Here is a 72,089-nt window from a genome sequence, read left to right on the forward strand (position 1 = left end):
TGGGAAGTAGGGCAGGAGTGGGGGACCCATCAGCTTGGTTTTTGAGATGTTCAGGTTTTAGGTCAAGTGTCCTGGCTTCAGTAAGATTGAATGGGTGGCAGTATTCCAGCACAGTTATCTGGAGATAGGGAGGTGGAGGCAGGTTAAACTCATGGCACTGGGCAGTCACTGGATCCCTGGGAATGTCTGAGACCAAGGGGCTTTCCATGCCTTCCAGCCCAGTGCCCCCAGGAACACAGCTGCGTGTTATCCTTGGTTGCAGTGAAGATTGCCCTTCTCCACCCCAGCAACCACAGCATGCTCAGGAAGCAGGAATGGAAAGAACCAAGGGACTGGGGCTCATCTGGGTCATCCCAAAGAGCAATTGAGGAGGCAGGTATGTGTTTGTTTGGCTACTGTCAGAGGGCGGGCAGTTGTGATGGTGCCTCCCCACACCCCACCCAGGGGTGGCAACACAGCTCATCAGCAGTGGCTTTTTTGGACTTGTGTGCTTCAACTGTGCTGAGACAGAAGTGGGAGGTGGCCTGGTTCTCAGAGGGACCTCAAGGCTGGCATGAGAGAGGGGGTTACATAGGAGAGAAGGACCCAAGACCAGTTCTGGGATGTCTCCACTGGGATCCTGCTGGAGCAGGGTGTTGGGCATGCTGAGAGGCTTGGTTCTATGTACTGCTCTTGGAAGGCAATAGAGACTTTGGGCTGGTGGGAGGGCATTAGGTCACTGGAGTGTGCCCTCCGGGGGGATAGTAGTACCTCTGCTCTATTCTCTTCTTCTTTGCTTCCTGGCTGATGACCTCAATGGTTTTTCTCCACTGTGATGTGCTGCTTCACCACTGGCCAATCCATCATAGGCTGGATTCTCTAACACGTGAGTCAAATACATTTTATCTCTGTATAAAGTTAATTATCTCAGCTATTTTGTTGTAGTAACTGTCCATCTTTTGGAATGTCAATCTATTTTTCGCTATAGCTGAGAGCCAGCAATCATCACATGCGGGTTGAAAACCCCACCCACTGCTGTGGCCAGCAACTCCCCTCTGCCTCTGTGCGGTTTTGTTCAAGAACTGCCATTGATGCACTGTCCAGGGAACTGTTCCCAAGCCCACCTTCCATGGGGGTGCCCAGCCACCCCGGGGGAGGGGGATGCGGAATACCCTGAGCCGCAGAATACCCTGAGTGAAGCAGAAGACATTTCAGTCGCTTTCGCACTTTTATTGCTACATCTGTGCCCAAGTTCCAGGGGTTCATCCAGTGGCAGACACTTCCCAGGGAACTGAAATAGGCCACGGGAGGGTGACCACTTGTGCTTTCTGCTGGCCGCAGCCTCCCCCAGCAGTGCTTCCAGAATCTCTGGCTCCTCTGTGATCTCCAGGCCAGCTCTAAGGCCCAGCTCCCCTGGCCAGGGCCACGCAGCCTCAGGGAACTCTGCCAGCTCCTCCCCAGCCTCAGCCTCAGGAGAGGGCTGCTCTGGCTGCTCCCAGGGCTTGGGGACCATCCTGAAGACTATGAACTCGAATGGGAGATACTTCATGTCATATAGGTCAGAGAGGTTGAGGTAGGCGGGATCCATCTTTGAAATGTCTAAGGACACAGTGTCAGCAGCCTCTGTATCCCCTGACGGGTCCCGGATTTGCACCAGGGACACCTGCCCTTCTTGCTCCCACGAGGTCAGCTCTGGGGAAGCACTCAGGGTAGCCCTTCTGGTCTCAGGCACTGTCCCCAAGTCGGCCTGAGGTTGAAGGCTTCCCACTGCAGCCTCGTCCTGCTCCTCGGAGGACTGGGATACAGCCAAGGCCATTCTGGCAGACAAGGGACCCTGTCCTAGCATGCCCCCTGCATCCCCACCAAAGGCAAAGGTACCGCAACCTGCCATCCCCGCAAAGCCCACACATTACCCCAACGAGAACTTCCGGGTGGTGGCCTGCTCCTGAGGCCTTGGTAAGGGGGGTGTTGGGTCAGGGGACTGCTGAGTCTCCTGAGAGAGAGGCTGCCAGTGTCCAGGGAAGGGCTGGACTCCATGCCTGTGGGGCAGGTTGGTTCCAGGGAGCTGGAGGAGCTGGTCCAAGGCCCCCCAGGTTGAGAGATGCTGCCAGGCTCCTTCTCAGAGCCTGGCAGGGGTCTTGTTTGGGCTGGGCAGGGGGCCTCCAGAAGTATCTCCTTGACAGACCCTGGAGGAAAACAGCTATGAGTTTGAGGTGACAGTGGGCCACAGGCCTTTTGGGGGACAGAACCCTGCTTAGGATGACAAGAAGGAGCCTCCTGCCCCAGCCTGGATGACCCCGCTTGCAGAGCAGGCCCTGAGTCTCTAGCAGGTGATGGAGACAGACTGGGCCCTTTCAGGGGCTTCTGGTCTCTCCCACCAGCCTCACCTGTGGAGGCTGTGGGAGGGCACTGTCCTTCACTGCAGGCCTCACTCAAGGAGCTGATGGTACTTGGAGGGTCTTGGTCCAGGGAGTGGCTACAGCCAGGGGCCTCATGGGCACTGGCGCTGGGCAGGCGCAGGGCCGTCTCAAAAGAGGGTGTCTTGGTTAGCAGCATGGCCTGCTCCTCCCTGGTGGCCTCCTCCTCCAGCACACGATGCTCCATCAGCGGCTCACGCAGACCAGGCAAGGCCCTGGAGAAGTACCCGCCCTTGAGTAGGTGCGTGTCGGCGGCCTCCAGGGACCAGGGCGCCTTGCTCAGGGCCGTCGCCTGCCTGCTGGTAGAACAGACTGCTGATGACACTGTGCCAGGGAATGCAGCCGGGGGTTGCCAGGGGCCCTGCGCCTTGCTGTGAGGCTGGTGGGGCCTGGACCTTCTCCGGCAGGCTGGCCGAGGGCCGCAGGAATCCCCGTGGGTGCAGCAGTGGGGAATGGGTCACCGGCGAGGATGGCAGCGAATTGGCCCTGGAAAAAGGGGCGAGCTCATTGTACCAGGAGAAGGAGCTGGAGGAGCCGCTGGCTTCTGCGCGCAGGTGCCGGCCACTCCCAGGGAGAGATTGAGGGCTGTCAGGTGGGGCCCCGCAGCAGCTCTGGGATGGAGCGCATCACCAGGATGGACTTGTAGCTCATCAGGGAGCGCTGGGGGTGTCACAGAGCAGCCGCTGGGTGGGGCCGCGGCACCAAGCAGGCCTTCTCCCTCCACGTTCCCAGTGGGCCAAAGTGGTGGGGGCCCAGAGCAGTGGGAACCTCTGCACCAGGGCTCTTGGCTTCTGCCTGGCCCCTGGGAATCCCTAGGCGCCTGGCACTCATGGCTGAGATCCGATGAGGTGCCAGGCCTGGGAGTGTGCTAGGCGGGCTTGGGCTTGTGTTTCTGACCCTGCTCTCACCCCTTTTTCAGGGGACAGCTCACCTGCCAGCGGCTCCTGGCCAGGAGAAACTTGAGCTGCTTGATGTTTATGAAGTGGGCCTCCTCCACAGGCATGGATTTCTGGGGTGTGAGAGAGCACCCACATTGAGGAGAGACCCCAGCACCCTAATGGGGGCCCCTCCTGGGATGGAGGCCCAGCTAGGCAGGGGCAGGTAGACTTGCCCTCAGCCCTGGGGCCTCATGGGCTCATCCTCTTACTTTGCCCAGACAGGGCAAAGTAAAGGCCAGAGGTCGTAGGGGAGGCCCTGACCCCCTGTGAGGGTCTCAGGATCTCAACCCTGTCTGAAGGGACAAGTGTCCTCTGAACTGGGGCACAGGGGCCTGTGTGCCACCACCATATGTGCTGATGCAGGCAGGCCCTTGTCCCCCTTGGGTTGGATGTCCCTCCCTGCAGGCCTGGGGATTGAGCCAGGCTGGGCCTACTCACCAGGAACCAGGGGTGGGTGAGGCATTGGGAGGCACTGGGCCGGGACCTGGAGGTAAAGCGAAGACCAGGTCAGCCAGGCAGTCAGCTGACTCTGGGCAGGGCTGGCCACACCCTGGGCAGGCAAGAGAGGCATGCACTCACCCTGGGGCCCTATGCAGTGTGGCCTTTAGGAAGTCCTTGGCATCCTCACTGAGGTGGGCATCCATGAGGCTGCTCCAGGACACCTGCCCCTCCAGCACATTCAGCAGGGTGGCAAGGTCACTCTCTCACGCAAATGGGGAGGAGCAGGTCAGGCTGGAAACAGGCAGAGCCTGCCCTCAAACAAAGCCCCTGGGGACGAACTCTGGCACCACTCCTACCCAGCAGTATCTGAGGTTACCCAGATACTGCCTCAGCTTGGAACACCAATCCAGGCAAAGCTAAGAGGGTGTCTGGGCTCAGACCAGGGTTGGGGTCCCCACTCAGGCTGAGACAGGCATCAAGGAAACTTCAGCCTGCATGGGGGCCCTGCTTTAACCTGAGGCTCTCATGGCCAGAGGTGGGTACAGGGCTGAACTTACAAAGGAGACCCAGGCTAACTTGAAGCAGGGATGTATGCCAAGGCTGGGTGCTGCTTCAACCCTGGGTGGGTACTTGGCCTCAGTCTGAACTAGGGATCCAGGCTCGGCTGGAACAAAAGCCCAGGGAGCCTAGATAGGCACCAGTCTATGTCTGAGATGGGGACAGGTCTTAGTCTGCAGAGGTCAAGGATCAGTCTGTACCATCAGCATCTTAAGGGCAGCAGTGACCACTATGAGTGCACTCTGGACAAAAATCCCACAGACCCTACAGGGTCAGCTCAGCTCTGCCTAGTGATGACAGGGTGTTTGTGAGGAGCAGTGGGCAGGAGCCTCTTATCAGTGTTGGCTGACTGCCTGTTCCCAAGATAGCTGCCCCTGGGCTCTTGGTTCTCTGGTCTGGGGTGTGGCCAGCAGCACACGTGGCCCTCAGGATTCTGCAGAAAGGTTGGCTTTGAGGAAGCAGCTGCCAAGAACAGGCTGTGATCACCTGAGGTAAGAGATGACCCCCATGGCTCTGCAGAAAGAAAACCACCCACTGTGAGTCACCCCAGGCCTGGCCACAGGCAAGGGGTATGTGGGAGGAGGCATGGGGAATCCCAGGGGTGCAGAAAGAGGCAGAGGTTCAGAGAGGACACTTTGGCTGGCTGCTGGGCTGCCAGATTACTCCCCAGCATGGTCCCAGGAGGGTCACAGTCTTGACTCAGCCTGAACACTCACCAGATGTCAGAAGCCTCGCTTACGGTGGTCTGCTCAATGATCTTGGGGGACACAAACTCTGGAGAGCCGTACTTGCTGTACTGTTGCTGTGAAGGGGTGATTTTTTGGGCAAAGCCAAAGTCGCAGATTTTAATGTCTTCACGAGCAGTATGCACCATCAAGATATTAGGGGGCTGTCAGAAATTATTGGGGAGTCTATGGGGGTTGGGCCACCAGGGTTTCCAGGCCTTAGGGATTCATTCAGGGTCCATGAGGCCAATGTGAGTCAGGCCAATGCTCTGACAGTCTGACTGCCAGAGCAGAGCCCAAGGATGAGCTGCCACTTAGCAGTGCATCCAGTCCCTGCAGGACAGCAAGCCCTGTCAAGGAAACTGGACATGGTAGGCCTGTCCCTTCCTATCCTGCAGGCCGAGGGCTCCCCTCTCCCACCCAGGTTCTGGAGGGGCCCCGAGGGGCAGTACCTTTATGTCCACGTGGAGGAGCTCATGGCTGTGCAGATAGTGCAATCCCTCCACCAGCTGCTGGAGGTAGACCTTGACCTATGGCAAATGCTGTGCTCAGGGAGGGTCCCCGGCCCCCCACCTTAACTCATCATGCTTGAGTGCTCCAGTCTAGCACCTGGGACAAGCCCACAGGGTAGGTGGCACCCTGAGCCCTAAGTGCCAAAGCCAGAGAAATCCCCAGGAACAAGCAAGGTTGCAGGAAGCCAGGCAGTGCAGCTGGGCACAAAGCCTGAGTAGCCATGGGGCCTGGCAATCAGAGAGGTGGGGCCTGGGCCACATTTGGGGCAGCTGTGTCTGGGTGGGGCTGGGACCTGCATGCAGCTCAGGCAAGTGGCAGGCAGGTGCAGGGTCACCTCAGCTTCTGTCACCATGCTCTTTTTGAAGAGGCGATCCAGCAGCTCCTCTGATGAGCACCTGGGGCCTGGTCAAGGAAAGCAGCTGAGGCTGGAACCCACCAGGAGGTGACCAGGACAGGGTTTCTGCGGTCTCAAGGGTGGGGTACTGGTGCTCAGATTGAGAGGAGGTGCCATGGGACCCTGGAATCCCAGACAGCATCCAGCCGAGATGAGGGGGGCTGCCTGGGTACTGAGGCCACAGGGCAGTGGTAGGGTGGGGGCACCTGGCCTGTCTGCACAAATCACTCCTCAGGGGAGAGACAAGAACACAGGAGCAGATCCAGCCACAAGGCCCTCCACACTGAGACCCCAGTCAGGGACCTATGGGCAGTGGGCAAAGACCTGGAGTAACCTGTGTAGGACACACCTCTCCTTACATCTGAGAGGTCACCCATGGGAGGAGACCCCTGGCCGTCTCCACGGAGGACATTTGGACCCTCAGGACCAGCTCAGCCACTGACCCTGCCTGGTGACCCCCATGGACACCCTTAGAGAGAAAGAACCCCCTGACCAACACCATCATGAGCAGCAGGAACAAGGCTGCTTGTCACACAGCATTGGGCACAGGAAGGTGGGCTGAGGCCATCACAACCTGCCTGGCGCAGGGGGCATATGCTCCTCCAATCCCCAGCCTGGTGGCCACTGCACCCCTCCTCAAACCCCAAGGGGCCAGGAGAAGAAAGGATACAGTTCCAAAATGAGGATGAGGGGGATCAGGATGGTGACTCTGTGCCACTGGTCCTGGGCATTCCCGGGGCCAGAAAGGCTGGAGTATACCTGCCAATATCCTCCTTGACCTTGTAGAAGGAGTGCAGCTTCCTTTGATGGCTCTGCTCTTCTGAATCTGGCTCACTGTCTCCTGTGGACAGCACAGAAGGTAGTTAGGATGGCAAAGGCACTGCCCTGGCCCTCGTCCCCAGAACTGTGGACCTGGCAGGCTGTTCCCTGGGCCTGGGCCTGTGGCCCATGGAAACTTTGAACTGGGGTCCCTGTGGGGACTGGGCATGCCATGTGGAGACCGAGCGGCCCTGGGCCTGGGAGTCTCTGCAGCTTACCCCCAAGGACCAGCAGCTCTGCCTTGCAGAGCACCTTGCCAGCAGCATTGTGTGCGAGACAGGTGTAGATGCCTGCATCTTGCTGGGCCACATCCTTCAGTAGAAGACAGTGAGTGCTGCCATCCTTCTGCTGGCTCAGCCGGGCACTGTCCTCCAGTTAGACACCGTCCTGAAACACCAGCAGGCCAGGACGCCATCAGCCCATCTCAGCATCAGGCCCACCTGCACTTCCCTGGCACCTGCTGTGTGTCAGCCTCAGGTCCAGCCCCATGCCAAGCACTGATGGGCTTGGGGATTGCAGGAGGGGCCGCACAGCTAGGATCATGTGGTGCAGTTTTCATATACACATGCACACACAGGTGCCTCCGACCTCTGAGCGCCCCACCCTGCCTTCATTGGCCAGCTCTTACCTTGTACCATATCACAGTGGGCTGTGGGTGCCCCTCAATTACAGCCTCAAACTTTGCCGTACCACCGGCCTGAACCTGCACATCCTCAATGGTCACCTGCATGCTTGGGGGCCCTGGGAAGAGGTGGAAAGGGGGACATTAGGAGGGATTCCAAGGCTGCACAGCCCACACATTTGGTCAGTGAGGCTCTGAGTACACCCCAGGGCAACAGGCAAAAGGGCCCCCTGGTAATTGGGAAGTTCTTCCTTCCATCCAACCACTGTCTCCCTGCTTTGCCCTCAGCTGGCCCAGCAGTCAGGAGAACAGTCTAGCCAAGGCAGGCAGAACATGATAGGGGGTGGTGGCTCTCTCCAAGACTGGGTCTAGCAGAAACCGGATCTGTAGTGCCTGCCTCTCCTGGAGGAGAGCTACAGCCACCTCCCATTGTGGAATAAGAGAAGGGGTGGGGAACCTGGGCTGAAGCAGGCGGGGACCTAGTGGGCCCCTCCACCCTCGAAGCAAGTGCCCCCAGCCCAGGCACTGCAGGGCCATCCTCACAGCATGCCCTGACCCCTGACCCCCATACTTGAACTTGTAGCACTGGTGTCAATGGGCTGGTACACATAGGTCATTTGTGTTGTCTCTGTGATTACATGGCTGTAGACATCCCAGAGCATCTTCCGGGCACCTGCCCCTGGCCAGGCAGCACCCTCCACCCTGGAATCACAGAGCTAGGTGAGCTTCTGCTGGCTAGAGGTGACAAGATGGGGTCCTAGGCTTTCCTCACATGCAGGGGAATGAGGTGTGCAAATGGAAGACCCTTTTCCTTGCTGTGGGGGCTTCCTGCACCTCCTGCCCTAAGGTTGGCCTTCTTCCCTGCCTACTGGCTTGGGGCAGTCAAGGAGTGCACAGGAGGCCACAGGACCACCCCATTGCCTCTGCGTACCACACGGCCAGAGTGGATGGACCTGCCCACCCATGAGCTGTCCTTGATAGGACTGCCCCCATCTCATGACTCAGTTAACTGGGGGAGGTTACTGGATGGGGACAGTCCATCCCAGGGCCCCAGAACCAGTCACCGTCTCCTGCTCCAGGACTTTCCGGATAAGAGGCTGTGGCATCTCTGGGCTCTCAGATGCCGGGAGATGAGGAGCCTCAGGAGACAGAGCTGGGCTGGGGCTCAAGGGACCCTCCTCGGCCATGCACTGCCCAACTGTCCCCCACATCACCAGGCCAGGGTGTGTGTATGCTCAGCAAGACCACTGCTTGCAGGGACCTGGGGACCATGGGTGAGACTCTCCCCAAAGCCCAGATTCAGCCCATGGCTCAGCATGTGCTTCCTGGCTGGGGTCCATTCTGTAGGCACCTGCCCCACCAGGGACACTCACTTCAGTGTCCCTGCCCAGCAGCTAGGCTGCCATCCAGGGAACATCCTGACAGCATAGGTCGGTGACCCAGGAAAGTGGCCATATCCCACGCCATGGATGCCATAGGCTCTGGCAACTTCCAAAGGGCAGGAGAGACTGCAGGTGACGTCACTCAGCACTACAAGTTGTATTGTGGCCATAGCACACAGACAAGACCCACTCTATCAGTTTCCAGGGACAAAACAGAGAATAGCCTAACAGACTGGCTAGAAAAGTAGGGCTTTGAGCAGGTGGTCTAAGTGACCAGGTGGTCACTTAGAGCAGGCGGTGGTGCCTTGGGGAGGTTCTCCAGGGCCCTGAGGCTGGCTGCAGGTGAACTGAGGCATCGCAGGCTGGAGCCAGCACTGGGGTGGGCACGGAGGGGCAATGTGCTGGGCCTCCAAGGATAGGGCTGGATGGAGGCTGAACTTAGGGGAACCCCTCCATCTTCAGGCAGGACACAGGGAATGAGTGGAGGGAAAGGGAGCCCAGGATGGGAAGGGGCTCGGCTTGCTCCCCAAAGCAGCAGCAGGGAAAGTGAACACCAGTGCCAAGGCAGGCCAAGCAACACCAGGGGTTTGCTCCATCACCGCATTCCTGGACACCAGAACTCTGTGGCCACTCTGATCCAGCAGCCTCCCACAGAGATGTCATCCCTAGCCTCTCCATCCCTTGTGGGCACCAATCTGTCACAGCTGGTGGTGATGACAGACAAGATGAAGCTGCCTTACTCTTGGTCCTGAGAGGGACACTGGGCCAGACCTGCACCTAACTGACACCATGCTGAGAATGCTGGGGTGGCCAAGTGCAAATTCAGAGCCCGAGGTCATTCCTTGGCCAGGACAGGGTCAGCACAGGATGTGTCCTTGCAGCCAGTTTCCTGCATGGCTTACCAGGTGTTCCCGAGGCTTCTGGGGCCTGGGGGCCAGCCTCCTGAAATGCCAGTGGTTCCCTGGGGCCAGGGGTAAAGCTGGCAAAGTCTCCTGCAGAAGGGCCTGGAGCCTCAGGGCCCAGCAGTCTCTGCAGCACAGATGGGACTTCCTGGTCGGCTCCAAGGGAGGGCTGGGCGGAGCCCTCCTGGGTAACACCTATGAAGAGGTGATTCAGCAGCAGATGGTAAGGCCCAGGGTCTGGTTTGGCCTGACCCCAGGTAGGGGCTTCCAGAGACCAGTCCCTGTCAGAGACAGTCCAGTGGGCTGACCCCCTTCTGGCCCCTCCTACCTGCTTCACTCACCCACCCGCTCAGGAGGCTGTGAGGAATGGAGGCACAGAGAGAGAAGCCCCAGAACCCACACTGGGGACAGCTACTTCCTTCCCTGGAGCTCAGGCCTGTCCTCATGCAGGTGCTCCATGGAAAACTCCTCCTCCTCTTGGGCCAGGGGACCGGGAACCCACCCTTCACCATTCATGTGCCCCAAATCCCAGCACACACTTCATCCCAAGGCTGGCTGTTCTACAAGGCTGACTTTGAACCCCAGCTCTAAACCTGGGGGCAGCCTGATACCATGTCAAGGTCCAAGGGATCATGGGGCTGGTGTCCAGTTGGCCAGAGCCATTGCCCCCCCCCTCCAGGGGACAGACCCACTGCCCTATCCTTACCCAACTCCATCTGCATATTAACCGTCCACCTTCCACTTACAGCTAGTCCAGGCCATGATATCCTTCCCTGGCCCCTCCCACCTATCCCTGAAGGACACCCCAGGCCCCTGCCTGGCATGGCCCCTGCTCTTCCCACCTGCCAACCGTCTGCAGCCTGAGGATGCTGACCACTCCCATCCCCAGGAGGTCCCTTCCCAGAGCCTTCCCCAGCCCTCCTGAGCTCCTGCCCAGGAGGGGCACCCAAAATGGAGAGGCAGCTCCAGGATGCCCTCTGTGGGGTCAGGGAACCCACCCTCCCCTTCCCCATCCAAGAGGTCAGTGGATCCCTGAAAAGCCTCATGGTTGGAGCTCAGCACAGAATGTTTCCCACCCGTCTGACAGATGCTAGGTTGTCCTAGGTCACCTCAGCTGGGGACAAAGGGGTAAACCTCTAGATGCCAAGAACTTGGGACCACCATATCACACCCCCACCTCACATCTGTCCTGACACTAGCCTCAGCTGCCAGGTAGAGGAAACCCTTCACTGCTCCTGGTGGGCCAGAGCGACAATTATGGGTGATTCTGGTCATATCATGTGTCCACAGGACCAGCCCCACAGCCCCTGCCTGGGAACAAGACAGACTCATGTGCTGCCACAGCCCATCTGGGCACAAAGGAGCCAATACAGGGCACCCATGTGGCTCCCAGCTTGACCTTGGAGTAAAGGAACAAGGGCAGTTTGTCTAGGCCCAACCAGGGCTATGGGTGGAGGGGATCCAGGGGTACTGAGTGCAAGAGCAAGAGGAACAGAGAGGAGGCACAGACTGGTTTATTGCTCTATCAGCCAGAGTACAGGTGAACTTCCCAACACAGACCCTGTGACCACTCTGCAGAGCCGCTGGTGGCCACTAGGCCCTGGGTGTGGCTTTGGGTGTCTGGGTCCCATCCCTAGCTTGGGGACAGGCAAGGCTGTGCCCAGTGGGAGCAGGACACAGGCCCAAGTCCACATCTGTGTCCAGAGCCTGGAGGCCCAAAGGGACAACCCAGAGCTTGGTCTCTGAGCTGCCCCTGGCCAGGGCTCTCTTGAAGGACTCCAGTGCATCCAGCATTGTAGGCACTGTGGTCCTCTTTGTTGAGGACCAAAGTCCAGTGAGGTAGGAAGGGCCCAGGACAGAAGGCATGGCAGGCTGAACCCCGAGCTCATAAGAGCAGCACATTGAGCACAGGCGACTGAGATGAGCTGGGGTTCCTTAGCAGATGCTGCAGCTCAGCACGGTGCAGGCCCCATGCTGCAAGGATGGAAAAGAAAGAGTGCCCTGGCCTCCCTTTCTTGCCAGAGTATGTGGCCTCAGCCCTGGGAGTTGCCAGGGGCCTCATCTCCATCTGGGCGAATATGCAGAGTGACAGTCTCTCCCACAGTCCCCAAGCTGACCATCTGGGTGGAAACCTCCGTCTTGAAGCTACTCTGCCTGCCATCTGTAGAGTGCTGGACCCGGGTGCAGGAGGAAGTCCAAGGAGCACTGCCCACAGGTCCAGCTCGGGCCCCTTGCACATGGAAGAACAGGTCCTCGGGGCTGTGGACCTTGAATCCTGTTCTGAAGAAGCCACATGGAGCCACATGTCTGGGTTGGCGCCCCACGTTGAGCAGGATGGGCTGCCCCACGGTGGGCTCACTGATCTCTTTCTGGAGCATGGAGACCTCACAGGGCATGTTGTCGGAGGTGCTGCTTGCTGGGCCATGGCAGCCAAAGGTCTCCCCTGCCTGGGGCACATAATCTTCCAGGTCAGCCAGAATAAGCACACGACCATTGTGTGTGAGGATCTTGGGGTCACAGCTGCAAAGGCCATCCGTGTCCTGGGGCTCCTCCACCATGAAATGGCTCTCCCCATCACCCTCTCCTCCTGCCCACTCCATGCTGCTGTCCCTGAGAGAAGCCAAAGTCTCCTCTGGCTCAGGGCTGACTGTTCCAGAAGCAGCCCAGTCCACGCTGCTCCCAGCATCCACATGGAAGACGAGGGGCTCCCCAATGTGGACCACAGCTGGACCCTGGGCATGGGGCTCCTGGTCCAGCTGCTTGTTGTTGGAGCTGTTGGTGTTGGGGTCCCCACCTGGCGTCCCACCAGGCAGTGTGAAGAGCATTGCCCCCATGCCTCTGGGTACCTCCCTGGCAGGAGACACAGCCCGAGGACCTGACTTCTTCACTTGGACTTCAACAGTCTCCTCAACCTCCACTCACTTGGCCCTGTGCCCCCTGGCAGGGCTTTGTAGGGGGCCTTAGCCTCCGTCATGTACAGTGTGGGCACAGTGAGCTTCCGGCCTGGCTCTGCCTCAGGCCTGTGAGGTTGCCTGGACCCCGGCAGGAACAGCAGGTCAGGGGCCAACAGAACTGGCCTTTGTGGGCTGGTGGAGCAGCGGGAAGGCGAGCGGGAGGGGGACTTGCTGGGGGACCATCTTGGGCCACATGGACTCTTCACCACGGTGGTGATGGTCTCCTCTCTGGTAGGGGAGAGGGCCCAAGAAGAGATGGGCACAGAGATCTGCAGCCTCACCCAGCTCCAAGCCATCATCACATGCCAGAGACCAAGTTAAGATACAAACAGGTGAGGAGGGTGAGTGTGCAAACTTCTACACATGCTCTTCACTTCCACCTGCAGAGCCCCTGGCAGGAAGTCAAGGGAACCAAGCACAGTGTTTCACATGGCTAAGCTCAAGTTCTGCTCTGCTCAAGACATGTGGAGGCACCTAGAAGGCCCATGCTACATCACCCAAGCTGAAGCCTCTGGACACCAGGACTGCACTTTCTCCCTGTCCCCCTCTTCAGCAGGCTTTCTGCTCTATACCTCAGGCAGGGCGCCCAGCCTGCTACCAGGAAGTGCCCAAATGCTGTGAAGTCCTTGGCAAGTGACAGGCTGCTGGCCTGTGGCCTGTGCTCCTGGCCTCTGGATCTGAGGCCAGTGAGGCCTCATCAGGCCAAAGAGAAGACTGCCTGAACACTGAACTCCACATGGCTGAGTCCCCCGCCTAGCTGGCATCTCCCAAGTTGGGAAGGGCAGAGCTCAAGGCCAACAGCTCAGGAGTGCATGCTGGGAGGGCCAGCGACTCTGCAGCCCTGGCCTGTCTCAGCAAGGTCCCTCAGTGGTTCTGATCCCATTTACAGGCATGGACAGAGGGAAAGGCTCAAAAATGCCCAGATCCAAGGGTCAGCAATGCACTGGTTAGCCCAGGTCCTCCTCTGCTGCCAGTGATCCTGGCTCTAGCAGGAGCTGAGGTAAAGTGGGCCATGAGCAGGGAGCAGGCTCCAGCTGAGGGAGGCAAGTCCACGGGGCTCAGCTGAAGATTTACCCATAGTCAGGACTTGGTGCTTTGACCAAGGAACTGCCTATCTCTCTCTCCCTCTCTCTCAGCATTTATTTTTATTTCTTGCTTTAACTTCGGGGCTCCAGGAAAAGTTGCTCCCAGGGACAGGCCCAGAGACACATGGGTACCCTCAAGGTGCACAGAAGTGATGAAACCTACATTCCCTATCCCTTGTCCGGGAGGAAGGTAATCTCCTACTCCACTGACTGGTGGCCAGGTTGAGGCACCTGGTGGCCTATTGAGGGCCAAAGCTGAGGTGGCACAGCCTTCTCTGCAGAATGAAGGTGGGTACTTCCCAGAATGTTTCTGATCCCCAGTCCCTCTCAGGTCCCTTCTGAAGCTTCCCAAATGGGATCTGGCTTCATCTCTACAATACTCCCCCTGTGGAGGGAAGGGAGCGATATCCTGTCTGAGGCCCTAGAACACCTGCTTGTCCCCAGGATGGCACTCTACCACCCAACTGTTCCCATCTGTTGGGTGGCACAGTAGGAAAAGCCTACTTCTGGGGAGAAGGGAGGTAAGGGAAGAGCTAACCAAGGGCCTCATCAATTCTGATGACAGAATTCTTCTGTAGCACAGCTACCTTCAAGCCCTTCTGGCGGCTGCTCAGCCCCTGGGGAATGGAGGTTTCTATCCTGGAGCATCCCAGCCTGTAACCTATAAAATCCTCAGCCAGTCCTGCCTACAGCTCCCCACACCTCCACCTGCATACCTCCCCTGCAAGTCTCCAGGACTGTCCAGGTCATAAGCAAGCCTATGTTCTGTGAGTTCACCCAGCTCTGATCCCCCAAGTCAGCTCACCAAAATGCCCAGATTTTCTACAGCATGAAAGTACTGAAGGACAAAGAGCTCACGGGCATGGCTCTGGGGAAATGGGCTCTCAGCTGACTTCCGGGATCCACCCTAAGCCTCCTAACTTCCCTGAACCTTGGTTAGGCTTGGGTTTAGAGACTGCTAAAATTTGTTCATTTAAAAAAAAATTTAGTTGTAAATGGATCTTTTTATTTTATTTATATATTTATGTGCAGTGCTGTAGCAGGGCCTCACACATGCCAGGCAAGTGCTCTACCACTGAGTCACAATTCTACCCCCTAAAATTCATTTCTTAAGCTGCACTAGACACTTCAAGTACTCAACAGACACACGTGGCTAGTGGCTGCCCCACTGGGAAGTGTAGAGAGAATACTCTCACCTGTTGGATGATATCGTCCCATACCTGGGGTACCAAGGGAATAGAGTCTGTCTCTAGTCTTCTGAGGAAAGTGGCTCAGTTCCAGCCCCACCCTAGTGGTGCGACTCTGGTGAGCCATTGTGTTGTGTGCAGAGCAAGAGAGCCATGATGTGTGGAGGGACCGGAGGCCACGGCTGTGTGAGAAATCTGCAAGGCACTGGTGGCCAGAAGTGAGCCAGGCTGTTAGTGCAGCCACTGCAAGTGGCCAGGACACACATCAAGGTCCAGGAAGGTTAGTGGCATGCAGGGCACTGTAGTCCGAGGACGGGTTAGGAACACACCTGCACTTACATGATGACGGTTTTCTTGGGGACTTTAGTCACCTGCTCAGTGACTACAAAGAAAACAGTCTGAATAGCAAGGGTTACAGTCAGCCAGTTCCTGGGGCTGACTCCAGGATGGCACTGCAGTGCAGCCATCTGCTAGGCTTAGGAGCACTGGCCATGAGTCCCTGGGCAGCCTGTCTCAGCTAGGAGGTCCAGTTTCCTCAGCTACAGATGGGTGAGAGCATCTGCCCCGAGGGGCTGGGGTGTGACAGCAGGCACCCCAAGGATAGCCCACTCTCCCTCCTGAGCACCACAGAAGCTGTGGGGAGGAGAACAAGCTGGCATCTGTTGGCTACTCAAAAGGGCCCAGGCTTTTCCTCATGCTGACATAAGACTGTGAGTTCCGCAAACATGTAGCCCAACATAGCCCTGAGGCCTAGGGAAAGGAAAGAGTAGACTGTGGCCATGCAGTGGGCCACCGGCCACAATGGGGCCAGGATGGTTGATGCCTTTGCCACAAAATGAATTCAAGTCCAAAAGATGACTCCAGGGGAGAGGGACACAAGAGTCCTGAATGTGGACATCTGAACCCCATGCATGTGGTGAGTGTCTCCAGGGGAGAGGGCACCAGAGTGCTGCATGTGGCACATCTGAGCCCCCTGCATGTGGTGGGTTCCTGAGGTCTGAGTGTGAAGGGCAGCTGTTTCAACTGCGTGGCCTTTCCTGGTTTTCCCAGCTGTTGCTCTTACAAAAGCCAGCCCATGGGGCCTATGTTTCCATCTTGCTGCTGGGGACTGGAGTTCCAGAGAGGATGAAACTCATCTGGAACCAGGCAGCACCTACTCCCAACCACCTTGAGGCCTCTTCCCTTTACCTCTGGGCGGGTCTGGGCTTGACTACTGAAGGCCATCTCCAGGCTCAGCAGCCCTCTCACTGCTGAATGGGAAGGTGGAGGAGGTGGCCAGCAAAGCCAAGTGGCCTGTACTGGGACATGGTCTCACATCTCCTAGACCAGGGGACTTTCTGCTTCACTGCACTGTAACACTGAGACAGGCTTTCCATAGGCAACTTATGGCATTTCAAGCTTGTGTCAGATGATGAGCACAAGAATTAGACACTGTGTGTGTGTGTGTGTGTGTGTGTGTGTGTGCATTGGAGGGCACACTGGCTACATTTGTGTGCCTGCACATGGATGTACCTTGCATACAAATGTGCACACAGGTGTACTTGTCTGCACACATATGCATGCTCAGACACGCTGCCCACACATTCACACACAGAAGTGTGTATACATGTATGTGCACATCAGCACATGTACATCTGTTTGCTCAGGCATGTGTGTTTATATGTGTGCATTGCTTGCACAGGCTGTGCTCAGACATGTGTGTTTATAAGTGTGCATTGCTTGAACAGGCTGTGTTCAGGAGTGTGTGTGCATTTATATGTGTGCATTGTTTGCACAGGCTGTGCTCAGGCTTGTTTGTGTTTATATGTGTGCATTTCTTGCACAGGCTGTGCTCAGGCAAGTGCGTTTATATGTGTGCATTGCTTGCACAGGCTGTGCTCAGGCAGTGTGTGTTTATATGTGTGCATTGCTTGCACAGGCTGTGCTCAGGCAGTGTGTGTGTGTGCTTTATGTGTGCACTGCTTGCACAGGCTGTGCTCAGGCAGTGTGTGTGTGTGTGTGTGTGTGTGTGTTTATATGTATACATTGCTTGCATAAGCTGTGCTCAGGAGTGTGAGTGTGTGTATTTATATGTGTGCTTTGCTTGCACAAGCTGTGCTGAGGCATGTGTGCTTATATGTGTGCATTGCTTGCACAGGCTATGCTGAGGCATATGTGCATTTATATGTGTGAATTGTTTGCACAGGCTTTTCTACAGGGCAGTGGCTGATGGCAGAAATAGAAATCCAGTCAGGAAGCTGTATGTATTTAGACTAAGTTGGGCACAAAGAGGGACAACCTGTGTGCCATCTGCAGGCAATCTCCTATACACAGAAGGACAGAAAAGCCCAAGGCCTCCACCTGAGTCCTCCCTGGCAGAGACCTGGCTTACTGCTCCATCTTGCTGCTCCAGGACACCTTGGGTTGCTAAGTTGGCACTTTATTCATGGTCCCCAACTGCCCCAGAGCAGCTGTGGGCCCCAGTGAGTCTGCTGCTACAGGAGGGCTGCAGCCGTGCAAAGCAGCATCCTCGCCTGGTGCAGACACTCAAGCCAGTTCAGTGCCACCGACATGAGAAAGCCAGGGCCCCTCTGGCTGAGGAGCCACCGGTTAAGACAAAGCAGCAGGACAGGATTAGGAAGCAGGAGGCACAGGGGTCTGATTGTGTGGCCTTCGAGAACCAGTGCTCAGTGATGTGCCTGGCCCCAGTGGGCTCTGGAGGCCTGCTCTTCACGCTGACACCCACCTTCTTTTAGAAAGGGACCCGTTGTGACCAACAAGAGAACAGCTGCAGAGGACACTCCTGCCCCAGTGAGAAGGGCATGTCCCCAACCATGAGACACACAATGCAGAAGAAGTTGACAAGCCGGTGGCGGCAATAGCATATATGCATGGTGCTACTGTCCCCTTGTTGTGGTAAAGTACATGTAACGGGTCCCCAGGAACACAGGTCCAATATGGCAGATGAGGGTCACAAGCCCTCACACAGGGACTTGCCCTTGGAGAAAGAGTTCATGAGGGCCATGGGGGCTTCGAAGTTCCTAGGGTTGGGATCTAGGGCATTGGCTGGCCTTGTCCTCTGAAGGTCCAGAGGGACAGAGACCCTGTGTGTTGGTCCCTGGGATGGACAGACTGCAGTGGGAACACTCCACAGGAACCTGTGCCCAGGAATTGGATGACACATTTTCCAACCATCATCTTGTGGAAGCTGTGGCTCTACCAATATGGGTCCAGCCTCTGCTCCATGGCTGTAGGGACACGGACTCCCCACCTGCCAAGGAAGCCCTTCCAGGGGAACAACTCCACCTGGGAGCCAAGACATATAACAGTGGCCTTCCTCCCATCCTGGTGGCCTGGGAACTGGCTCACCCAAATGGGGCCTTGCAGGAGTGACTTCTTGTGACCCTGGGAGTGACCTAGGCCAGAGCAGGAACATTAAACCACAAATGCTCTGGCCTCTCCAAGGCCAATTTAGCCTGGTGGGAAAGGGCCAGACCAATATCTGACTCTCCACTCATCAGTTAAGCCCTCAGTGGAGATGCCCTTCCCCAGACGTCCTACTGTTGTGCCCTCTTCCCTCAGTGTAGATGCCCTTCCCCAGACATCCTACTGTCCTGCCTCTGCCCTCAGGGGGAAACCCCCTTCTCTAGACGTTCAGCTCATCCTAGCTGCTGCCTGAAGGAGGCCTGTGTGACCACTGCTAGGCAGGCTGCCCTGGGTCAGAGGTGACTCCGTGGGTTGTCCTGCAGGCCAGGGGCAGGGCTCACATTTCCCCACCATAGAGCAGCCTCTCCAGCGCTCATTCCGGGTTCCTGGCCACCTCCGCCTGCCTCACAGGTGCTGAGATTAAGTGGCCTGCAGCCTCTGGGCTCCTCCCCACAGCCTCCTCTTCTAGCCAGATCATCCGCCCAAAATGCCTGCCCAGCCACCTCTGCAGGAAGTGCACCTGCTCTGAGACATGGTGGGTCTCCTGTCCCCCAGTCCTGGCTGGCTGTGCAGCTGTGACACAAGGCTGAAGCCTGAGGACCCACCTAGGCAGCATGGGCAACTGGCTCGGTGGCACCTACCTTCTATGGCAGCCACAGTCTGCTCCCTGTGGTGCTGCTCCCGGGCCGGCAGCACAGGGCTCTGCATGTACAGCTCCCCACCACCATGAGTGAAGCCAAGCTGCTTCACCAGCTGCAGTATGGACAGAAACCACTCAGGACCCCAATCCTCAAGGAACCTATCTGTCTCTCGTCCACTCTGGTGGTCGTTAGATTGAGGTCCCCACTGAGACTGTGACTCCCAAAGTGTACAGGGCTCCCACCCAAGGCCTTGCCCAGGAATCTTGCACTATGCAGATGGCTGCTGGCCGTGTGTGGCTCTGAGCCCCTGAAGTGCAGAGCTGGCTAGGTCTCCCTGCCTCCTAGAACTTGCATGTGGGGCCCACATGCAGGAGGCTGGCCTCTAAACAAGAGCCAGAGCCTGGAGCCTGGGGCTCTCGGGGGCCCTGCAGAGGACACACACCTGCTCAATGTCACGGTGTGCCAGGACAGGCCCTGAAGACCAGAGGCTCAGACTGGGCCTTGCCTTCAGGAGCCCCATCCTTGGGCCTCTGGACAGTGAACAGGGACAGGGCAGCTCTTCCCTCTGTAGGGTCCCACCTATGTGACACCAGGAAAAGGTGGAAACTAACACTACTTTTTACATAAATGGATGAAAGTTGAGGTCAGCACTGGGTTCCCTAGAAAGGCAAAAACCAAAGGGCTTCTTTGAGAGGGTGGGAACAATGGCAGGTGGGAGGACTCAGCCTCTTGTGGAAGAGGATCAAGGCAAGACATGATGTAGTGGGTTGGGGATGATGGGTGACAGTGGCCTGGTGTCCCCCGGCCTGTGCCAAGGGCCCAGGCCCTTCCCTTATCAAGTCCCAGTGCACAGCTGGCCATGAGGTTCCTTGCCCACCTAACTTACCTCGCATTCATACTGACCCAGGTCATCCTTGCCACAAGCACCAGCAGGCCACTGCGGAGCTCACTCATCATCTGGTACTTGTTGCCCGTGGTCAGCAGGGACCCATCTTTGTACCACCTAGAACCGTCCCAAGAGTCCATGAGGTAGGGTGTGATATTCCCTGTGCTGCAGACCCTCTGCCCTGGCCCAGATGCTACAGACCTTGGTGAACTCACTCTTTGGATGCCCACATCCAGCTTGGTCATGCTATCTTTTGGCAGAGGCCCCATGCCCAGTGGGTCTTAGCCCCACAATGCCCACTCTTCAGTGATCAGACAGTCACTGTTCCCATCCCTGTACAGCTGCACAACCCTTGTGTTGCAGACAGGAGCCTGAAGCCCCTTCTCTGATGTCCCACCATGTGCTGGCCCACCTGATCTGAGGGTGTGGGGCGCCTTCGATGGTGCAGGTGAGCTGGGCATCCTCTTCCTCCACAAAGAGCAAGGCCCGGACCTTGTTCACAAACTGTGGTGGGACTGCAGGGTGGAGAGAAACAAAAAGCCACTCTGATGGAGCTGGGGGTGTCCGAGCCCCCACATTCTTCCTGAGCCCTAAGTGAGCCCATGACCACATAGGGCTTCTGTTGCGACCCCTTGCCCGCAAGGAAGATGCAACTCGGGAATCTTCTTTCAGCAGTTTATTCAGGCCTTTAATTATGTGTCTCTGGAAGCTTCTCTTACTACTACTACTACTACTACTACTACTACTACCACTACTCCTACTTTTACTTCTTCTACTTCTACCCTTCTACTTCTACCCCTTCACCCGAGCGCCCCAGCCTTGATAAAGCACATCATGCCCCAATGCACAACTGCCACGTGAATCTTTCTCACAGGGTGTTTTACAGCTACGTGCCAACTCTCCCAAAACAAGGAGTTGTTTATCACAGGCCACGGCGCTTATCAGCGCCATCTTGTAATGGCGGCCACAGTTCACAGAAACGGCTCACCACAGTTCCTCCTTTTTGTTTTACTAAGACAATACAGGCGAGAGTAGAGGTCCTATCCCACTGTGCAGAAGTGGCTGCAATGTATGGCTCATCCCTAAGGAGGCGCCTTCCCCAGATCTGACTCCATATCAGCCGACACCTTTTTTCGTGGGGTGGGGCGTGGATGCGTCAAACCCGCATGCAATAGGACATGCTCTCCTTGAGGTCCCGGTCCACTGCGGGATCACTCAAGTGCAGTGCCTTGCCTCGCATCCTGTATCGTGACGCTGGTGAACAAAAGGGGGTAGCTGGGACTACCTCTGTAGGACAACCACAATTAAGTCAGCGACACCCTGAGAGAAAGGCACAGGCTTTAAAGCCATAGCTAAAGACCAGTGTGGAAACCCTTCTGCGTGCAATGGCAACAAGACCTGCAGGGTGCAAGGGCTTTCTAGCACTAGAAGAAAGACAAAAGAAGGACATGTCGAACTCAGTGCAATGTTAGAATAACTTGGGGTGCAACGACCATGTCAAAAGCACTAGTGTGGAAACCCATCTGCATGCAATGGCAGCTAGACCTGCAGAGTGCAAGGACTTTCCAGCACTAGAAGAAAGACAAAAGAAGAACATGTTGAACCCAGTGCAATGTTAGAATAACTTGGGGTACAACGACCATGTCAAAGATTTACTGTTTAAGATGCGCAAGCCAGACTTGAGGTGAGTTGCCATTTTCTAAAGCTGCAAAAGCTTGTATGATCATAGTCTTATTGTGAGCACTGCGGGCCTTGAGATGACAGAGAAGACACAAACAAAGAATCACACCAAAGCAACATACTGCCCCCAAAATGCTTATTCCCACCCACTCTTTAAAAAAGGAAAAAGCAGAAGAAATCCAATGGGTGAATTGTCCCAAAGTCACTGGTACGACACGGGTGTTGTTCAAGACAGCTATATGAGTCAGTTGAGACTGAATCATGTCTTCCGCTGCCATGGACCAATTCTCGGCCAAATAGTCACCGATGATGATGCGGGAAGCATTCCTGGAGTCATTAAATCTGACAGAGGTTATACACAAATGTGCACATTGGTCAATGTAACCCAAAAGTACTAGGTCAGACAATTCTTTTAGCTGAACTTGAAGTATATCTATTTTTTGGTTAGCAGCCAAAATCCCTGACAAAATATGTTGATTAATTTTGTTTTGAGATTCAAGTATGGTGGAGGTTTGTTGAACAACTTCATTAACAGTGACAGCAGTTTGCACCTGGCTGGCCATGGCTACTCCGGCTGTAACTTCTGCAGCAGCAGCAAGGCCTGCATTAGTTAATGGCCCACCTATCTCTCTACAGACTTTCATCCAAGCCTCTATGCCTTTGTTTTTATAAGGAGTAATAGCTGCCTTACATTCTTTAGTACACTGTTCAAAGACCAATTGTTTAATCAAGGGTATGGCTCTATCGGGATTGCCAAAAATTTTTCCTGCAGCATCCACCATCCTAGCAACAAAGCCTGAGATCTGTATTGACTGTTCTCCAAACTTGAGAATGAAAAGTCCTCCCGGAGCCTTGGACTCCTCCCACGTATGGGGGCAGAGCAATGGGTGGATCTATGGGTGGAACATCAGGTATAGAGCCCTCCTCTAGGTTCTCAACTTCCTCCCCAGAACTGGATTTATTACCCTTCTCACAGCAGGCTTTTACATCTGTTGTTTCCCGTTTTTTTCTTTTTTATCTTAGTCTTACGTAATTGTTGTAATAACTTGTCCAATTCCTCAGAACTGTCCGAGCTACTTGTGTCCTTGGGAGTTTTTAACTCAGTCAAGTCCTGATAGAGCCTTCTCCTCTTTTTAACTTCAGACTCCCCTGTCTGTTCACCACTCTTACTCCTAATACTTTCTGCTACCTCGCTATGTGACCCCTCCAATTTTTCTTCATGCAATTGCTCAAGAACGGCCTGACCCTCGCTCATAGCTTTCTGGCATTTACCATCCATTATACACCCCCTCACTAATTTCCAAAGCGGAATGGTACCGCCCTTTAAAGTTCCTTGTTTGTAAGCGAAATCCAGATCTTTCCCTAATTTGTCCCAACTGGGAATCGTGAGACTCCCTGAAAAAGCAAACCAAGGAGCTACAGAGTCAGTCTCTTCTAAAAACCTCTGTAATATGCTCCGCTTCACTTTAAGTCCCTTAGAACGCAGTAACTCGTCCAAGGCCATCAAAATTGGGCTTGAGGAGTTAACACCCATAATGTTTTCAAAACTATGAAGATGTTTTTAAAACTATGAAGAAAGTGAAAGTAGAAAAGCCCCGCTCTCTCTCTATCTACAGAGGAGCATCCTATTTTATTATTTTTTCCCTGCTCTCTCTTTAATTACAGAGGAGCATCTTATTTTATTATTTTTTCCCGCTCTCTCTTTGTCTACAGAGGAGCGTCTTATTTATTACTTTTTCCCCGCTCTCTCTTTATCTACAGAGGAGCGTCTTATTTTATTATTTTTTCCCGCTCTCTCTTTAATTACCGAGGAGCGCCCCGCTTTGATCGCGGATCCCACTTACCTGGGACTAACCGGTGCACCACCCCTGACTGCTGAAAGTTCTGGTTCCCGGGTTTTGGCACCACTTGTCGCGACCTCTTGCCCGCGAGGAAGACGCAACTCGGGAATCTTCTTTCAGCAGTTTATTCAGGCCTTTAATTATGTGTCTCTGGAAGCTTCTCTTACTACTACTACTACTACTACTACTACTACTACCACTACTCCTACTTTTACTTCTTCTACTTCTACCCTTCTACTTCTACCCCTTCACCCGAGCGCCCCAGCCTTGATAAAGCACATCAAGCCCCAATGCACAACTGCCACGTGGATCTTTCTCACAGGGTGTTTTACAGCTACGTGCCAACTCTCCCAAAACAAGGAGTTGTTTATCACAGGCCACGGCGCTTATCAGCGCCATCTTGTAATGGCGGCCACAGTTCACAGAAACGGTTCACCACAGGCTTCCACCCTCACATGCCTGCCTGCCTGCCTTTCCCTCCCACCCACACCCAGTCCCTCATCACAGTAAGCAGAGAGATGGAGGGCTGCTTCAAGTGGCATGGCCATTTGGTTTGACAGTTAACCAGCAAAACTGGGACAGCTCCACGCAAAGACCTGGCAATAAAGCATGGATGCCACACCCCAACTTCCCAGCCTTTGCGTGGCTGGCAGAGGAAGTGCCAGGCCTTGCTATAACACAGAGGCAGCCAAGGTAATAAGAAGATGAATCGCAACTTCGTGTTCTTGTATGGCTAGCAGAAATGGCCAAAGGGAGCTGGCCGCTAGAGTGATCACCACCAGTTCTATCCACTTGCTGCCCCCGTGGCCCCAGGTGTTAGGCACATACATAGGTCGTGCAAGCCCAGCAGCTCCAGATGGGGTGGCATTGAGTGGGGTGCCCTGGGAGCGCTCCCCTCCTGAGAGGTGGGGCCCGCAAAAGTGAATTCAGTCACTGAGGGCACTGACTAGAAGGGATGGGTGCTGGTCTCCAGAGCTCAGCGAGCTGCTATGAAAGCCAGCCTTGTCCTGAGCCCCTCTCTTCCTGTCACTGCAACTGTTCCTTCCCCCTGGCAAGACTCCCAAGAAGTCATGAGGCCACCAAGGGGAACCCCACCAGATGGCACCATGCTCTTTGGACTTTCAATCTGAAAACAATCTCTTCACTTTATAAATAACTCAGACTCAGGTGTCTTGTTGGCACATCAGGAAATGGAACAAGACATGTCCCACATTCCTGAGACAGACCATTTCACGGCTAGAGCCCTTGATAAGTGAAGCGTCCCCTGGGTCTGGGACTTATCCCCTGCCAGACATGGCTGTCAGATACCACTTTTGAAAATCAGCTCTCAGCATGCAGTGGAGCTTTGGAGGAAACCAGATGCCCAACCCCAGTGAGGCCTTGTGATCTTCCATTCAGGAATAGGCCGATTAGACTCCCTGAGGAACAAGATATAAGAGCTACCCAGCCGCATTCATTAAAAGAAAGAGAACTTCTTGAATGAGTGGATGTCCCCCAAGGGCAGGGTGGGCTCCGCTCTCCACTCCACTCCCTGATGCAAGGCCTGCCTCATCTCTTCACTCTCATTCCACATTCAAACTGACCACAGTCTCTCTCTCTCTCTCTCTCTCTCTCTCTCTCTCTCTCTCTCTGGCACCAGGGATTGAACCCAAACGCCTGAATCACATCCCCAGCCCTTTCTACATTTTATTTAGAGACAGGTCTTACTAAGTTGATTAGGGCCTTGCTAGGTTTCTGAGACTGCTTTGAATTTACATCTCAGTCTCCTAATCTGCTGGGATTGTTTTGAGGGCTGTGCACTAGACCTGCCCCATAGTTTCAGACACAATGTATGCCAAGGACCTGCCTGCCATCTCTTACCTCCAGCTAGACATCTCTCCTAAGCTCTAGATTTATTCTCAAGCTATCCCCTCAATAACCACCTGGAGCCCAATGGGCACCTGGATTCTTCAAAACCTCACAAATATGGGTTTATTTCCTCCCTGCCCAGCTCGGAATGTATCAGCCTACCTCCCTGTGGGGCTTCCCCACTCTGTGAATAGGACTAGTGGCCTCTGCTGTTCACAACCCTTGTGCTGCTCCCTGGATGTCATCTCTCTTCCACACGCCCCATGCAACCCATCAGCAAATCTGGCTGGCTCTGCCTTCAAAATGCATCAAGGATGCAACCATGGCCACCAACAACATGATGCCATGTCCCTAAGCAGGCCCTTGGCACTACAGCCAAGGTGACAGATGACAGATCTGAACCATGCCCCTGCTGCTCACAAGACCATGGGGTTTCCATGTAGTCAATGCTCCATGCTGCCCAAAGGAATCATGTTGATCCCTGGCACAAGCAAGGTGCCTCGGGACCCAAGAACAGTCGGCCAGGGAAGAGCCTCAGATTTTCTGGAACCTTGGGCCACAATAGATGGGCTAGCTTAGGGGTTTGTGGCTCAGGGCCAGACTGGATACTCTATTTTACAATGGCATTCATGGAGAAGGCTCTGGCCCATGCTAGCCTCTACACCAACTAGAAGATTCCTGGTGGGTGACCCGGGCCACGCTGGCATCTATGCCAATGAGGAGATTCTTAGTAGGTGACCTGGGCCACACCAGCATCTATGCCAACAATGAGATTCCTGTGGAGATTCTCAGGCCATTCTGTGTCTATGCCATTGAGGAGATTTCTAGTAGGTGACCCAGGCCATGCCAATGTCTATGCCAATGACGAGATTCCTAGTAGGTGACCCAGGGCATGCTGTGTCTACACTAATGAACAGATTCCTGGACAGCCACGAAGGCTTCTATGCCAATGATGAGATTCCTGGTGGGTGACCTGGGCCATGGTGCTGTCTACACCCATGACAAGATTCCTGGTGGATGTCGCGGGCAATGCTGGCATCTCTACCAATAATGAGATTTCTTATTGGTGCTCTAGGCCAAGCCAGCATCTACGCCAACAAGATTCCTAGTAGGTGACCCAGGCCATGCTGGCATCTATGCCAATGACAAAATTTCTGTGGGTGACCTGGGCCATGCTGGTGTGTACACCTTTGACGAGATTCCCAGTGGATGACTAGGGCCACGCTGGTATCTATGGCAATAATGAGATTCCTTGGCCACATTAGCATCTACACCAATGAGGAGATTCCTGATGGATGACCCAGGCCACACTGGTGTCTACACTAACAATGAACTTCCTAGTGGAGCTCTATGTTGTCTTCTATGCTAACGTGAGATTCGTAGTGGGCTTCAGGCCATTAATCTTGAATTCAGGAGGACTAGAGCCTGAGGTCAGCCACATGAGCGGTCAGCCATGCAAGTCTGACAGAGTTCCAGTGACAAATGCTGACGTCAAGTCTCATTAAGCCTCCTGGTTGGCATAGGTCTGTTTGTGTTTTCAGGTGTCACTGGGAGGAGAAGGTGCTCTTCCTCAATGCACTGGGAGCGGGAGGCTGGCAGCTCATAAGTGGTGACACTGGACCCTCCCAAAGTGCTCTTCTTTTTTCTCAGGGTCTGCAGTCTTATCTTTATGCTGAAGTAAATCCTAACCCTGAGCATAATAGCTCTGAACTCCAAGGCCTTCTGGTGAATCACTGAGCCTGAAGCCAATCTTGGGGACCAGTGAACTGGATGTCTGAAGTAAGAGTGGTCTTGGGACTCCAAGCCTCTGGTGGTGCAGGAAGTGAGGATGGTCTCGGGACCCCAAGCCTGTGGCAGTGTCAAGTGAGATGGGTCTGGGAGACACCTGACCTTTCTTGATCTTGGCAGCTCCCATCCCTGAGCCACGTAAGGCCTGTGCTCCGTGACCCTGAAGGTGCAGTGTGATCAGCATCCTTCCTGGCCCATTAAGCTCACAGGCCTCTCCTGCACATAGGTGCCAGCCTGTGGCCCCCTCTGTTGTCCTGGTGCTCTCTGGGCTGCCCTCAGGCATGTCTGTCTCGGCCCTGTGCTTACTCCTCACCCTGCTCATTTCCCAAGGTGGCCATGGCACCACCTGACTTACCTGTTCACTGTCCATTCCAAGGATGTTTGCCCTTGAACAGGCCTGGACTGTCTCTTGTTCCCCATGCCCAGCCCACTGACCAGACCCCATGCTGTCCTAAGCCCCCATGCAGCCCTCCTCTGGTTGGGGTTCCTATGAAGGTTCAGTCTGTAGGCCCTGGCCAGTACCTTTGTACCAGCTGACAGTAGGCTTGGTTGTGCCGGTCACACAGCAAGCCAGCTTTACAGTTTCCCCCAGCTCAGCCGTGCAGTCAGCCAGTTCCTCTTCAAATTTCGGAGGACCTGAGTACAAATGTGAGGATCTGAGGACTCTGAGCGTGGAATGTCAGGCCTATGTCCCCTGGGTGCACCCTGGCAAATTGCCCCCAACAACAACAGTAGCCCCATATCCAAGGGCCTGGTAACTAATTAAGCTTGGTGTGGCTGCACGAGGCAGGGAGACCAGGGTGCAAGACCATTACACCCAAACATGACCTGGTCGGATACCCCAAATCTGGAGCTATGCCATGTCCCCACTATATCCCTTTGTGTCCCTCATTTGGGTCAGGGTCAGCTCAACACCTGCTCTGGGGCTCCCTGGGAGGCCAAAGCCACTGGTCCCTCAGTTAGATATGTCCAAGGGGAGAACCAAGCCACCAATGCAGAAAGCAACCCATGCCCATGTGTCCGGCCTGGGTGCAGCCTGCTGTGCATCTAAGTGATTTCAGGTCCCCACCCCAGCACAGCACCAGGGACACTCCCGCCACACAGGCAGGGCCAGGCACTGCTGGATGCCGCTGATTTCCTTCACCCAGGAGTGCTCAGTGATGTCTGTGCATGCCTGCAGCAGGTACTTGCGCACAGAGTCCTCCCGCTCATGCCACACCTCGAAGGCACCGTTGTCCCCTTCCACCTAGTCGTTCAGGTTGATGCTGCTTAGCTGTTGAGAAGTGCAACATTAGTGGGAGGACAGAGCTAAGCATCCCCAGACAGACAGGGTCCAGTAGGGCTATGCCCAGGTCACCCCAGAAGAATGGCAGTTCTGCTCCAGTGGCCACCCTGGAGCCCAGGAACAGGAAAACCTCAATTGGCCTGCATGACACCCCCAGCCCCTGGCACCACAGACCTTCATCATATTCCGGAACACATAGCTGAAGGTGTTGGTGTGCGAGTCTCGTCGGGGCTTGCAGATCACCAGGTGGTTCCAAAACAGGAAGACATGGTGATTGTAGCCCTTCCAAGGCATGTAGGCCCCTGGTGCACCCTCCCACACAATGAAGTTGACCTGGGGTGTGAGTAGATGTGGTTGGACTGTGGTTGCCTGGCTCCATCCCTGGGCACAGACCCCAGGGTCATCTATGAGCCCAGCACCCACAAAAGCCACAACCCATCACATGGCAGCAGATGCAAGTCTCCCCACCTGGCAGATGGGCTCCCCCAGGGCCTCCAGGGTGCCGGGGTACTTCTCTATGAGGGACACGTGCAGCTTGTTCTCAGAACGCTGGGGCAGCACTGACACGACTGTGTAAGCCTGCTCCAGAAGGGCACAGTTCTGCCGGTTCTGGGCCTTGTTGTGGATCAGCTCCTGAGGCGGAACAAGGGTCAGGACCCAGACCACTTCAGCTCTAAGGCCTGGCATGGACATTCAGGGCTGGGGCAGGACAGGGCTTTCCACCTTGAGCAGAGCCTGGTACTTCTGCAGCCACTCCACTGGCTGCTCCAGGTAGTGCTGCATTGGGGGTGGGAGTGGCTGTGAGGGGTCCCCAGTGGACAGCATCTCCTTAGCACATTTCTGTAGGTACCACAGGGCGGGTTTCAGGAAAGAAAGCACAGCCCCAGTTAGGGCATCCTGAAAGTAGAGAACATCCCAGGGGCACTCTCACACCTGGCCCTGAACCTGGACAATGGCTGTGTTACCATCTAGCTGGAGGCATGCACAGAACTTGGGCAGTGAAGTGGCCAGCCCAGGAGCACAGAGCTACAATGCTAAAGAGACCCTGGGGACTGTGGGGGAAGAGATCAGGGAATATGAACTAAGGCCATGAGCACAGGACAAGGGCTAAGCCTCAGGGGACTTTCAGGTCAATGAGTTTTCTTGTGGGAGTCAAGGCCAGCACTAGGCCTGGGAGCAGCCAGGGAGGGGCCTGGTGGCCAATGCTATGGAGCCAGGCACAGGCACCTTGTAGAACTCCTGGACGGGCGTGCTGACAACCATGGACTCTGCCTGCACACAGCCCACCAGGAACTCCAGGTACTTCTCAAAGGCTTCATGATCCTTGAAGAAGCACATGGCCACATCGTCATCTGTGTAACAGTGCTGCAGGTCCTGCAAGAAGCTGCCACAGAGAGGGACAGAGTTAGGGACAGGGTCAGGCACAGCTCACAACTCAGTCCTGGGCCCTCTCCTTTAGAGGCTATGGTTGTTGCCCAGGAGTGGGTTCTGGGCCTTTGAGATTGAGTATACTAAGCTTGGTGTGCAGACACGTGGGCATGTACAGAAGTGCATGGGTGCATACACTTGCTCACGAGTGTGCAGATGTGTAGTATGTGAGCATGTATACGTGGGTACATGTGTAGAGAATTAAATGTAACTGCGTTACTATTACTGTTCTTGATGGAGTCTGCCTGCATAGGGGATATTTTGTCAAGGTATAGATAAGTAACAGCGGACATGCTTGCTAACGAGGTGTCTGCTGTCCTTGGGAGGGCCTGCTTGCAAACGAGAGGCTTCTTCAAGGTTTAGATAGGTAACAACAAACATGCTTGAAAACGAGGTGTCTGCTGACCTTGGGAGAACTTGCCTGCAAACAGGATGTTCTGCCAAGTGGGCTAGGAGGGCGCTGAGAAAAATTTTTTATCTGTTCTAAACAAAGAGCAGAGCTCAGCATACTCCAGGCCGAGAGTAGATTAGCCATGAGAAGCGGGTCACTTCTGATTAGAAAGTAAAACTTCTGTGTGCTATGTTTAATTAGCTGAAAGACCTGATTTATTGAAGTTGGAAGGCTGCCTTTTTTGTTCACAATACTATAAAAAGATTGCTTGTACACAATAAAGGACTTTTTTTTTCTGCTGCTGCTTTGCTTGCTCTGCTTCTTCTTCTTCTTTATTTTCCCATGCTGACCTGCAAGTGAATTACTACAACATACATGCATGTACATGTGTACGTGTGTGGGTGCATGTGTACATGCATGTGACTGTGCATGTATACACAAGTGTGCAGATGTGACCATGCATGTGTGGCATGTGTGTATAATATGTGTGATGTGTTTTCCTGAATGTGTCTGTGGATGTGCACATGGCACACACATGCACTCAAATGCTTGTGTGAGAATGCGAGAATGCACGTGCATGGAGATCAGCATGCATGTGAGTGTGTATATCTATGTGTATCCAGCATGTATGCACATTTTTGTACAGGATTCACATATGTATGTGTGCACACATGTACACTATGTGCACACTCATATTAAGCACATGTGCATGCACATTTGAGGCTGGGTGCGTGAGCATATGTGGTGTGCACATGGAACTTCCCGTGTGCCCATGTTACATTCATGTGCATGCACATGGGCCTGTGTGAGTGCTCATGGGTGGCAGGTATTCTTCAGCCTTCAACCCATATGGCAAGGGTCTGTCACTGGGGCATCACACAAGTGGGATGTGCCCATGGGTAAATCGAGTTTCTACCCCAGCTACTGAGTGTCACCCTCCACGAGGCCTGACCCACAGCTGTGCATGCACTTCACATGCATGTGTTTGGCCTTGCCTACATGCTGTTGAAGCGACTGATGTCCTGCACATTGTGAAAAATGACAGTCTTCTGGCTGGCCACGGCTGCTGGTGCTCGGGGAGCACAGTCCAGTTGCTTTATGTAGTGGCTTTGGAGGAACTGAAGCTCACCTACAAAGGTCTGCTCTGAGCTCAGCAGATCCTGGATGACAGAGCTGGCAGAATAGTGGCATCAGGGGGTGGCCAGCAGCTGCCCTGCTCCCACTGTCCCTAGTTTTCACATGGGGACTCTGGACACATGGAGAACTTGCTCCCTTGCACTGCAGTTAAACGGGGTTCCTGTGATCAGGAGCCTTTCACCCAGCTTCAGAAAGTGGGTAGGTGGTGGAGCAAGGGCACCACCTCTTCCCCAGGAAGCCCTCCTACACGAGGCTCTGGGAGGGCAGAGCTGCAGAAACCAGGGGCAGGACCATGACCTAAGGAGGCTCACACAGCTTCAGCAAGCACAGGTCCCCTATGAAGAAGCAGGGCAGAATGCCAGCTGGCCCTTGAGGCCCAGCAGCTAGCTGTGGCTCCACCCTCAACCCTCCTCAACACATACCTCAGCCTGGTCTTGTACTCATCCTCGGACATAGCCTCGGGAAATTCGGGGGCCTCACTTGGCCCCCACTCAGGAAACAGCTGTTGAGAAACAGGAGTTTGTCCCAGGGCACCAGTTTGTTCCACCTCCTCTGTGGCCACCGGGCTCCTGTTCCTTACTTCCAGGGTTCTCTGGCAAAGGGCCAGGATCCCAGGGCCTTGGCACTCTCCCCCAGCTCCGGACTACCATACCTTGAGCCTCTTGTCCAGGTAGGCTGGTGACACACAGCCTTGCCTGGAGGGGCTGGACTTGGTGGGCTTGGTGCGCACAAGCCAGTGCAGCGGTTGGGATGAGTCCAAGACCTCCACATACTGGCCTTCCCGCAGTGTGATGGCATCCTGCTCGGCCCCCAGGGGTAGGTAGTTGGCCGTGGCCACATAGATATCAAAGATCTGATAAAGAGAAATGGGCCTAAGTCCTGGGGCCAGAGGGGTGAGGCCTGCCAAGGCCCTTGATGACCCCCACCTCTGAGAAGGGAGAGGTTCTCCCAACCCCCTAAAACCTCCAAGAGCACAGAGAGGAAGGTGCTGAGTCCAGGGGCCGAGGAAGTACCCAGTCCAGGGCCACAGGGCAGAAGCCCCCGGGGTCACTCTGCACAGATGGCAGTGAGAGGGCTGGCTCCTGCCCACGTGGATGGGCACCTAGACTGTGGTTGCTCACAGCACCTTGCTACCCACTGCCCCCTGCAACTCAAGAGGTGGTAAGCTCTGGAGGCAAAGGTGCACTCTCCACAGATGGCAGTGAGAGTGACTTCAGAGGTAGTGCTCTGCAGGAACCCACGTGCAGAGACTCTGCCCTCTGCTCCAACCTCTGGTGTCCCTTGATGTCTCTGGGGGTGATTCCCCTCCCTTGGTAGCACCAGGCCCTTGCAGCCGCCCATTGTCTCTTCAGCAGGTCAGGCTCCAAGCCCTGTTCCCAAGGGTCACAGCCCACCCACCTCTCCTTGGGAGTCCCCATCTTCTGACTCCGAGGATGACTCCTGGATGCTGGAGGAGGGTTGCGACCAGCCATGCCGGGGGGAAGTGGACGGAGTCTTGGACTCCTCATCACTGTCACCTCCAGGCACCTGCAGCTTGGCTGGGCGAACACAAGGGTTGTGATGTCCCTGAAAGGCTGTCCCCCTACTGCCTACCACCCAGCCAGTCTCCAGGGCTCCCAGACACAGAGTCCTAGCTAGGCCCCATGTGAGGACACAGGGTCCCAGCCTCCCCTGGGGACCTTGGATGCCCACCCTGGCCCCCTCACCCTGTGTGATCTTGGCCAACACCATCTCAGTGATCTGGGAGGTGAGTTTCTGTAGGAATTCCTCTGTGCCCACCTCAGAGAGGGACAGGTGGCCATGGGCCTCCTCAGCCACCAGGGCCTCCCCTGGGGGAAAACACAACACTGTGGGGTCATGCTTCCCCCAAAAGTTCACTGCAATTCTCCTAGGGGCTGATGGTGAGCAGGAGACCCGCCCCTGGCAGGGAGACCATGAGTTGGTGCCAGCAAGAAGAGACCAGTGAGGCCAGCAGAATGCAGAACCTGTGACCAGGGATGAGAATGAAGGGAGCGGGTTTGGACAGAAGAGGCAGCAAGTGGCCAGAGAACGGCAAGCACAGCTAAGGGGCAGCAGGTGGCAGGCAGGGCTGCAGGCAGATGATGAGCAAGCTGAGGACAGGGCTGGGCAGGGTCCAGCCTGGTATCAGGCTTGAGGCGTGGTTGGGGCTATGGGGGCCGGGGTGACTTTGTGGCTCTTCTTAACATAGCCCACTGGGTATGGGCCCCATGACCACAGAGGTCAGAAACAGCTCTGACTCCAACCGGAGCTGGAAGCTGGCCATGAGAGGCCACCCTTTGGACCTCCTCTGCACCCAACCTGGGCATAACTTTCCTCTGCCCAGCAAGGCCAATGAGACCAGCAGACTCTGACATCTGTGCTGAGGTGGCTTGGGTGGTCCTGAGGGGAAGAGGGGTGTCCTGCAAGCCCAGCTTGGGCCCCACCACTCTGTTCCCCATAGAGGGGGGCCTAGGGGCCAGGACACCACAATCAGGGGCTCCACACCTGAAGAGGCCCATAAATACTTGATTTTCTAGTGTGGAGAAGCTGCACAGGGAAGGGGGTGGCCACCCACAGGGCTACTCCACCCTAGCCCACTGGTAAGTGGCACAGACGCATGCACTCAAGGACGCACACATGCAAGGACGCATGCACCCATAGACTCACGCTTGCATGGACGCACGCACGCGAGGACACACACACACACACACACACGCACGGACGCATGGACGCACGCACGCATCCACGCACGCACTGCAATCAACTTCTGGGCAGTGGGTTTCTTGAGGCCTAGAAGTTTCAGGCAGATGGTGGAGAAGCACGTGTCTTCCTGGAGCTGAGGACTTACCTTCCAAAGGCTGCCTGGCCTGCTCTGCTCCTGGCCAAGAAGCTTTGTCGCCCTCTTGAATGAAGTCCTTTCCGGCTTTCAACTTTGCAGTTCCTGGTGAGGATGTGAGGCTTCCCACAAAGGCAGCCTTGTGCTCACCACTGTGCTCCTGTAGGATATTGTGGATCCCAGTGGAGAGCCTCAGGTAGAGAGGGCACCAGTGTTTGCAGCAGTTTGTGGGGTGCAGCACTGGGTGGAGTGGCGTCATGGGACCAGAGCTGGGTAAGTAATGCATGGGGAAGAGGCAAACTGTGTCTCTCTCTCTGTAAGGAGTTTCATGGATGCGCCAACCCTGCTGAGTCCTGTTTGGGAAAGGAATCTTGCAAGATAGTTCTTAGGGAACCAGGAACAGGGTGGGGTAGGAGGTGGGAGGGGTAGGAGGTGGGTAAGGTAGCAGCTCTGTGGGCTAGGAGCTGGGTGGGATAGTGCAGGGGAGGGGATTCCCTGTGCTGTACCTAAGAGGCAGTGACTGAAGGGGTGACCATGCTGAGGCTTGTGGGGGAAGGGTCCTTACTGGAGATCTTAAGGGACCTGAGCTGGGTGGGGTAGTGTCTGGGGAGGAGGCACACAGTGCCTGTTGCCACTAGGCATTACTTGGTAACATTCCTGGGAAAAGCCCCACCCTCAAAACACAGGTAACTGCATGAAGTACACAAACTTGGGCAGGCATATTGCAAACTGTTTCTGTGTTCTGAGTTTCCATGCATCCAAAGTGGCCAGTAGACAGTGGAGAAGAATGTTCCTTAAGTACCTGAGATCCTTCCTGCTGAACCTGGGAGCAGAGTCTAGGTAGGGAGACTTCCAGTGTCCTCAGCAATGTGGCATATGGCCCTGGCTGGAGAGGTGTTGAGAGACCAGACTGGATAGGGTAGGTGCTAGGTGTGGTAATGTGTGAGGAGGGGGCACGGTGTTTCTGTAAAGTCATGCATGGTGAGGAAGCTCATGCTGAGGCCTTTGGGGGCACCGTCCTGGCTGAAGAGGCTTCAGGGGAACGAAGCTGGGTGAGGTAGTTGGTAGGGAGGGGGCACACTGTGTTTGTACCTGTGAGGAGATGCCTGAAGGGGGCGCTCTTGCTGAGGCCTGTGGGAACAAGGCCCTCACTGGAGAGGTGTTATGGCACCAGAAACTGGATGGGGTAGTACATGGGAAGGATACTTGCTTTGCCTGTCACTGCAATGCAATGCCTACAGTGGCTGCATGTGCTGAGTCCTGTGGGGGTGCAGTCCTGGCTGCAGAGTTATTGGGAGACCAGAGCTTAGTGGGGTGGAGCTTGGTGGGGTAGGAACTTTTGTGGTGAGAGATGTATTGTGCCTGTTCTTGCTAGGGTGTAGCTGGAGGGGGCAGTCTTCCTGAGGCTTGTAGGGGCACAACCCTGACTGGAGAGATCTTAGGGCACCAGAGCTGGGTGAGGTAGTACCTTGGGAGGGCTGAACTGTTTCTATAACTGTGAGGTAGGGCCTGGGAACATCCCTGCACATAGTCCCACCCTTGACACACATGTGCATGCAGTTTGCACACATTCACTGATTCATGCAGGGACTTATCCCAAACTGCATCTGCACAGTGGATTTCTGGGCAGCCTAAAAGTGCACTGCAGATTGTGTAGAATCTGGGGCCTTCAAATCATAGAGATCCTTTCTACTGATGGCTGCCTGGGCTGCTCTACTTTTGCCCCTAGACTATGTCACCCTCTGGGAAGGTGTCCTTGCCGTCCTTTCTCATTCATGGGTGAGGATGTTGGGCCTCTCACAGGGGCAGCATGGCCCTCACCACTACCTCCTGTTTGTCTTTGTGGACTTATGGGGACAGTCTCAGGTAGGAAGAACTCCAGTGTCCCCAGTGGCATGTGGCATATGGCCCTGGGTGGAGAGGTTTTAGAGGACCAAAGCTGGGTGGTGAAAGAGTTCGGTGGGTAATGTGTGGTGATGGGGCACACTGTGCCTGTCTCTGGGAGGCAGTTACTTGAGGGGATGCCTGGGTGGGGGGGCGCAGCCCTGACTGGAGAGGCATTGGGTACTGGAGCTGGATTAGTTAGAGCTGGGTGGGGAAGTGTGTGTGGAGGGGGCATGCTGTGCTGGCCCCTCTGAGGTGGTTACTTGAGAGGGGCCTCTTTCTGAGGCCTGTGGCGGTGGGATCCTTGCAGGAGAGGTGTCCCTGGGACCAGAGGCTAGGTGGGGTAGTGTGTGGGGAGGGGGCACTCATTGCCTGTGGCTGCAAGGTGATGACTGGAGCAGACACACGTTGTGAGGCCTCTGGGGATGCAACTCTGGCTGAAGAGGAGCAGAGGGACTGGCAGCTAGGTGGGGTAATGGGTGCCTGCTGAGAGGGAGTGCCTGGAGGGGGCACTAGTGCTAAGGCCTGTTGAGGTGGGAAGTGGGGCATAGAAGTTAGTGTGCTGTTTCTGGGTGCTCTTGGCAGGAGCTGAGTTGGTGTGGTAGAGGTAGCAGGGCAGTGGGGCAGAGGCACTTGGGTGCTGTTCCTTGGTGCTCCTGGAGGCAGCAGAGTTTGTGTGGTGAAGATTTTAGAGCCGGTACCTGGCTTCAGTACTGGGACCTTGTTGGGTGAGTAAGTGTAAAGGGAAATTTTTGGTTGGGGGCTGGACTGAATGGGAGGATGTGAAAGGGAGAAAGCGGAACACCTGGTTTAATTTGAGTACACATGTATCATTTTTAAAGCTCTGCATACATGTATGATTTTAAAAGCTGTGTTCTCAACTTTATCTGCCAGTGTTTTATTTTGTTTGTCCCCCCAAAAGGGTTAATTGCAAGTTCATAGAATAAGTCTATTCTCTACATTCTGTACATATAATTTATGTGTTTTTCTTGTACCTTATATTTTATTACAATTAGGTGATTTCTAATGATTCATTGTTTATATATCAATGACTTTTATATTTTAAATCAATCATTTTTATGGAAACCATTTTTCTAAGTCCTAATTTACTTTGCTTTTTAGTTCACTATTTCCTAGTAAGTACAATTACTCATCCATTGGCATTTCCCTTTTGTCTGTGCAAAGGGTATATTTATTCTAAAATACTTTGATATGTATTTTGTCCAGTGGGTGTTACTCAAGCTTCATGGAAGTTTAATTATCAGTTGTTTTTGTCTTAAAATGGGAGATAAACTGTAATTGAAATGGTCAGGTTTTTAAGGTATTTGTCTTCTGGTGACATTTTGCTCTGTTGAGACATGCATTTTGTAAGTACATGTCTTTTTAATAACACACATATTTCATGTCAATATTTTGTTCATAGAACCAGTTTTAATAAAAAAAAAGATATTCTATTTTTTTCACTTCATCATTCGATATGTTTGAGCCTCTCTTCATGTTCTATAGGTGGGAATTTATTATGATCACCATCTGATAAAAGAGGCTGGTAGCAAAGTTAGGGTTAATTTTCATTTTTACCACAAGGTCATTTGTCATAACGAGGTTTTATTTAGTTAGCATCAAAGTAGGCAATTAAGAGTATTAACATTAACCAGCACTATTATAATTAATTCTTTTCTACTTTTGGGAATTCACAGTGGGATTGAGAATATATGAGGAGTATTATTTCTTAGAAGTATTTTATGTGTAGCAGATGCAACCAAGCTTACATATTTCCATTAAAATATGTAGTTCTGAATTCCTGGGCTGGGGTTGTGGCTACCCCTCAACATATACGTGTGTGTGTGTGTGTGTGTGTGTGTGTGTGTGTGTGTGTGTATTCTTTGAAATCCTGTCACTTTTGATTTTCAATTATGTAGAATACCTTTCTGAGTGTTGATTATATTTGTATAAGTTGATTTCATAGTTTTTGCTATTTAGAATACCTCTAAATGCAAAAGAGGCCTCTCTTGAGAAAACTAAATGTCTAAATTTTGGTTTCCCACAGCAGTTCTGTGACGTATCTCAGGGCCTCCAAGCCCCAGCTAGTGGTTTGGTTTAGAATGATGATGGTATAAATGGAGAAAAGGGATGCATACTTGATTGTTTTATTTGTTCATATGAGTTATAATTGAGAATAAAATATATTTTGACATACATAAATGGAGTATAACTTCTCATTCTTTTGGTTGTACATGATGTATATTCACACTGGTCATGTAAAAATATATTTATATAGGTTAATAATGTCTAATTCATTCCACTATTCTTCCTACCCTCTTACCCTCCTCCACTCCCTTCACTCCCCTCTGCCTTATCCAAATCACCTGTATTCTTCCCTAGAGGGCATCCTCCTATCTCAGTCTCTAAACTCATGGACATTACAGGTGTACACCAAAGTGCCTGGCTTTTCTTTTCATTTATTCTGAGGTCCCAGGCAATATTTCTTTTCTCAAAGATTTATATTGTTTAACACCTCATAAGTACATATTAGTATGTACAATGTAAGTACTTTGATTCCTGGGTAATATCTATCTCAACTTTTATCATTTTTTATTGTAAATATGTTTTAAATATCCTCTTTTCTATCTAGTTTCAGTTATTCAATGCTGTATTCACCCGCCTCTGCCATAGAACACAAGAACTTATTCATCCTAACTGTAATGGTTTCTGGTTGACCAATCCCTCTCCATTCTCCCATCCTCTACACTCTTCCCAGCTTCTGGTAACAACTATTCTCTCAACATCTATGAGATTGACTTTTGTAGAATTCACAAGTAAGTGGAATCAGGTAATATTTGTTTTTCTGTGCCTGGACTATTGTATTTAACTTAATTTACTCCATGTTTATCTCTGTTGTTGCGTATGACAGGACTTCTATTAATTTTGTGGTCATATAATATTTCTTTGTATATATCACATTTTCTTTATCCATTTGTCAGTTTATGGACACATCTTTTTTTTTTTTTTATTTCCTGGCTATTATGAACAGTGCTGCAATCAGTAGGGAAGTGCAGGTGTTTCTTTGCCATGCTCATTTCATTCCTTTTTGTATTCATTCCCAATAGTGGAATTTCAAGATTATGTGGTAGCTCTATTTTCAGTTTTTGGAGGACTCTCCGTACTTTCTTTTATAATAACTGAACTAACTACATTCCAACCATAACACTCTTCAAAAATGGTTTTTGTGTCTTGCCTACCAAATTTATCCCAATATTTTCTTAATATTATGGTTTTCCAAGTATGAAAATATCTACCTAGCCAAACCGTTATCTCACTTTCCTCAATACTTTCATGTAAATAAAAAGTTTTTACAATTGTTTCTCAAACACACAATGACAGTTTCTGTCTGGAACTTTACCAGATTTTTATGCAACAATATCTTTGACTTTCTCAATAATTTACATAGTTTATTCCAGTATACTTAATTTTAAGTGTTTACTATGTTATTATAAAATTGATTTGTCATTTTTACTTTACCATGTTTTTTAATAGTACCTCAATTTTACCTTTGTATCCCAAGGGATTGAATCTAGGGCCTTGTGCACTTGAGGAAAGTACCATACCACCTGAGCTGTATTCCCAGCCACAGACTATATTATAAAAATGGAGAATTTCATAGATATCATTTAATTTATGTATTGAGATGCAAGAATAAATAAAATGGCCACATGAGTCATGAATAAAGAATAATTTGAGATTATTGAAAAATAATATCAATAATGATGATATTAATTAAGATTTACTTATAATTAAATGTCTATTTTTCTAGCACTTAAGACAAATAATCAACCTAGTCAGCAAGAAAATGAGCACATGCATTGTTATCTAGGCAGTATATATATCCATGTAAGGTCTAAAAATATTTGGCTTTTATTTGGTGCTAAAGTTAAGAAAAGTCACACATCACTATTGCTGCATTATTTCAATAAAATTCTTTTTGTTAATCATTTGTTTTTTGCTAGCATTGTAAAGATTTCTAGTAGACATAATGTATTAATTTATTGAGGTATGCTGCTTAACTTGCATCACAGACTCCTCAAGATTTACATTTAATATGTAAAAATATTTTGACATGCATAATCTATTTTTATTTCATCAACACTTTTTCTTAAGTTATGTATCTATGAACCACATAAAAAATATTCTACAAATGTGATAATTAAATGAAGAGAAGTAAAACAATTCCATTAAATATATAATAATAATATATGTTCACAATTGAGCATCAAATTTTTTAATTATTATATCTTGGCATTTTTCCCTTTGTTTCCTAACACAAATTATATTATTCAATACATCTTATACAAAAACCCTTTATTTCTTATTAATAATGTTTTCCAGCTAAACCAGAATTTTCTGAATATTTCTCTGTGTGTATGTTTGTGTGCATAAACGTGTATGACTGTGTGTGTGTGTGTGTGTGTGTGTGTGTGTGTGTGTGTGTGTGTGTGTGTATAGAGAGAGAGAGGGGGGAGAGAAAAAGACAGAAAGACTATTTATGTTAGGAAAATATATTTGTATTTGTATGGAAACTCTGGTATAATTTTGCTATAAAATTTGAACTTAAAAATGAAGTATATAAATAGTTTATAAACAGAAAAATGAAATATCTGAAAATAAACAGAAAAATGAAAATTGAAAAAGTATTATCTGCTGGTACATTCTTTATTTTGTAATTGATCTTTTAATATTAGATATTGATCAGATAATATCAGTACACAGTGAGACTAATTATTTGGGAAGATCATCCATATTAAATGCATTTGAGAAGTCCAAAATAGCAGCTATGTTTCTATTTTGTTTTTCTTTTATTAGTCTTATCTTAGTTTTTTTCACTCTTTGCAAAGTATAAACTATCACCACCTCTTTTTCTCATATACTATAGCTACCTAAATAAATTGTTTAGAAAATTTATAATGTATTCTCCAGTATGTTACATGATCTTTAAAGTTTGAGACAAATGTTTTCACCTCTTTGTATGTTTTTTTCATTGTTGCGATTTTTTAAAAATTTTTATTAGAATACAAGTAATGGGAGGTAATATCTCTATATTTCAATGTTGAAAATTTTAAAGGTCTTAATCACAGTATTTGTTGTAATACAGAGTTATATACATACCAGAAAAATAATATTAATTTGAAAATATAGAACATAATGACAATTAAACAAGAGGATTGCAAGTTCAAGGGCAGCCTTGGCAACTCTGTGAGATCCTTTCTCAAAAATGGTTTCATCTGCTTCACTGAAATAAAATGTTGGGGATCTTGCTCAGTAGTAGTGCATCCCTGGGTTCAATCTCCAGTGTTAGAAAATAAATGAATAAAAATAAATGAAAAAAAGAACCAATTAGTTGATAACAATTTCATGAAATGAATGTGTATTTAATAAGATAACACATTAAAGGTTGTTATTTTATTTAGGTAGAACAAACAAAAAGATAAGGTTATTTTGTCCTAATCATAATATTTATGACTTATGGGATTTATTTTGATAATTTTAAATTACTGGAAAATTGGTATATTACTTTAGTTATTTATATTTCTTTTTGTTAATAACTAGTTGTCAGCTAGTTATATCTAGTGTATACTGGGCATGATTTGGCCACTATTCTTTGATGATATAAAACACTTAATCATAAATATGGCTTAAGAATCCTAATCTGGAGGCTTTCTGAAGCTGGGGAGTAAGTGGAAAATAATGAACTTTGAAAATAATAACAAGAACTTTGGAAAATGTTTATTTTTCTCTCTCTTTCTCTGATTGATATGAGTCTATCTACATGTTTATCCATTTATTTATTAACATGTTTGGAGATTGAAAAGGCAATTTGATATTATTTCTTTTTATATGACAAGGGAGGAAAAAGTCACCTTGTCCTCTTCAAAGGACTCCAAGATGAGTGTTCTGTCATGACAAGTCATCAAGATTTGAACCATTTGCTTTTTGGGAACTGAGGCAATTTACTTTTTTTTCTGTTCTTATTTCTCTATCTAAAAGGTAGCAATAAATATAGCAGCTTGTTTATAATTTCCAGTCTCATCACAGTGAAAACTTTAGTAAACTTTGTATAAATCCTTAAAACATTTTTATAAATATTATGCTAATTCAATATTACAAGAGATCAGTCTAGTTTATATTTTTCTAAAAATGGCATTTTAAAACAAAAGTGCATATTTATACCTACTTCCTTCTTATTTTCAGATGTGCATCTATAAGAAAAAGTGGATTTTTGGGAAAAGTAATAAAAAATACTTTTTTGTTAGCTTACAATGTATAATATGCAATTTTAAAAGAACACTGTGAATTATGTACACATTAAATACATATAATCCTATATGTAAATATTTTAGTGTTTATATATACATACATATGTATATATATATATATATATATATATATGTATATATATATGTACAATATAAAGCAATGTTTTGATGTTCTAGAACAGAAGTATCTAGGGAGTTCTTTCAGATTTCTTTATGCTAAATTCTAAATCGGCAAGCTAAAATGGATGTATTTTCTCAATACAGCATAAACTAATAGAAATAAAGAAAACTGTAATTTCTAAATTAATTTAAAAACTCCCTGTTGTGTTACAAAATGGCAAGGTTGGGGCTGGGAATGTGGCTCAGTGGTAGAGCACTCACCTAGCATGGGCAGGACCTGGGTTCGATCCTCAGCACCACATAAAAATAAAGGCATTGTGTTGTGTCCATCTACACCTAATAAAATAAATATTTTAAAAAAATAGCAAGGTACTAAAATTAGAATTCAAATTCATATCTGTATATATTTTCAAATATTTGAGCTCTTTTTATTTTTGCACATGAGTCCAAAATAACAATGAAAATACCTAAATCCACACCGTACTAGCTAAAATTTTCACAATATCTAATTACATACTTATTCTATCCAGATACCATGGTAACTCTTGGCAATAACTAAAAGTGTTTCTAGTAGTAGTAGTAGTAATAGTAGGTAAATGTTATTTTTTTAAAACCAAAATTATTTTTTCAATAAATATGGTTTATTTATTATTTCTGCCCATGTGTGGTTAAGAGTTATGTGACAGAGCAGCTCTGAATGGGGCTATGTAAGTTTCCTGGAAGTTACATAACTAAATACTACAAACTGTGTAGCTAACAACAGACATTTATTCTCTCAAAATTCTAGCTGTCAGAATCTGAATTCAAGGTTTTAGCAAGGCTGTGCTCTTTCTGGGACTCTGGATAAAATCCATCTGTTCCTCTTCCTAGCTTTGGTGATAACCATTAATCCTCTTCAATTTTTGTCAGCTTGAAGCTGCCTCACTCCAATCTGCTTCTGTTCTCACAGGTTCCTCTGTGCCCATTATCTTATATATAAGTCCTTCAAGCATATTTTTAAGGGGTAACATTAATTCCCTCATGTTTACTGCAAGTAATGAAAACATAATGGATTTTACCATCTTAGCCATTATTATAGACTGACAGATTAATTTTGTTCAAATTATAATTTAAAATTAACAACTTATAAGAGTGACAGGCTTTTTGCATATTTTATTTTACAGTCCCAAGCTCTATTAAGTATCCCATTTTGTAATGCCATTTGAACATTCTTAAGTTAGATATTTAAATAGTTGTTTTGTATTAAAATATGCTGGTATTTTAAATTTATAATTTTCAGTTAGGAATACATTTTCTTAAATGATACTTATAAAAAATCAAATAGTAATTATTTTTAAAATAACATCTTAGCCATTTTAAGTGTGTAATAGGGTAATATTAACAATTCACATTGTTGGAACAACCTAGGTATTCTTCAACAGATGAATCAATTAAGAAAGGATGGTATATATACACAATGGAATATTACTCAGTCTCAAAGAGAATGAACATATGGCATTTGCTTGTTAATTGATGGGACTGAAGCTGTCATGCTAAGTGATATAAACCAGTTTCAAAAAAAAAAAAACAAAGGCCAAGTGTTCTTTCTGAGATGTGGATTCTAACCCATAACAAGGGAGGGGAAGTATAGGAGTTCACTGAATTGGACAAAAGGGAATAAAGGGAGGGGTGGGAAGAAGCAAAAGAGTCAAATGAATTGCACATGATCTTTGAATGTGCATATGAACACATGAGAAGTATACCTGCACAAGTATGGGATAAAAATTGGAATGGTTTTCTCTCCATATATGCATAATAAGTTAAAATACATCCTAGGGTCATGTGTACGTAAAAAGAAACAAATTTTAAAAAGAAGAAATAATTTTATATAGGTTTTTTGTATTCAAATTAACATTTTATGCTGTCAGTGATGAGAAATATAATAATATTTTCTGATAAATAAAAAGAATCAGTATTTGCATATTTTTCTTTCCTAGAATGTTTATATGATCATTTGGTTTTTTTGTTATACCATTCTTTTGTTTCCAATGAAAGACTGCCTGTAGCAGTTCCAAAAAAGGAAATCTAGTGGTAATTAACTCACTCAGCTTTTATTTTTTTTGCCAAAAAGTTGTTATTTTTTTCCTTAATTTTTAAAGGAAATTATCGCTGGTGCTCTTTTCTCAGTTGTTAAATTGTTTTTAGTTTTTGTCTGTGCATCCTTTTTCTTTGAAAAATTAATACTTCATGTCTGACCTAAAGTTTTCTTCCAAAAAATCTGCTGATGTTTTTCTGAAAGCTCCATCTTAGGAGATAAATTATTCTTCAATTCTTGTATTCAAAATTTTTTATTTTCATTTTATTTTCTTATTTATTTATTTTCTAGTTGCTGATAGACTTTATTTATTTATTTATATATGGTGCTGAGAATTGAACAGACTTTTATTTATTTATTCATATGAAGTCATGGGAATAAAATCCTGTGCCTCACACTGGCCAGGCAAGTGTGTTTCTGCTGAGCCACAGCCCCAACCCATCAAAAATCTTTATTTTAAAATTTTGATTGTTACAATTTTCCTCACTTTGGGTTCTTTTTTTATTCATCTTTATTATTTTTCTTTGAGTTTCTTGAATTTGGGTATCCATTTTCTTTCTCAGAATTGAAAAAAAAATGTCTTCTAATTTTTCAAATGAGTTCTACTCACCTTTCTCTTTCTCTTGTTTAGATATACTTGCAAAACACATATTTGTTTTTGTGATGTTGTCTCATAAGTCCCTTAGAGTTTTTTCACATTTAAAATTTTATATTTTTAATTTTCTTTTTGTTTGAATCAATAATTTAAAAAAATATTTTATTTCAATTGTTGTTTTATTTAAATACTGTCATATGGGAATTTTTACACTTTACATGCATTTTCTTGATTTTGTGTCTTTTTTAATATTTATTTTTTAATTGCAGTTGGACACATTATCTTTATTTTATTATTTTTATGTGGTGGTGAGGATTGAACCCAGGACTTTGTGTGTGCTAGGTGAGTGCTCTACCAATGAGCCAGAATCCCAGCCCTTGCTGTTTCCTCATAACACATGTAGGTATTTTTACAAGGACTATTTTTCATTTCATGAAATTATTCATAGACCTTCAAAGTCTTAGGATTAATCTTTGTAGAGTTATCTCATTTATTTGATTTATTTGTGTTTCTGTGTTTCTTCATGTGTCTTGTTATTTCTGTTATAATTTTTTGTTTTGTTTTTGCATTGAAGAAAGAGCTACCTCTTCTAGACTTTGTGAATTAGTTTTGTATGGGGGACAAGTTTTAAAAATTAGCCAGAAATTTTGGAAGCCCCTTGGACTTTTTATGGGAATGGTTCTTTTCTGGACTTGAGAAATGATTTCTGAATTAGGTTTGCTGGTTTCTTTAAGAAAGTCTTGTACTCTCTTTCTCCCCCTCATGTCTCATTGCTATAGAGTAGAGTCTGATGCTTAGCCAATCCTTTTGAGCTCTCTCTGGTTCTCAGCCCAACTCAGGTATTGAAAGTAAGAAATTTCCTCATATGAGCCTTGAGACAAGTGAGACAAATTATTTCCTCAGACATCTGTCTCTCCCTAAACTACACCTATAATATTGGAAGCATATCCACCCTTCCTCCTAAGAAAGTAGTCATGAATTATGTTTGTCTTGCTGAGTTGGGCATGGGGTTCATAGCAAGTGAATGGAAATGGCCTTTTTTTTGCCTCTTTAAATAAAACTATGTATTCCTGGAATACCCCAATTTCATAACTGGCTTATGAAATGTTCTTATGGGATCATTGGACCATAATCTTTGTGTGTCAATATTTGTGAGGAAGTGAGGTCTGGGGCTTTTTATTCTGAAAAATTTCAGACATCACTCAAGGAAAACATTTTTACTTAATAAAAAAGTTGATACTAGGCTATTCATATTATAATGTGACTTTCATTCAAGTATCATTTCTTAAATGTGAGCTACATTGTAGCATAATATTCATTTTACAGGAAAGCTTCAATACACTTTGGCCACTTTTTTCTTATGACCATTGAGTAACTACAAATAATAACATTTATGATATCTGTGGTATTGTTTAAATATCCTAAACCATTTGGGTTTTCAAGTTGCAATATTCTTGTAAAATATGTATTATTTAAATTATTTTTCAATGCTGAATTGCTGAATGTATCCAAATAAAGTCATATGCATTCTCCAAATTTATAATTCAATTTTCTCAAAATTGAATTAGTCAAATAGTATTTTTTGTGAGCCCCTGAAATAAGGGAATCTGATGAACACACTTAAGATTTTTATATTTTAAGGTGTTAGATTATAAACCAAATCTGAAATCAAAAAGAGTTTTCCATTTAATTTTTAATATTTGATATTTTTCTCTCATTGTTTTATTGAAAATATTTTGCATTCCTTTAATTTGTTCCTCAGAGCTTCTATACATCCTAGATTTTACCTTTTAATTCTATCCCATATTTCATGAAATTCAGCTCCTATCCTCTTAACATCTTTTCTCCATGATCAAGTTTCTTTGCCAAGATTATGTATATTACCTTTATTATGTCAATATCTATTTTTCAAATAATGTAATCTGTTGGTAATGCTTTCCATTAAACTGTTAATTTGTTTTATTGATTATTCAATTTCAAGAGTTTCCAAATTATCCTTTTCCAAAATCTATATCTCCTTCTTTACATGATCTTTCACTTCTAATATTTTCTCTCTGATTCCAATCTTACCTCATTTTTTACCTCTTATGTCTTCCTATCTTTGAACTTTCTAAATTTATTCCTTGACATTTCCTATACTGCAGTATCAGTAGAGTCTATTGTTGAATCATTCTGTTTTGGATGTTTTCTTCTAATGTTTTTTTATATTGTTTATGTATCAACCCAACTATTCAAATGGATCTGAAACAGTGGGGTTTCTACTCTAGCAGCTTTTAGTTATCTTGTAATTTTCCAGTGCCTCAGAGACGGAAGTCAAATAACTGCAAAAACCTATGCATATAACATATAGGATTAAATTAAGTACTTAGTTCCTAATATGGCATGTACAATGTTGATTGACAAAATAAGCAGAAATTGTAGGGTCAGCAATTTCTATCATTAAAGATAGTAGTTAATCATGAATTATGTCCATCAAAAACTCAAACAATTGGTATTACCTATGACTTCCAGTGTTTTAATTGCTTCTACTGCATTGTGGTGGAGTTTGACATTATACCCACTAACCAGTGGTAAGAGAAGATAAAAATAGAGATAATTAAGATTAAAGAATGATATATTAGGGAGACAAAGATTTGCAATTTCCAAAGAGGGCTGATCCATAGACAACATATTGTTCATTATTTATGAGGGGGAGGAGAAGAAATAAAAGTAAAAGAAAAATTAGAGGAAGAATGAAAGAGAGAACAATGAGTCTGGCTTCTGTTGGTTTAACATCTATTTATTTATAGATTTTTAAATTACTGCATTATAGACATACACAACATTGAAATTCACCATGCTTTATTCATAGATGTACAAAGAGAGTTTAGTTTGTTTCATTCTACTCTTCATCCCTCTGTTTGTCTTCCATGCCTTCCATGTAACCCCTTCCACAGATATCTCTTTGAATGCCCTTTTTTCCATTATGTGGTCGAGTATTCACATATGAGGGGAGATATTTTACCTTTGGCTTCCTGAGTATGGCTTATTTCACTTAGAATTGTGTTCTCATTTCATCAATTTTCCACCTAGTGCCATAATTTAATTCTTCTTAATTACTAAGTAAAACTTCATTGTGTATATACACCATGTATTCTTTATCAATTACCCCTTTGATGGGTTTGATGGCTGATTCTGTAATTAGGTTATTATGAATTGTGTTGCTATAAGCACTGATGTGCCTGTGTTTCTATAGTATGCTGATTTCAGATATTTGGGTATATACTAAGGAATGAGACAACTTGGTCAGATGGTAGTTCTATTCCAAGTTTTGAAAGGGCTATTCATCCAGTTTTCAAGAATGGCTGTACTAATTTGAAGTCCTACCAACACTACATTTCCCCATGAATAATTCTTTTTTTCTTTTTAAAAATTGTTTTCAGGTGTATGTACAGAAAATTGTATTTTGACATATTATACCTACATGGACTATAACTTTCCATTCTTGTGCTATATATACTGTAGAGTTACACAGGTTGTGTAATTCATATAAGTACATAAGAAAGTTATGTCTGTTTCATTCTACTATTTTTCCTACTTCCATCCTCTCCATTCCCTTCATCCTTCTATATCTAATCCAATAAACTTTATTCTTCCTTTCCCCCAAAATGTTTTGTCTGATATGCGGATCTATGCAGAATATTCTTGATAATTGATATTTTGAGTAGAGTGAGATAAAATCTTCACGCAGTTCTTTTTGATTCTAATAGTTTTATTGAAGTATAGGGAAAGAGCAAGGACAGTATAACAGACTTTCTCTTCCTTGTAGTTTTTATTGTCATTTCCCTGATTCCTAAATATGTTTTATGTATATTTATACACACACACACACACACACACACACACACACACACACACCACTTGTATTTTTTCTTTTAAGCAATGTCTGTTTTAGAGTTTGTGCCTGTTTCGTTTAGTAATTGGGGTTTAATATTTTTTAGGTTATTTATTATTCTATATATTAATTTTCTGAGGAACAGATGAAAAATATTTTATCATATTGGTAAGCTCTTTGTTTACATTCTTGTTTCCTTTGTTGTGCAGAAGTTTTAAAATTTGATTTCATCTCATTTATTGACTGTTAGTTTTATTTTTTGTGCTTTAGAGGTCTTGTTAAGTTAATGATTTTGTCAATATGTTGGAGTGTTTGGCCACATTTTCTTTAAGCAAGTATAGAGTTTCTGATTTAATTCCTAGGTCTTTGATACACTTGGAGTTGGCTTTTATGCAGGGTGATAGGGATCATGTTTTATGATTTTCACATATGAATATCCAGTATTCATAGCACCACTTGTTAAAATGTTTCTGTTTTCTTCAACATACATTTTTAGCCCCTTTGTCACATATCAGATCACTTTATCTATGTGGGTTTGTCTGTGTTTTCTTTTCCATTCATCTTCAGGTCTGTTTTGGTGCAATATAATGCTGTTTTTTTTTTTTTAACTAAAGCTCAGTGATATAATTGGTAATCTGGTACTGTGAAGATCTCAGCATCACTCTTCTGGTTCAGGATACATTTGGATGTTCTATGTCACTTCTGTGTCTAAATGAATTTGAGAAATGTGTTCTCTCTGTGTGTTATGCAGAATGTCTCTGTTGTGAAGGATGTCATTGATATTTTGACTGGGATTGTTCGGAGTCTGTTCACTGGTTAAGGTAGTATGACCATTGGGATAATATTAATTTTGATTTTTTTCAAGATTATTGAAAGTATTTTCACTTCTTAAGATTGTCTTTGATTTGTTTTACTTCACCATTTTATAATTTTAATTGTTGATGTTTTTCATCTCCTAAGTTAGATATTTTCCAAAGTATTTTCTTTAGGGGTTTTGAATGAGACATTTTTCTCAATTGTTTTGAAGAGGGTTTGCTATTGCTTATAGGACTGCAATTGATTTATGTATTATTTTCTTGTATCATCTCTTTTAGTAGATTTGTTATCAGCACTATAAATTTTTTGATGGAGCATTTTAAATCATCTAAGTAAAATGTTCATGTCATCAATAAACAAAGACAACAGGACTTCTTTTTCCTATGTGTATGAAATTAGTTTCTTCTCTTGCCTGTTTTCTCTTGCTGGGGATTCAAGGAGTGGTGAAAGTTTACTTCCTTGATTTGCTTTTGTTTTGAGAAATAATGTTTTAGTTTTTTTTTAATTCAGTTTGATGTTGGCATTTGGTTTCTCCTTCTATCAGTAGTTCCTCTGGTGTTTTAACCTGAATGGGTGCTGAGTGTGGTGAACAAGCTTTTCTGAATCTACTGATTATATCATCGTATTTTTGTACTTATATTTGTTCATACAGTAAATTTTTTGTGTGTGTGTGTGTGTGTGCGTGCGCGCACATGCATGCATGTGCGCATATCACAATGAGAAAGCTATAAAAGTAGGCTTTATTTAAAGGTGAAAATAAAATGAAAATCTATAGACTTAATTAGTTAAAATAAAAGATCCATAATTCATGAGTCTTGATAATTTGAATTTTACCTGTGAGTCACATTTTTGAGGAAAGGGATATGAGGTCATTGCTATTGAGTTTAAAGCTCAAACTCTTTTCTTTATGAGACAAAGAATAGAAAAGTTACAAAATAAAGTAATTGTGATACCTTTTTCATAAATAAAAATATATACATATTTATTCACAAATTGCTTTAACCTTATAAGGAGTTATAAGTGTGAATGCTATTCTCTCTGGGCTAAGTCATATTATTGGTAGAAAGCCTTGCCTTAAAGTAACCCCATACAGAGGCATTTAATGCAATTAATAGGCCATCAAATAATAATAATAATAATAACAATAATAATAATAATAATAATAATAATAATTGATGTGGGGAGGACTTCAGGGTTGTGAAGCATACCTGTAATATAAGTTACTTGAAAAGGCATCACAGGAGAATTTTATACACTATCTGAATACGTATATGTATAAGTTATATATAAAAAGTGTTTATGAGTTCTTTAGTGAGGGTGTACAAGTCCAATACACAGTCTTTATTTTTCCTTAAATATTGTTTATTGTAGATGGACACAATAATATTTTATTTGTTTGTTGGCTTTTTAATGTGTTGCTGGGTGTTAAACCTAGTACCTCATGCATGCTTGGGAAGCACTCTACCACTGATCCATCAACCTAGTCCACAAAGTCTGTTACTAATTTATTTATTTTTTGGTGGAAATGTATATGTGCTTTGCAGAGGATTGAATTCATGGCCTTACATAAGCAAAACAACTGAATAAGATATATTATGAGCTGTAATCTGTAATTTTTTAAAAAAATTTATTTACATTTTAGTTTTTGTCAGAGACAACATCTTTGTATTTGGTGCTTAGGATCAAACCTAGGCTGCACCCAGGCCAGGCAAGAAAGCTACCACTTGAGCCACATCCCCAGCCCTACTGATCTGCAAACTTTTATAAATGACAATGGAGCAGCCTGTCATTCAGACTTTGATTCTGCACCCACTTGGCTCAGGTTGCAGGCAGTGCCTTAAGCCTTGACCAATCACTCTCTTATGTTAGAACTGTCCAGTCCTCATGCAGCCAGTGATGAGGGTGCAGGCTTCCACAATCTCTGTTTCCTTTGTGTTGGAGCCCACCATGTTTTCAATCTTTCTGTAGGCTTCTGTTCTGCATCCAGAGCGCAGGTCTCTGTGTTATTCTGAAGCTAAAAACAAACCACAGGGAGAACACTGAGAACCCTGAAATCCAGGAAATGGTAAGTGTGCCTTTTTATTTTGAGACTGGGTAGGAAGGGGGCTTAAACCTGCAGGAGTGGCAATGGTGGAAACTGGCAGTCATGGCTAGGGACTCCTTGTGGTACTCTCCAGAGTCTTTTAGCCAGAGGATCTCTGTGGGGCAGCTTAGCCTTCACCTGCCTCTGACTAGTCTAGTGAGGCTTAGATCAGCAGTTGAAACCCTAGGCATTTTGTTACATAATTGTAAGGTGTTTTGAGCTTTTTTCTGAAGCTCATTGTGGGCACCCACGTGCCATGAGTCCACCATGTCCTAGATTGCCTGGTGAAGACTGGGATAATTATCAGGAGAGAACACCAAATCTATTGGTTGTACTCATGCAAGAGAGAGGCTACTGATTTTACAACTTGTTCTTCATGAGGGTTTGTTTGTTTGTTTGTTTATTTGTTTTATTTGTGTGTGTGTGAATTTCTGTATGTCTCTCTGTGTGTGGGCTATTTTTTTTTTTTTGGTTCCAAAAATTCATTCCAGAAAACTTATCCACTGATTTCCATCCCCACACTTTTTCAATATTTTTATTTAGAGACAGGGTCCCATTTAGTTTCTTAGGGTCTCATTAATTTGATGATGCTGGCTTTTAACTCATTCTCTTCATGAGTCCTGAGATTTTTAAATTTAGGGGAAGCAGTATCTCAAATCCAGAACAAAAATCTGAAATCCAGAACTTCAGCTGAGCTCTGCATATGTCTCAGAATATACCCCTCCTTTTCTCACTCTCTGTTCATATATCCAAATCTAGGGTTCTCTGTTTACAGTAAATAAGTATAAAATAGAATAGATAGTATAATGTTCATGTATTCAGGATAATGGAACTCACTCAACATCACCTGGTGGCTAACTGGAAGATATGTTAATGGGCACCATTAAGGCCTACTTCAAATGTAAAATACCTTGAAGCCCACTTGTGGTGACATCTTCAAGCAAGTTCTTTGTCCCAGATTGATTTTGAAGAAAAAAGGATAGGTCACTGAAAAGATGAAAGTGAACCCATATGGTAGCATTTTGCAAAGCCTATTCTAAATGCATTTTGCTCCTTGTTCTGACCAAAACCATCAGGAAACTTCTAATATGACACACTAAAATGAGTTTTTTTTTTTTTTTTTTTTTTTTTCTGGTATCATTCCTTATACCACATGATGGGAGTTCTATTTCTTTTTTCTTAAATAGATTTTTTTTTTCAAAATTCATGAAACAAGCACCCAGATACAATTGGCTAACTGAGAAATTTTAGTTCAACAAAAAACTCCACCTTCAGCATTATCAATCATTATTTTCTCATGTTTTATTTCAAATGTATGTATCATTTATAATTTTTTTCTTCAAGAACTGATAAATTAAAAGATTTTCTTTTATAATTCTGAGATTTTCACATAAGAACAAAGCAGAATAAAATTAGGTGACATTGAAAAGAATAAATATCTTCTAAATGAGGTTTATGTGTCCCAATTAAGGATTTTTAAAAACTGTAATGGGTCCTCAATTGAGGTTTTAATTATTTATTTATTTGTTTATTTAATGTTAGATAATTTTATTAAAATCACCCACCAAAAGACCTGTGCTTGTAGTTCAGCTGTAGAGCGCTCACCTAGCACATCAAGGGCCATGGCTTTGATACTTAGCACCACATAAAAATAAATGAATAAATATAAATAAATAAATAATATATAAATAACCCACAGAAACATTCCAAACATTTCAGGAAACCCTTTTCTTTTTGTGTGTCAAAAAAATAAAAATAAAAGTGAGAATAACTTTAATTTAAATTACATGCAACTTCAATCTCTCTTTCTCTCTCTCTCTCTTTGTCTCTCTCTCTCTCTCTCTCTCTCTCTCTCTCTCTCTCTCTCTCTCTCTCTCTCTTTCTCTCTTTGTACTATGGATGGACCCCAGAGCCTCATTCATAGAAGGCAAGCACTCTACAACTGAGCAATTTAATCAACACCATTTTGGGGGGAGAAAGACCAGGGATTGAAGTCAGGGGAACTCAACCACTGAGCCACATCCCTACAACTATTTTGTATTTTACTTAGAGACAGGGTTTCACTGAGTTTCTTAGGGCCTCACCATTGCTGAAACTGGTTTTGAATCATGTCTCAGTCTTGTGAACAGCTGTTATTACAGGTGTGTATATCACTTTGCCTGGCCAACTTCAATCTCAAGGGCTTTACATAGCAAACTAGATCAAAGTTCATGTTAATAACTTGGTATATTATTTAAAAAAATATTTTTTAGTTGTTGGTAGACCTATATTTTATTTATATATGGAGGTGAGAATCAAACCCAATGCCTCACATGTGCCAGACAAGTGCGCTACCATTTAGCTCCGGTTTTTTATGTGAATATTGGATATTGAACTCAGGAACACGGGACTACTAAGACACATGCCCAGGGTTATTTTATTTCAATTTTTTTACTTTACTTAGGGACAGGATCTCACTGAGTTTTTTAGCACATCACTTTTGCTGAGGCTGGCATTGAACTTTTGATTCTTCTTTCTCAGCCTCTTCAGCAACTGGTATTGCAGGCCTGCACCAACACACCCAGCCTGTGGTATATTATTAATACCTGTTTTACATTTATTTTAACCAGTAGTCTTAACTTTTTTCTAATATCAGTTTGAATTGAATCCATAAGCCAGAAACTTTTGAAGGATAGACTAATTTAAGGCTTTGCAGCTGGAAGGCATTTTCTGATATACTTTCTATCCAAAAAGTTCACCATTTGTTCCCTTTTATTACATACTCTTAATAAAGTTACAATAAAAATAGATGTGTGGTAATATATTTAGCAAAATGATTCCAATTCCTTTACATATATATCCAGAGTTATTATTAGTGGATTGTACCACATTTTTTTTTACCAAGAGTTATTATTTATATTTTTTTATTTATTTAAATCTTTGAGATTAACTCCAGGGCACTTTACCAGTGTGCTACATATCCGGTCTCCAACACTTTTATTTATTTATTTATTTGTTAGTAAAGGTTTTACTGAGTTTCTTAGGACCTTGCCAAGTTCTTGAGGCTGGATTTAACTTGAGAATAAACCCGAAGTTTTCTTCCTTTTATCTCCCTAAGCTACTGAAGTACAGGCAGGTGCAAACTTGTACTGCTACCCCAAATAATTACTGGTGGATTATGTAGCATTTTTATTTTGGGCTTTTAAAGAACCTTAAAACTTTTTTAAAAATATATATTTATTAAATTTATATTGTTACCAACATTTTTACATATTTGTGTACCCTAGAATTCTTATTAGTTATGAGATATTTGCTTGGTTTTGTTTGGTTTGGTGCTGAGTATTGAACCCAGGGGTGCATACCACTATGACACATCCACATTATTTTTTATGTTATATTTTGAGATAGGCTCTCACAAAGTTGATTGTAGCCTTGTTAGGTTAATTAGGCTGTCTTTGTACTGATATTTCTCCTGTATCATATTTCACAGATTCTACAATTACAGTCATAAGCCACCAAACATTACAATTTTAGATATTTATAATATCCATTCCAACAGCACTGAATAAGGTACAGGAAATCTATCTGATCAATGCATTAAATCCCTGAAGCAAGTTTATTTGAATTATCCAGTGTAGGAGTGTTGTTTAAAGATTAGAAAGGATTGTGGAATGTGATAGACATTATTATCTAAAGTACATATATGAAGATAGGAATTGATGTGAACATACTTTGTGTACAAACAGAGTTATGAAAATTTGTTTTATATGTGTAATAAAAATTGTGATGCATTCCACTGTCATGTATTTAAAAAATAAAACCAAAAAAAGATTTCTCTATATGTATTGCTGAGAATTATATACATATGCAATTCTATAGAAAAAAATAGTGATAAGTACATGAGTATGAGGATAAATTTCGTGTGCCTCATGCATTGTAGGTTGAAGGTATTGATAAAGTAGTAACTGACGGAATCCAGAACTCTATAATTGTGGGAGACATTAATAGCAATTTAGAAAAAGAAAATAGTTTTTTAGAGGTTAAAAGTTTATTTCTGTTTTTTATAAAAAATAAAATTCCTCTTTGGTCTTAAAATATATTGATGTTTTAAACTTGCTTAGAATTTCTATGTTTTGAATTCACCTATGCCTGGATATTACTTACCAGATAACAGCCCTCTCTAAAACCTTACTGGTGCCTCATAAATATTGGCTCCCACTGAACAAATAACAATTTTCTCTAAATCTCAGTGGCAGCTCATAAATTCTAATGTCTGGAGCTGAATTTATACTCTACCTTGATATGTTAGCCATGTAGATCCTTAACCTGCTATCTGCCTTTTTATTATGATTGTCCAAATCTGGTTAGCTGTAAGTACCCTGTACACCCTCCTTCTTTGTAACATTTTGTGCTGTAAAAACTCTTTTCTGAATATCAGGAGGATGATCTCTTGTAAGAGACAGTGCTGTCCAGTTTTTGTGTACACAATACAATCTTGATTTAATTTGATTTAAAATTTGAGTTGGTGGCCTTTTCTTTGTGTTTTGGATCAACACTAACCTTTCTTTTAAACTTCACTATAAATAAAACAAAACAACAAAACTCCTGTAAATGATCCAGGTGCATAATAATAGTCATTATTTACTGAAAGCACAATGTTTATTATACAAATGATATAAGCTTAAAATTAAGATAGCTCAAATATGAAGGGAGTTGAGGAGTTAGAAAGGTTTTCTTTCAGAATATAGGTAGTAAAATAGGACAAAATGGAAAATGTGAAGCATAAATATATTAAGCAATATGCAAAAAAACCAACAAAATATTTATTAAAAAAATAATATCTAAAGAAATGGTTCAAAAAATCAGACTTTTTGTCAGGAAAAAACATTTGGACAGGAATTAAAGTTTTGGTCCTCTTTTTATGTAGTTTTACTCACAGTGAATAATCGTTAAACTATTTCTGCATTTTACTGCTTGGAATTAATTATAATTTATATATCAGTGAAAAATGTACTGAATGCAAAAAAGTATTATTGCTCATGTTTAAATCACCTACATTATTTGAACTTTCCCTTTTTAAACCAAAATCAGCATAAAAGCATCTCTTAATAAATATTTCTATCTCTGTATATTAGCAGCAACTGAGTTATAAAATTTGCAATGATAACTTTTTTTTTTCATGCACTTAAAAATTATGAATTTACTGCTTAGCATTTAGGTATAATTTTCTATGGTGTTCTCTAGTTATTTATGTCTCTATGCCAAGTTTTATACCAAGCTCTTAGTATGTGCCTTAATTACTCTGTGTAGCAATGTAGGATCCATGTCTTATTTGTGACACTTTGTTCCCAGAACTGTGTCTAAAGGAAAATATTTACAAGATGATTATCCAGGAAAAAAATCTATCTAATATTATATATTATTTTTTTATTATATAAAACACACTTTGGCCTGAAACTACAGTGATTCTAGTGTATTTTAACTTGAATTGGTTTTGAGAAACAAACTAAAAGATTTTTTTTCTTTGTTGGTGATTTCTGCATCCCCAGAAACCTACTGAATAATAGCATAAATAAATAAGTAACTCTAGTTTCAGGCAGAATCATCAATCTAGTTAATGTTTTGCTTCATTTTATCTTGATTATTAGAAACATACCTTTAAATTTACATGAAACAGTTTTTGAATTCTGTTCTGCTTGTTCTTCTAAAAAAATCAGTGATAGTGAAAAAAGTGCATGAAAGATAAATAATTAATTTTAAACAATTTATTTCTTAAAATAAATATTTTTTTACATCACCAAAAATTCTGAAAAGTTAGAAAAGTTAAGAGCTTTAGAAATAGCCTAAGGCAATTTCTCTATTGCTCAGTACAGAAGAATATATCTCCAACTCTCTAGAATTTAACTGTGTGCAAATATGAATAAAAAATGTGCTAAGATACCCTGCATGGCTTATAAGTTTTAAAATCCTGACAGGAGTTTAAATCTGTCATTTTTCTCCTTCACAAAATACAGAATCTTAAATTTGTGTCCTTTTCAAACATTTGCAGAAGTGTAATTCAAAATGACCTAAAAAAGTGAAAGAAATCATTGAAGGATTGACTGAACTCACTGAACATTAGGACTTATAATATTGAAGCCCTTATATTAAATGTTTTTTTTTTATCATTGTCAAAATTTTTTATGTTTATATTATCAATATATTAATCAAAATTTTAATGCATTTAATAGCAAATATCTTAGTTCCTATTTTACTCAGTCTTTTAAAAAATTAATAGTAATTAATATTTATAATTTAATGTTCATACTTGTTAAAGTATAAAACATATACTTAAAAGCTATGGATAGAGCAAGTAAAAAATCCAGCCGATTTTTTTTTTTTTTTTTAAGATTGGGAGCCATCTTGTCATAAAGGCATTAAAAGTTAATTTCTGGTTCATTATAAGTTACTGTGATTTGTAAACTTGCTTGAAATGCCTGCCAGTGCCTTCAACTCACCCATGTCTGGTTTTCTCTGATGAGATAACAACCCTCCCTCAAATTTTAGTGATGACTAATAAATTCTGGTTTCTCTGACCAAATAACAACTCACTCTGAAACTTTAGTGGTGCATCATAAATTCTGATGTTATGATCTAAGCTTACTGCCTACGTGCTGAACCAATTAAACACTTAACCTACTACCTGCCTTTGTATTATGCTTGGCAAAATCCTTTTTTTCATGTAAGTTCTCAAGATATTCCCCCCTTTTCAACTTTTTGTGCTATAAAACTGCAGTCCTAGAGAACTGGAGTGCTGTCTTCTTTTCCCATGTGTTTTAGGAGAGACTTGTGCTCAAATGCAGGACCCCCAAAAGACCACCAGAGACCAAGATAGACGTAAGCAGCAAAGAGGTGTTTATTGCGAGCTAGGTCAGTCCCCCCACACACAGCAACTGGTGGCTTAGAGGTCCTGAGCCCAGGGTTTGCAGCAGTTTTATACACTTTTTGGGGACGGCAGTTAGAATGCCTACTCTCAAAAAGTGCAATAGTAAGTAGTACTCCAATTATGGATATGGAATAAGGAATAACTGTGCTTGACTATAGAAAATTTAGAGTTAAATATGCTGTATTTCAAACACAAATCAGTCTTACTTTATTCATATTAACACTAAATTTGGGCATTTTTTCCAATAATATGGCATATTTGTCAAATTAGGATAATGTTCAAGTGCATTCTACTCATCTGTAGTTTTTTTTTTTTAGTTTTCTAATGTGTGTGCCTCTATTTCCTTTACAGTTTTAAGAAGGAATCAAAACAGGAGTATGTATTCATTTGGTGTATCCCTAAATGGAGAGAGCCTTGTATTCTGCAATTATTTTTATTCATATTTTTTTAAAAAATTATTTTTCTTTATATCTGCTGTTTGGTGGATGCTTGTGTATAATGCCACTGTAACATACATTCTACACACAAGACCCTACTTGTGATCTGTGCCTCTTGTTTTAACATCTACCTTGAGTTTGAATTGTATTATTCATTCACACTAAATACTTTTATTGATATATTTTGATATGTATACTTATAAGACTTAATAATAAAAATGATATTTGCATACATATGAATTGCCCTATGTAGTTTTCTGTATTGTGATTTCTTTATCTTAAAATTACTACACTATTGTATTATCATAATATGTATTAGTGTCAAGTAATGATCATTAGTACATTTGTTTCAACTTAGTAGGAATATGGCTGAATTATCATATGTACAATTGCTGTAATTTTAGTCTCTGTTTCTTGTGTGGGTGTATCATATATATTTGATTACAAAACAGTTTCTACTAATGGATAATAAAAGCTTAAATTATTATTTTCTTTTTTTTTGTGAATGCAATTATTCCACATATTCATCAATACTATTTAATTCATCTATATGATGTGATTTTATTCAATGTTACCTTATTTCTAAAGATTTTGAGTTTTAATGATTATTGAACACTTAGCTATATCCTTTTGAAAGTGGCTCTTTAAGAATTTATTCTGCTTTTTTTTTCAATATTTTATTTTTTTCTTCTTATATGTGTTTTATTATATGTGAAGAAAATAGTTCTTTTTTACTTTATCACTTTTGAAACTTTTTAGGTAATCATTTGATGAATAGAATTTTTATATTAATATTTTGTAATTCCTAAGTTTAAACATATTATATTGTATAATTTTGAATAAAAAAAACTATTTTTTTTCTGTTGTGATATTAGGGATTCAACCAAAGTGTCTTATTGCTGAGCATATCCTCAGCTCTCTTTTAAATTTTATTTCCAGATGGGGTTTGCTCAATTTCTTCAGTTGGCCATAAATTTTCAACTTAATGCCTTAGACTCCAGAATAGAAGATATTACAGGTGTGCAACACCATATGCATATTATCTTTTGTATGTAAACTTTTCAGTTTTGTACTTTCTTGTATATTTCAGTATGATTAATTAATAACATATTTAGCATATAATGTGTCAAAATAAGTTGTTATTTTTTATCAGTGAAAGATACAATAGCATTTTATTATCACACTGTTTTTCCAATATCCTAGGATCTTTCTTTAGAATGAACGCTGTTTTTCCTGTTCCCAGCACTGTAATCTTCATTATGTACCACTGTCTAAATAACAAGAGACTTAATAAGAGTTTTGTTGTTGTTTTCTCTAATTCCACCATTATTTTATTATGAGGTCTACCCTGATTGATTTACCTTTATAACATCAATCATGTGGCATCATGGTATTTTAGTCAGCAGTAGAGTTTGTGTACAACAGTGGATATAGAAAATATCTCAGCCATATACTAGTGTATACCATATAGATTCATGTCATTACACTCAGAGAATTGAAAAATTGCAGAATATTTTTAAAATTAATTTTCCAGAGTGTATTTCCATCAAGTGAGAAATCATTATATTTGCAATATAGAAATGCATATATTTGCAATTCTGTACTATATTATTGACATAATATTTATTTGTTGAATTTTCACATTTGCTTGTGCTTTTTTAAATTGTATCTGCTTTTTAAAAATTTGTACTGAAGATTGAACCCAGAGGTGCTTAATCATGAAGCCATATCCTCCGTCTTTTTAAAAATATTTTATTAAGAGACAGAGTCTTGCTGAGTTGCTAAGCCTCTCACAAATTTGCTCAATACAATATTTTATTGTATATATATATATATATATATATATATATATATATATATGACAGTATTGTATATAATATTGTCTTAAAATTTAAGATCCTTCTTTCTTATCCTCCTTTGTCACTGGAACTACAGTTTTCCATCACTAGACCTGGCCCATTTGTTTTTTAAAAGCACCAACATTGATATTGGTAACTCTCTCTGTGTTATGTTCATCTTCAATAGATTCTAATTTTGCTCTTTTGCTTAAGTTTTTTTTTTCTTTTTTACTTTTAGTTTTTAAAATTTACTTTTCTTTGTAATGGATTACTTAATAATAAATTCTTAGTCATTTTATGGCTTAATTTTTTTCTGTGCGTTTTATTTAAACCTCAGGTTTAGATGAATTCCAATTATTATAGCTGTATGAAGGTCAAAGTGAAAGATAATAACCTCTATGGATATTGTTACAGTAATGAAATCACAATTTAACGCAGTTTTTCAACTATATTGTATATATGCAAAGAACATCAAATCAGCATACTACAAAGACACAGCCACACTAATATTTATAGCAGCATAATTCACAATACCTAAGCTATAAAACCAACCATTCAATGATGAATGAGTCCATTCAATGATGACAGAATGAAAAACTGTTGCTTACATATACAATAAACTGTTAATCAGCCATAAAAACTACTTTATGACATTTGCTAATAAATGGATGAATCTGGAGATTTTATGCTAAGAAAAACAAACCATTTCTTGAAAACCAAAGGTTGAAAGTTATTGCTGATATGTGAAATCTAAAGCTCATAAAGTGGGGAAAGGTAAGAAAAGAAGATCAGTAGATGGCATTATGTTAAAAAAATAAATGAATGAATAAATTAATAATGAGTAAATAAATAAATAAAAGGGAAGGGAAAATATTAAATATATATATATATATATATATATATATATATCTGAGGAAATCCTACCATCATAGCCACCAACAAGAACAGGATTTTAATTAGGATAAGATATATTCCATGCTTGCTTCATACCATAAAAAATTGATTTTACTATTCAGTAGAACTACAAATAACCAATAGAAAATTATATTTGTTTGAAGAGCTATATATATATATTCTGTTATAAATATCATACAATATTTATCTCAATTAAAGTTTATATATATATATATAATTTAATGTATATATACTTCTGTATGTTAAAAATGTTAAAATTATAAAAAAAAGAAAATCCAAACAGGATTGTTGTTGCTAATTTCTATATTAATAACATACAGAAATACCATAAAATGTTTGAACTTAAATTCACTATTAAATATTTCCATTAAGTGGTCTGTCTACCTTGTTACATTTCAAAATTTCTCTTATACATTTGCTATTGTAATTACTAGAGATCTCACTGCATATTAGGAAAAGCAAGCTCTAATAGAGGAATATCAAATAAGATTCGACACTATAGTAAATCTCTGATTAGTGGTTGTAAAATTAAAATTTTAGAATTTCCTTTATTAGTTACCATAAATTTCTTATCTGAACAATATGTATAATTTAGATCATGATTTTAAAAATTACATAATATATATTTTTGTGCTAATTCCTGAGTTTTATATTGTGTTTCATAAATGTGGAGTATATATACTTTTTTGAACTGAAATCACTTTTTTCTGCAGCAATAGATAATGATATCTCTTTGTTCCAAAACACCACCTATAGCATAGTCTACTAACTCTCATTCAAACTTTAATTACATTACAAACTGTGCAAAAGTTTATGAGGTCAATGTATTATTTATTTACCTATTCTTATTTCAGGTACTGTTAACATTCAGGGATATAGCCATTAATTTTACTGAAGAGGGGTGGGAATGCCTTCAGCCTGCTCAGAGAAACTTATATAAAGTTGTGATGTTAGAGAACTATAGAAACTTTGCCTTCCTGGGTAAGTTTAATTTCCTTTATAATTTTTACTTAATAATTATTATTTAAATAACTATTGTTGTATCTTCTGGGAACTTCTCTATGAAAATGAATTTCAGATTTGTGTTTCAAAGAAAAATGGCATTTTTAGTACAGATATTTTACTCTTTAATATATATCATTTTACTCTTTAATCTCCCTCTTTCTTGGCGTGTTATACATCCTTCACTTTAGATAAGTAGTGCCAAGCAAAATTTAGTGATTTTAGTTTAATTTTAAACTATTTTACCCTAGACAAATCAGGGGACACAGTTGAGACATTCAAATGTCATGGAGTAAACAAAACTCAAAAGATTGACAGAGTAGTTGTTCAGCAGAAACATTTTTCAGAAGCTCAGGTTTATTTATTGTTATTATAATCATTGAACACATACTTCCCTACATTGATCATATTTTTAAATTCTTTGTCATCCTCTGTTTTCTTCTTTAGTGATTTTTCAGTTTATTCAGATTAACCACCAAAACTTAAGTTTTATTGTGAGGGTAAGCATGACCTTTTACAAATCTTCTTGTGAGGAATCCTATAAATCCTATAAATAGCAAACAAAAGAAAGAGACACATACACAGTGAAAAGGAAAAAAAAAAGAAAAGAAAAACTGGCCATTCTTCTTCATGGCTGCACATAGTATACCCCCAAATTACATAGCTTCTCTTACCATGACTACATACTAAGCAAGTATTATTTTAACCCCAAGTGCTATCTAACCAAGATAAGGCACAGTTATTACAAACACAGAGCCCCTTCTCCCTAAGGACATTACCAGAGAAACTAGATAGTGCACCTGTATAGTTGTCTTAAAAACTTCAGGGAGAAACTGCTTGGCATTACAGTTGAGGGACTCAAAGTGCCGGCTTTCATCTTTCTCACACTTTCCTGTCTATTTCCAACATCAGAAGACTTACAGCCACACTCCTTTTCTAAGGCCTTTTGAATAAATAATATTACTATCTCCTTAATGCTGGTGGTGGCAAAAGACAGGGCAGACATGGCCAATAGCAAGTGCCAAAATCAGTAAACATTCACCTATGAATATTTTTTGACCCAGATGAAACTGAGTGAACATGAATTTAACCATTGCAACAAATCTAAATGTCCATTATATTTTTGGACCTTATTAATGATGTCTTTACATTAATCTAACTCTTTCTTTTTAAAGTAATAAAATTACTATTATCACTTAAATTGAAGAAACATGTTTTTAAACTTCTGATATCCTTTATGATGAAACAATAACAGACAATCAATTGAAGCATTAATGTCAAGTATGTCTTGACATTGTTGTTTTTGTTCTTCATTAAGCATATTAGTGGCCATGGAGGTATGAATAATGCTTTTTATGATAACATAGGTGAGTTTCATAATAGTTTTGTAAGCTCCTAGAGCTAGTTCATGGAAAGCCACTAAATAGAATGTCAAATCATCAAATTCTTTCTTAAAGAGAAGGTTCACTTCATCATCACAGTTTTTATCAAGAGAAAAGGACCTTTTATGAAAAAGTGTGCTATATTTTGACCTATTAAATACTATGTGGATGGTAAGTGCACAGCTATTCTGCTCAGACAAAAATGAATACCATGAAACATTTTTGCACATGTATAACAATTTCTTCCAAGTGAGTCAAAATATTGCAATGGGTTGTAGAAGTCCAGGTCTGACAGTACTGAATTTCCCACAGCTGGTGTACAAAACAGAGTTATATTGTTTTTAAGACCAAAGCATTTACAGAGTTTTGTGTAAGTTTAGCAATCAAAACAGTGACTAAGTTATCCAGAGTACATTCTGACCACATTTGAGCCAAAACCTTTTGAGCTGAGGCTGTTAATTTTTTTTTTTTATATCCCACCAAGTACCTGGAATTATAGTATCTTGGGTTTCTCTTTTAATGTTTTTTCTCTTTTGAGGAGAATGATTATTCCTTTGCTTGGAGGGAATCTTCTCTTTTAGCATTAAATGAAACTTAGGAATCAGCTTGTGAAGTTCTTGATGTACATTTATAATTGCTATATTTCATGCATCAATCTAGAGTCCAAAGAGAACACATTGGCATAAGTGTAGCAGTCTATTCTTTACCCCAAGTTATCTAAGGCATAGAAACTTGTCATGCTTGTCAGGTGGAATCTTATATATTACATTATTATTATTATTATTATTATTATTTGGTAATGGCTGTTTCAGAATAACATGTCTATTTAGTGCAGATGACCAATTTTTAGTATTAACTTTATGTTATATATTGAGCACTTTCACATGAATGAAACAATATTTAATGCATATTAATATGAAAGAGGCTAGACTTTATTTGTTTGTTTCTGTTTTAAAAGGTATTAAGATACAATTTGCTCACTCACCAAAAGCTTATCCAAAATGATTATGAGAAATTTCGTGATTTAAAACTGTATCTCATTGATTAAAAATTTTGCAAAACATGAGAAGTGAAGGGAGGGGCATTATTCATCTTTAAACAAATAAGGTCTTTAGGAGCAGATCATGCTTGGTTACTTTTCATGCTCTCTGCAGGAACTGACTTGGCAATTACATTTTTTTAGATTCGATTCTGTTAGTATTTTTTTCTTTTGTCTTTTGTTTTGCAATATCGCATTAAATAATCCTAAATATTTTGATGTGAATAACTCCCTATTCTTCTGTTTTGTAAGTTGTTTTTATATTTTCTATTTTGATTGATGATTTAATTTTTTGATAATTGCTTTTTATTTTGGCATACTTGGATTCTTTTTACACTTATATATATTGCTTGATAAGCCTCTCCCATATTGGCAGAATTTCAGCTTTGCACACTGGGAATTCTCCTCTCATTTTTTCATAAAGAATTATTTACATACACGATTTGTGCTTATTTATGTTAATATTTTTGCCTCAATTTTGCTCTCTAAACTTTCTTTATATAGTTATTTAGTGTTCTTAAAATAATTCATAACTGTCCATATCGTAATGTTTAATTCTTAATTTTTTTTCTTCTTTTGTCACTTGGATTAAGCCATGCTTCTCTTTGTTTATATTTGCTGTACTCTTCTTTATTTGTTCATTAAAGAAGCCAATAGTAGATTATAACAGTAGTCCATTTTAGGGAAAAAAGTATAAAAGATATCAGATAAATAAAAATATGCAAAAACAGTGCTTGCATCCTTGTAATATTAGCTAATTGGGAGGTCATCCAAAAGTACTTCATGTTTTAGAGAAGTCACAGAAATTTAGAAACAACATGACTCAAACAATTTTAAATAGACTTGTGTTGTAGTTCAGTGATATAGAATTTTGGGGGTTAATATCAAGCAACACACATAAAAAAATTAAAAGTTGGATGACCTAAAGATCTAGAATTACCATTATTAAATATGTATCCATGAACAATTAAATCATAAAATTGAAGAGATACCTCTGCTTTTGTGTTTATTGCAAATATTGTTCTCAGTATTAAAGCTAGGGACTCTATGTATGTACCCATCAATGATCAAATGAGTAAAAATATTGTATTATATTCTATTATTATTTAGTTATGAAAATATTTTGGTTCATAAAGTGTTATAAGAAATATGTGCAGGACTTTGCATTAAGTGAAATGTGACAGGCAGAGATTAGGTTGCAGGAGCATTTGATTCACATGTGGTAGTCAAAAATTTAGTGAGTAAAACTTTGTTCACCAGTGTTGAGAGCCACAGCCAAAGGAAGGGGCCCCAGCAAACTTCCAGCTGCAAGCAACCTTCCAGCAACAAGCTACTGATTGTCTCACCTTGGCCCCAGAAACTTCTAGCTGCCAACTGATTAGCTCCTCTGTGGTGATGCTCATTGGACTGTTTCCCCACCCTTTCAGACTATGGAGCTGCTCATAGGGAAATTTTTTTGGCTCTACCCACACGACCCAGCCAATTGGCCTCAAGAGCGGGAAGAATGGGGGAGGTTGAGAGGCTTGTGAGAAGCCAGTGGTGGCAGTTGGGCTCTGAGGGTTTTTCCTGAGGAGCTGCGTGGTATGGGTTGTGTGTTCTAAAAATAAAGTTTGTTTCTTTGGACAAGTTGCTCCTGAATTGTGGGAAGCAGCCAATCTGCAGCACACCACGTAGTATATTTGTGTAGGGTTGACATTATACTCAAAGTCTCCATATGTTTTTGTTATTGAGCATAAGAGAGTCAAGATTTTTGTTTGGTGAGTGTATTATGTTCTTCATAAATACTAGTAGAAGAAATATAATACCTTGTAAGAATAAAACTGATAATTATATGAAGTAATTTTTGTGTTAATTAATTCTTTTTAGTCATTTTACCTTGTATATATACTATAAAATACCACGTTATATTTAGTAAATAACAACGTTTTATTTGTCAATGAAAAAAATCAGCATATAACAGGAATTAAAAAAATAAAAATGAATTTATTATGCTTGGAAGTTGTCACCTTGACTATTTAAAACAAAAGAAAATATGGAAAAATATAAGTGAGAGTAAACACCAGAATTTATATAAAAATTCAGGCCTTGTTAACCACCAGAGAATTTCAACTGGAGAGAAGCCATACAAAAATAAACAATGTGGCAAAGATTTTAGTTAAAAAAAAAAAAGTTGTATTTATCACAGAAGAACTCACACTGGAGAGATGCCCTACCAATGGGCAGAATGTGATAAAGTTTATAAAGAAAATTTAAACTTTATTAACCAAAGCAGAAATCACACTGAAGAGAAGCCATTAAATGTAAAGAATATGGTAAAATTTTTAGTGAAAAATTAAATCTTATTTACCAAAGAAGAATTCACACTGAAGAAAAGCCCTAAAAATCTAAAAAGTGTGGCAAAGCTTTTAGTAAAAAAACAGGCCATATTCACCAAAGCAGAACTCACCCTGGAGAGAAGCACTACAAATGTAAAGAATGTGGCAAAGCTTTCACTAAAAATAAACCTTATTCACCATATTTAATCTTCACCACAATAACCACAGCATAGAGAAAGTTTTGAAATGTGACAATTTACAATGTGACAATATCTTCAAAATTTATTCACCAATACCCAGCACCTGTGGATACATACTGGTTAGAGAGAACACAAATGGGAATAAAATATATATTTCATACCACAAGTTTCTTAAACACTGCTGATTTTTGGAGAAATTATTGTGCTCAGAAACACAAAATAGTTAAATAATATTTCCAAAAATTATTCAAATTTTAAAATCATTGAACATCTGAAAACTTATACTAGTAGATAAAAATGTATGCCTTATATTACAATGAAACATTTATAATAAACACCTTGACAGATATGAGAGTATATTGAAGTCATTATCCATACATTACATTTTGATGTATATGAGGATCAATAAAAGACAGAAGTCATTTAAATATATGAAATAAGTAGTTGTCTTTAACTTTTGATTAAATATATTAAGCATTATTAAATTATTTGGTAGAAATATAAATCATAAATATTATACATGCATAGTGCAGAAAACTTTCATTTTTGAAAGCATATATTTTTTTTTCTAACTCAAAAATTACTATTTTCACTTTTGAATACTGCCGAAAAGAATTATAGAAAATCTATTTTTTTATGTTTAACACTGAATTGTAATATTTTCAACTTCATTTTATTTCCTAATCTCTCTCTCCACTTTTTCAAATTTTGAGACTGTCTTGCTAAATTTCTTGAGACCACATTAAGTTTCTGAGGCTGAATTTAAACTTCTGAAACTTCTCAGATTTCCAATTGGCTTGGATTACAAGCATGGACCATAACGCCAATAGTATAGTGCATTTTTTTATCTTATGTATTTCATATAAACTTATAACTCAATATTTTTTAATAGGTTAAAACTCATGTGTTTCATCCTCCTGTTAAATGACAGTCCTCACAATGTTCCACTTGACTAAATGTTTTATGTAACAGTAGAATATACTATTGAGTAAATAATACTCTAGCATCTTTTAATACTGTTACACATTTTAATGAAGCTTAATGTGGAATATAATTTGCATAAGTCAGAACATTATATTTTTTTCTGTTTGTATTTATGGTGAAATTAAGAGCTAGAAGTAGAAAATATTTATAAGATAATAAGCTCTGGATTTTTATATCTTGAATTACAAATTTTATCATTTTAACTTTTAAACATTTTAACATTTCATAATGATTTGAATAGACTGAATTTACACAAACTTAAAGGTAGGTCTTGTAGAAGAGAAGAGCTTTTTCATTCTTGTATGCACATAATGGCCTTCTAGACTTCAGCCTCATTGGAAACATTTCATTTTTATGTGAAAGAGGTCAATGATCAGCGTTTTCATTTACACTGGTAAATTCTGACATCACATTTGTTCTATAAGTAGTGTCTTTTCAGGGCAGGAATCAGAAAAATGGATCTTGAATCAAGGATGAGTCAGGCCTTACACTTATGAAAAAAAAAAATCAAATGAGCTATGTTTTATAGTCTTATTTTATGTGGATCAAGCAGAAAGAGGTAAAATGAGAAGGTTGTATGTAAAGATTAGGTTTTTTATCATAAAATGCTGGCTTACCAGCTACAATAGGGCAAAGTATTCTTATAAATGGAATCTATAAAATAATAATGTTGAATATCATTCACAATTTTATTAATATTATATATAATTCATGAAGAACTGAGTTTACAACCACTTGACTAAGAGCAAGGTGTGGGGACATTGTACAGTCTCCAATATAGACATATTTATACCAATTTATTTATACATGAAATTACACGAAATGAGAAGAAAAATGAATTTGATAAAAACACAACAATATACAAATAAAAACTTGTAAAGCAATAGACCAATAGTGGATAAAGTGTGGCTTCCAAATGCTAGGAAAAAATGAAAATATAATCAGAGGTAATTAAAGAAAGATAAGTTACCCACTTTGAACTAGAAAAGCATTTGAAAGAAAAAGAGTCACAAAGTTAGCAAAGAATATTCACTTCCATTTGTATACTTTGTAATATAATACAAAAGATTTCTGCATGTATTATTTCAATCAAATTGGCAAACAATCCAAAAAGTTAAAAAAGACAAGTATTGCTCCTCTGGTTTTAAAGGCAAGAAAAGAACGTAGAGAGATTTATTGAGCTCAAAAAAAATTAGAAGCATAATTAGAAATGAGATATTCAGAGTCTCAGTATAATGAATTTCAGCCATCCCTGGCTGCACAATGCATTTTTACTTAACAACTAATTTGTTCACTTATGTGCAGATTAAAGAACATTGCTGATTTTAGTCAGTCTTTTACATTAATAATAATTATGCACATTTCAAAAGTTTCCAGACATAAAAATACATAATTTCAGAAATCTTCTTGTTCATCCTGCATATATTCTGCCACAATATCCACCAGGACAAGATAATAAAAACCTTTTGGCAGCCCCATAAAGCATTCACTTCTATTAATTTTAAGGCCAAACATATATTGCAGAATAATGTATGATACATTGAACTACATAGTTTTACATGGAAAAACATAGTTTTACTTAGTAATAGTGTATTTTTTTTCATGAAGAATATATCACAACTGCTTTGTCTTGGTATTGCATTAGAAAATGTCAGGTAATTATACTGTGTTTTATAAGCCCTAAAATTACCTTAAAATACGAAAGAATATTTTGTTTATTTTTAAATATAGTTTTATATTTAAAACATTTGAATCAAATTCCACATCAATGAATGATACAAAAAAAAAAAAAAGAGAAACAACTGCAGTTTGTTGTCTCATCATGACCTTTCAATACCTGCTCTGGAGATTGCCTGTTGGTTTCACTTTTGGGTGAAGTGGAGGACAAAATCTCCTTCATTGTTTTTCTGGGGAAGCCATCATACTTGAAACAACTTAACCTCAAATAAAAATATGTTTACTGTACATTCTAATTATATCAGCTGTTTACTTACCTAGCATAAAACAAATTCACTTTCTTCAGGTTGAATATCCTGAGCCCAAAAATATGTAACCTTGGAGCTAAAAGAAGTATGACATAAATAAAGAGGTCTTTTGTGGATAAGACAAAGTGTACATTTTGTATTTGATTTTTTTCTGTTTGTGAAGATGTACATTTCTATTTCTACAATGGTATTATTACTGATTATGACTTGTGTGAATACATGGGGCTTAAAATGCAGCTACATGATTTTTGAGTTTTTTCACTGGTAAAAAATACTATAATTTGTACTCTAATAGGGGACTCCAAATGGTGCTCAACAAACCTATTTTTCTAATCTGCCTCTTTATTTATGTTTTTTTAATAGTTTTGATCTAGTTAGTTCAGACCATTTCAGGTTAATTGGTGTCATCATGATGTAGCCATGCATTCAAATTCCCTTTATAATCAGTAGCAATAAGACAAGTCTTCCCGTTAAAAATTAAAGCATTCTCATAGAGTCTTTGCTATATTTTAATGAGATAATCTTGATTTTTCTATACTACACAGAATCAATTCCACATATTTAAGTCCCAAAGTAAATGGCAATATACTAACTTAAGCACCAGGAGGAATATAAGGAATACAAGATATCACCTTTGAAATATATAAAAAAATAAGAATCATAAATGCTAAGCCATTACCATCTAAACTATACAAGGGCTTTAAAAATGTAATCTTAGATTTTCTACTCACTCTCATTGTAAGAGGCCTTAGATTTAAAGATATTTAATCTTGGAGTTTTAGTCTCTTTTATAATGCTTTAGAAAATACCAAAACCAGGAGAATGTACAAAAAGATATTTAAATGCATAAAAAAACATTTTCTGAGAGGCTGGTGTTGTGGCTCAGTAGTAGAGTGCTGACCTAGCAGATGCGAGGAGCTGGGTTAAATCCACTGCACCATATAAAAATAAATAAATCAATAAAATTAAGTTATTGTGTCCAACTACAACTAGATTTGTTTTTAGTACATAGTTCTGAAGATTTAAATTCATTGTACCAGAATCTTGTCAGCTCCTGTGACAACACCTTCACCTTTGTAACACATGTGATGGCATTATGGTGAGGGCTGATTTGAAAGTTAGAGGTAACATAATGAGATAGGATGTCAGAGAAATTCAGAGAGAAGTCTTGCTCTTTTTTTAACATTCTGCTTTAATCAGAACTATCTTGAGTTCCATGAAAATTACATTAACCCTCTTCAAGTGCATCTCC

General features: G+C 43.2%; 1 protein-coding gene and 2 pseudogenes across 1 annotated transcript; all 3 read right to left on the reverse strand.

Annotated features, from left to right (window-relative positions):
* Positions 1–1,054: 1,054 nt before the first annotated feature.
* On the reverse strand, positions 1,055–6,377 carry LOC144372161 (obscurin-like; annotated as a pseudogene).
* Positions 6,378–6,660: 283 nt separating this feature from the next.
* Positions 6,661–8,593, reverse strand: LOC144372162 (obscurin-like; annotated as a pseudogene).
* A 2,983-nt stretch (positions 8,594–11,576) lies between these two features.
* LOC144372163 (obscurin-like) lies at positions 11,577–34,341 on the reverse strand. The gene is given in 19 exon segments (XM_078035565.1): positions 11,577–12,610; positions 12,613–12,872; positions 15,256–15,298; positions 18,963–19,074; positions 19,849–19,880; positions 19,883–19,965; positions 20,261–20,363; positions 27,498–27,641; positions 28,095–28,278; positions 28,465–28,623; positions 28,759–28,923; positions 29,014–29,130; positions 29,518–29,674; positions 31,109–31,282; positions 31,669–31,748; positions 31,899–32,099; positions 32,645–32,784; positions 32,953–33,075; positions 34,095–34,341. Coding segments are annotated over 19 exon segments (3,411 nt in total). The 3' UTR covers positions 11,577–11,723.
* Between the last annotated feature and the right edge of the window lie 37,748 nt (positions 34,342–72,089).

This window comes from Ictidomys tridecemlineatus, chromosome Y, assembly GCF_052094955.1.
Source record: "Ictidomys tridecemlineatus isolate mIctTri1 chromosome Y, mIctTri1.hap1, whole genome shotgun sequence".
NCBI classification, from domain to species: Eukaryota; Metazoa; Chordata; class Mammalia; order Rodentia; family Sciuridae; genus Ictidomys; species Ictidomys tridecemlineatus.